The sequence below is a fragment of the Salvia splendens genome, chromosome 22 (genome assembly GCF_004379255.2).
Source record: "Salvia splendens isolate huo1 chromosome 22, SspV2, whole genome shotgun sequence".
NCBI lineage: Eukaryota > Viridiplantae > Streptophyta > Magnoliopsida > Lamiales > Lamiaceae > Salvia > Salvia splendens.
Window position 1 is genome coordinate 5,789,203 of NC_056053.1, and position 70,103 is coordinate 5,859,305.

At 37.9% G+C, this 70,103-nt stretch overlaps 6 protein-coding genes and 1 pseudogene across 9 annotated transcripts; 3 read left to right on the forward strand and 4 right to left on the reverse strand.

The window, feature by feature from the left end:
- Positions 1-7,077: 7,077 nt before the first annotated feature.
- Positions 7,078-9,282, reverse strand: LOC121786330 (putative F-box/LRR-repeat protein 9). Of its 3 annotated transcripts, XM_042184945.1 has the most exons (6): positions 8,968-9,282; positions 8,798-8,883; positions 8,249-8,592; positions 7,510-7,861; positions 7,339-7,379; positions 7,078-7,260 (listed from the first exon to the last, which is right to left on the reverse strand). In XM_042184945.1, exons 1-5 carry the CDS (start codon positions 8,978-8,980, stop codon positions 7,368-7,370), a joined length of 807 nt encoding a protein of 268 aa, XP_042040879.1. In that variant the 5' UTR covers positions 8,981-9,282; the 3' UTR covers positions 7,078-7,260; positions 7,339-7,367. The 3 variants fall into 3 exon arrangements, with proteins under 3 accessions (XP_042040879.1, XP_042040880.1, XP_042040878.1); XM_042184946.1 differs by having other exon boundaries at positions 7,078-7,379; positions 7,510-7,822; XM_042184944.1 differs by having other exon boundaries at positions 7,078-7,379.
- Positions 9,283-9,917: 635 nt separating this feature from the next.
- Positions 9,918-12,019, reverse strand: LOC121787866 (F-box protein SKIP19-like). The gene is made up of 2 exons (XM_042186714.1): positions 11,568-12,019; positions 9,918-10,798 (listed from the first exon to the last, which is right to left on the reverse strand). The coding sequence occupies exons 1-2, from the start codon at positions 11,888-11,890 to the stop codon at positions 10,192-10,194; spliced, it is 930 nt and encodes a 309-aa protein (XP_042042648.1). The 5' UTR covers positions 11,891-12,019; the 3' UTR covers positions 9,918-10,191.
- A 1,403-nt stretch (positions 12,020-13,422) lies between these two features.
- LOC121786641 lies at positions 13,423-15,276 on the forward strand (annotated as a pseudogene).
- Positions 15,277-22,854: 7,578 nt separating this feature from the next.
- Positions 22,855-24,314, forward strand: LOC121786223. The gene is made up of 2 exons (XM_042184811.1): positions 22,855-23,024; positions 23,311-24,314. Exons 1-2 carry the CDS (start codon positions 22,937-22,939, stop codon positions 24,234-24,236), a joined length of 1,014 nt encoding a protein of 337 aa, XP_042040745.1. The 5' UTR covers positions 22,855-22,936; the 3' UTR covers positions 24,237-24,314.
- A 155-nt stretch (positions 24,315-24,469) lies between these two features.
- LOC121786224 (BAG family molecular chaperone regulator 3-like) lies at positions 24,470-27,032 on the reverse strand. Of its 2 annotated transcripts, none has more exons than XM_042184812.1 (4): positions 26,503-26,979; positions 26,123-26,379; positions 24,815-24,961; positions 24,470-24,732 (listed from the first exon to the last, which is right to left on the reverse strand). In XM_042184812.1, exons 1-4 carry the CDS (start codon positions 26,756-26,758, stop codon positions 24,595-24,597), a joined length of 798 nt encoding a protein of 265 aa, XP_042040746.1. In that variant the 5' UTR covers positions 26,759-26,979; the 3' UTR covers positions 24,470-24,594. The 2 variants fall into 2 exon arrangements, with proteins under 2 accessions (XP_042040746.1, XP_042040747.1); XM_042184813.1 differs by having other exon boundaries at positions 24,553-24,732; positions 24,839-24,961; positions 26,503-27,032.
- Positions 27,033-41,398: 14,366 nt separating this feature from the next.
- Positions 41,399-41,976, forward strand: LOC121786642 (major centromere autoantigen B-like). Its single transcript, XM_042185274.1, has 2 exons — positions 41,399-41,476; positions 41,542-41,976. The coding sequence occupies exons 1-2, from the start codon at positions 41,399-41,401 to the stop codon at positions 41,974-41,976; spliced, it is 513 nt and encodes a 170-aa protein (XP_042041208.1).
- Positions 41,977-53,029: 11,053 nt separating this feature from the next.
- LOC121786170 (tyrosine decarboxylase-like) lies at positions 53,030-54,846 on the reverse strand. Its single transcript, XM_042184731.1, has one exon. The coding sequence runs from the start codon at positions 54,764-54,766 to the stop codon at positions 53,240-53,242; it is 1,527 nt and encodes a 508-aa protein (XP_042040665.1). The 5' UTR covers positions 54,767-54,846; the 3' UTR covers positions 53,030-53,239.
- Between the last annotated feature and the right edge of the window lie 15,257 nt (positions 54,847-70,103).

The window sequence follows — 70,103 nt, forward strand, 5'->3', positions numbered from 1 at the left end:
GTCGCGGATGAACGGCCCGCATTGCATTGGATGTGATTGGTCCCCATTACTAGTGCTACGAGAATAAAATAAAATAGATGTAAAATCAATAGTGTCACTAGTTTTTTAGGTCTAAGGCTAATCTGTGTCATCATCCGAGACCATAAACCAATCACAATAGAGAGCGTACAAATATGTAGAAGCAGGAACAGAGGGAATCACAGTAAGGTACAATTAATCAACGTACAACAACGCAATGCATCTCTAAAATCTATCAAAGCTGCCGTGCCAGCTTCTGTTAATGAACACTAACGGCGTCGTACATATCTAGATTTGCTTAGGGTGTCCACTATAAGGTGGACATGACCAATAGCCCCACCCCAGATTTTGTCCATAGCCCCAATTTTGTTGTCCCCCCAAAATTTTGTGTCCGCCACTATGGTGGACACCTCCAATAGCCCCCAAATTTTATAATCAACTTCATTTTATAATGTTTCAAGTAATTATGAACAAATTTATCGGGCTATACGTAATTAGAAGAAGCCGACTATACGAATTTAAAATAAAAATAAAATACAAATTAAAATTAAAATTAGAATTACACACTAAATTAAAATTTAAATTAAAATCACACACTACATTAAAATTAAAATGGTGTGAAAATAATGAATGGAGTGGGGTGTATTTATAGGTGAATTGAAGTGTAAAAAAAAATTAAAAATCGCATGCAACCGCCGCGGCGGATATCCGCTACTATAATAGCCGCGGCTATAGCCGCGCCTATACCCCCACCGCCGCGTCCTCGCCCCACTCGCGGCGAAGCCTCGTCCACCCTCGCGGCGGACACCCCCTGTGAAAATTTACAGAAATGGATCCATATGATCCAATTGAATAAGAGAAAACAAAGTAGAGAATTTTATTTATCAAAATGATCAATCGAATCTACACAGCAGTCTTAGCTAGCTATTTATACCACCACAAGATATTTTTATGAGCTAACTAACTCCTAACCACCTCTCTAACTAACTCAGAGCTGACTAGGCTGTGACTAGATGATGAGTCAGCTCCAGCTGTTCCACATAAGCTCAGGATCCACGTCAACTTTCTCTCTTGCATGAGCTCGCTCCTTCATTCATTATTTCATGCAAATCACGCATTTTCATTCTCCAACTTTCACACGCCTCCTCAAGATGGATCATACAAACTTTTAAAGTTCATCTTGTCGAGTATGGAATGAAATGCCATCGGCCCCAAAGGCTTAGTAAAGATGTCTGCAACTTGCAAGTTGTTTCTAATATGAAGAGGTTTTATGACTCCTTCCAAGAACCTTTCTCTCACAGTGTGGCAGTCTATCTCTATGTGCTTCGTTCTCTCATGGAAAACCGGGTTGGAGCAGATGTATATAGCCGATTGATTATCACAATACAAGGGCACGGCCTTCTCCACTTTAATTCCAAAGTCAGCAAGTATAGCTATAGACCACACCACCTCACATGTAGCTTGAGCCATTGCTCTATACTCGGCCTCGGCTGAGGACCTGGAAATGGTGTTCTGTTTCTTGGACTTCCAAGATATCAAGGAGCTTCCAAGATACAAGCAATACCCTGTCATCGACTTCCTTGTGTCTTGGCAAGAAGCCCAATCCGCATCAAAAAATATACTGAGGTTGAGTTTGCAGCTACTGGAGTAAAACAACCCATGGCCTGCATATCCCTTTAGATATCTTAAGACCTTTTCAGCAGCTTCCCAGTGCTCATCAGTGGGATTAGATACATATTGACTCAGTTTGTGAACAGCAAAAGTCACATCCGGCCTAGTGATGCATAGATATAGTAATCTGCCAACGAGCCTTCTATACTTTGATGGATCTTCCAGTGGCTTTCCTGAATCCATTCTTAGTTTCTTCAATGGATCCATGGGTACTGATGAGGGCTTACATCCCAGCATTCCAGTGTCTCTTAACAGATCCATGACATACTTCCTTTGAGATATGAGAATTCCTCTCTTGTTTCTTGCTATCTCAACTCCAAGAAAATACTTAGGAGCACCCAAGTCTTTGAACTTAAAGTGCTGTGATATGAAGCTCTTGAAGTTCTCTGTCATCTCAGGGTTGGTTGTAGCTATCAATATATCATCCACATATACAACAATACCAAAGAAACCATCTTGATCATTCTTAAAAAAGAAAGAGTGGTCTGATGCAGATTGTTGCATGCCAAAACCCTTCAATACTTCAGAGAATTTTAGATACCACTGCCTAGATGCTTGCTTTAGACCATAGAGAGACTTCTTTAACTTGCAAACTAATGTAGATTGAGGAGTTGCCCCCTCAACAGTCTGCCAGTCCACTTTATAGCCCGGTGGAAGAGTCATATATATATCTTCTTCTAAATCTCCATAAAGGAAAGCATTATTAATGTCAAGGTGAGAAAGTGACCAGCCATTTATTGCAGCAAGAGCCAATAAAAGCTTAACCGTGGTCAGCTTAGCCACAGGAGAAAAGGTGTCAAGGAAGTCCACACCTTCTAATTGAGTGAATCCCTTGGCAACGAGCCTGGCTTTGAGTCTCTCTACTGTTGCATCAGGGTTGTATTTCACCTTGTATACCCACTTGCAATCAATAGGCACCTTTCCAAGTGGGAGAACAGTTATTAACCAAGTCTCAAATCTTGCAAATGCAGAAAGTTCATCCTCCATAGCTTGCTACCACTCGGGGTATTGAGAAGCTTGGCTGTATGTAGTGGGTTCATAAACAGCAGACATGAGCACAATGTACTTGAGATACTCAGGAGAGAGCTTTGAGAGAGTGAAGTAGGCAGAAATTGGATATGGAGTGCTGGAACCGATAGAGTTACAAATGAAGTCAGTAAGGTGGGATGGAGGCTTTATTGTTCTGCCAGTTCTGGAAACATTTGAATCAGAACCATCATTTCTTGGGTTAGATGAAGATGGAATATCATTACTGATATGAGATGGAGAAGATAAAGTTTGAGGAAGAATAGCTGGGATTTCTGGATTTATTTCTGGAGAAGTTGAGATTTCTGGTGAAGGTGATGGAGAGGTTTCTGGATTTGTTTCTGGAAAAGATGGAAAGAGAGAGGGAGTTAAGTGTGAGAGAGGAAAGACATCCTCATGAAAGACCACATCTCTTGTGATGAACTCTTTCATGCTCATCAAATCCAACAGTTTGTAGCCTCTGTAATCTGGAGGATACCCAAGCAACACACACTTAGTTGCTCTAGGAGAGAATTTGTCTCTGCCATTTTGAATTGTTGAAGCATAGCACAAACATCCTATCACTCTAAGATGTGAATAGGATGGTGCTCTCCGAAAAAGGATTTCAAAAGGAATGGAGTTGTTTGGCAGGACAGAAGAGGGAATCCTATTGATGAGGAAAGATGCACTAAGGATGCAGTCCCCCCAGAATTTGATGGGCAAGAAAGACTGAAAAAGGAGACTTCTAGCAACATTCAATAGGTGTTGATGTTTCCTTTCCACCCGTGCATTTTGTTGGGGAGTTTCAACACATGAATGTTGCAAGATGGTGCCAAAAGGAGTATATAAAGAGGGGATATTAAGCTCAGGTGCATTGTCACACCGAATGACTTTGATTTTCTTCCCAAATTGGGTGAGAGCTGTATTAAAAAATTGAGGCAGAATTGCTCTAGCATCAGATTTGTTTTTCATCAAAAAGGTCCAAACAAATCTAGAGCAATCATCCACTAAGGTAAGGAAATATCTGAATCCTTGATCTGTGGGAGTTTGAAAGGGTCCCCAAGTGTCACAATGTATAAGATCAAAGCATTCTGAAGCTACATTGTCTGATCTTATGAATGATAAATGTTTCTGTTTGGCAAGATGACAAATCTCACAAATAGAAATGGTTTTATGTGAGAAGTGAATTACATCAGTCATAGATTTCAATTTTTCATAGGACAAATGGCCTAATCTCTTGTGCCAAGTATCTATTCTAGTGACAACATTTGCACTCGGAATTACAGAGGAAGCACAAGAATTTACAGAAGAAGGAATTACAGAAGCTGAAAAAGAAGGAAATACAGCAGAAGGCACCGGAGGATCTTGATGCTTTTCTGGATGAGAAGTCTGAAATGTGTATAGGTTCCCTAATCGGCTACCCTTCCCAATCACAATTCCCTGAGAAGCTCCCTGAATTTCAAAGGAATCATGGGTGAAAACAACAGTGCATTGAAGAGCTGAAGTAAGGGAACTGATAGAAATTAGATTAAAAGTGAAGCTAGGGACACAAAGGACAGATAGGAGAGTTATTGATGAATTCAAGATTATAGAGCCAATGTGTGTGACTGGGGCAGTGGCACCATTAGGGAGATGCACAGAAGCATTTTTCACAGATGAAAAGGTATCAAACATGGATAGATCACAACAAACATGATGTGTTGCTCCTGTATCTAGCAACCAATGAGGATTTGAAGTAGTTACTGAAGCAACAAAAGGAATGAAAGAGACAGTACCTGTGAAAGAGGCACAGTTTGTGGATGGGATATTATTTGGTGAGGCTGAAGATGATGATGGAGAGGGAGTGGCAGCAGCTGAGAGTTGACTCTGCAAAAGCTGAATGAGCTGTTGACATTGCTCAGAAGATGGCACAGCAACATTGTTGGAGACAGTAGCCTTATCAAACTCATCAAAGCTATTCTCCACATAATTGACAGATTTGGTGAAGTTGCCATCCTTAGCATTGAATTTCCCTTTTCCTTTGCCAAAGCTAGGTGGAAAACCATGCAAGACAAAACATCTATCCACTGTATGGTTAGTCTTACCACAATGTGTGCACAGCCTGCCTTTGTTGTAAGATTGAGTGACATTAGCCGAATACAATTGCTCACTCATTGAGGAAGTAATAGACGAATTGTGAGATGTGTTGCCATCAATTGTACGCTGCCTTTCCTCCTGCAAAACAAGGGAGAACACCTTGGACAAAGAAGGCAGAGGAATCATAGATAGAATACTTGATCGGATCTGTGAGAAGCTTGAATTCAGTCCAATCAGAAACTGCATGCTACACTCTTCTTCTTGATATGTCTGCCACTTGGATGCACTATTGCATCTACATGTGCCACAAACACACCAAGTAATAGGCTGAGAGTGCCTATACTCATCCCATAGTATCCTCAAATTAGTGAAATAGGTGTTAATATCATCACTTCCCTGCGTAAGTGCCATAATCTTCTGCCGTAGCTGATAAGCTCTGGCTGTATCCAATTGAGAGAACCTTTCTCGTAAATCAGACCAGATTTCATGTGCATTATCAATGTACATGATGCTTGAGCAGATCTGAGGCGAAATGGAGTTCCTAAGCCATGAAACAACCATACTATTGCATCGAAGCCACGCCGGAAATAACAGATCATCGTCGGCCGGTCGAAGGAGATTGCCATTGATGAATGCAAGTTTGTTCTTCGCTAAAAGAGCCGTAGTAATGGATCTACTCCAATTGATGTAGTTAGATCCAGTTAGAACTTGAGGAACCAATTGGAAACTCGGATTGTCGCTTGGATGGAGGTAGTACGGGCTCGAGCTATCCTCCATCGGAGGAACTTGAGCTGCATTGGCACCACGCGGATTCCGAGCCATTACAGAGAAGAAAAAAAGGATAAGCGGAAGCAATTTGTTTGAATTTGCTCTGGTACCATGTGAAAATTTACAGAAATGGATCCATATGATCCAATTGAATAAGAGAAAACAAAGTAGAGAATTTTATTTATCAAAATGATCAATCGAATCTACACAGCAGTCTTAGCTAGCTATTTATACCACCACAAGATATTTTTATGAGCTAACTAACTCCTAACCACCTCTCTAACTAACTCAGAGCTGACTAGGCTGTGACTAGATGATGAGTCAGCTCCAGCTGTTCCACATAAGCTCAGGATCCCCGTCAACTTTCTCTCTTGCATGAGCTCGCTCCTTCATTCATTATTTCATGCAAATCACGCATTTTCATTCTCCAACTTTCACACCCCCCCCCCACTATGACCGCCGTGCCTACCGCCCCCCACCGCCCCCCTTCGCGGCGTCCGCCGCGTCCACTCCATAGTGGATGCTCTTAAGTACTCCCTCCGTCCCCTAATAGGAGTCGTTGTTTGACCGGGCACGAGTTTTAAGAAATCTAAAGAAAAGTTGGCTGAAAAAGTTAGTGGAATGTGGGACCCACTTTTTTATATTGATTTTATAATAAAATGTGAGTGAAGTGAGTTAGTGGAATGTGAGACCTACTACCATTTATGGTAAAAATGAAAAGTGACTCTTAATGGGGGACGACCCAAAAAGGAAATTAGCGACTCTTATTCGGGGACGGAGGGAGTATCTTTTTATACGTTCTTTTTATAAGTTTTAAGAAATGTAAAAAAAAAGTGAGTTGAATAATTTAGTGAACTATGTGTCCACTTATATATATTAGTTTTATAATAAAATGTGAGTATGATTAGTAAGTTGAATGTGTGCTCTATTTACCATTTATGGTAAAAGTGAAATGTGAATCTTATTATGAGACGGACTAAAATGACAAAATGTGATACTTAATGTGGGACGGAGCTAGTATATTTTAAATTAGGGCTAGTTTGATAAAGGGTTATTCTAGCCTAATAAGAAAAAAAATTTTGGGCTAGTTCGTAGAAGACTAGTTCAACCCAAAAAAAAATCCTAACCCGAGCAAAGTTTATCTTGAAGAGTTTGAGGATGGGATTGACAAATATAAAAAATAAAATAAAAGTTGTATAACAATAACCCACGTTGATATAAAGTGAAAACTAAAACCACTACATAACATAAGTTACATGAGTCATTCCTCATATATATAACCAATTAATTGTGGGATAGAACCTATATTATTTTTGTCACAACAACTAAACTCGTGACGTAGAATGTGAAGAGAGCACCGTATCAATTTCCCGGAAATTAGAAAGTGTGACATTTTTATGATTGTTAGTTGTAAAATGGACAAATTGAGAAGAAATTAATCGAAAAAATTGTTTGTTTGTTTATTTATTTTCGGACATCTGTGGATAAATTGTGAATATATAACAGTAATCAACAAATCTCACATGAGAAACAAACTTTGTAGGACGATCTCACTATATGGTATAGTATAAGCTATATTTGTACTAGTATTTTATAGTAGTATAAAATAATTTTCAAATTACCCTATTTCTTTGGTACATATTCATCTTTCATCTTTGACACATATCATATCAGTAAAGTGCTTCTGTCCACGCACCTCACCCTCTTTTCGTCCAAGTAATTCTGAAAATAATTAATCATCCACGCAGAAAAGAGATTCAAAATTCAACATAAATAATTAATGCAAAGAAGAAACATTACCATAAAGAGATGGAACTTTCCAAATTAGACTACCAACATATCTACAAAGAAAACAAGTAGAATATTGTCAGATTTGATTTCTTAAACATACCAAATAAGAAAACTTATGAACAAAAACAAATCTAATACTCAACTAAGATTTAATGAATCACAATTATCATGATTTCTTACCAGTGATTCAACAATTGGACAACCATCAAGAATGGCCTGATATCCTTTATTTGTGATGGTAGAGCCGAAGAAGCCAAGTCGAAGATGAACTAAATTGGGCATCACTTTTGCAATCGCTACTAAATAATCGTTGCCATTTCCGACTCCGGAAATGGAATCGTGTTTGATGAGCGTAAAAGACCTCAAGCTGGAGCACTGGCGGCCGATGGCCTCGACGTCTTCAATGGCGATTTGGTTCATGAATAAGATGTGCAACTCTTGTAGCTGCGGGAAACTCTTCGCCGCCTCGCTCAGCCCTTTCCCCGATAACTTTCTGCAGCACGACAGCCGGAGCCGTCTCAGCTTACTTGACCTATCACAAATTTCTACCAACTAGCTCAACCAAATCACACTATCAAACACCACAAAATCAAAATTTATTTTTCCAAGAAAACTTCCATCCTTTTAGAAATAAAGCAAGAATGATTGAGGAATTATGATCAAACTAACATGGATTTATGAAATGAATTACTACTATATCACTACTTAATTACTATTCCTTCCGTCCATGATTTAAAGATTCATTTTGCTATTTCGTGAGGTTCATGATTTAAAGATCTATTTGCTTTATTTTTTCCACCTTTAGTATGCTAACTACCACTCACTTTCATTAATAAAGTCAAACTATTTCTTAAAATCTATACCGAAATAAAATGACTCTTTAAATAGTAGACGGACAGAATATAAAAGGAGTAACAACCTTAGGGAAACATAATGAAGAAGTTCATCACTGCCAAAATACTCAATGTTGATGTCCACCAAATCGCCGCTGCTCCGGTCGACGGCGCGGCGGCACAGGCTTCCGAGGCGGCGCGTGTCGTAGCACGACCCGGAGTTCTTGACGTCGATGACCCGCCACATGCTCGGGTCGCGGCACACGCTCCGCCACGTCTTGCACACCTTCTCCGCCGTCTCCAGCATCTCCGCCGCTCCCAGCCGGTGCAGTATGTCCGCCGTCACATCCAACGGGAGATCAATCCACGGCGGAGGAACCACCGCCGGCGCCGGAATCTTCTGCTCCGGCAGCCTCCGAAGTCTGAATTTCTTTCTCCGCCATGGCGGGAAAGAGTGGATAGTGATGGAAAAAGTGAGATTTGCTTTTTCGGATTTCAATCAAAAAAATTTCTTTTAACAACAAACATTTCTTTTTCATGAGATTACATAAAATTCTAACGTAAAAACGGTGTTTTCATCTTATTCATATCCATATATATAGAAATTTGAAGAATTAGGGATATAAAAAATGTACCTTATACCATGTGACGATCTTGTCGAACTTGATTTTGATCTTGATTCGAGATTTTGGATCTTCCACCTCGAGTAGGATGTGATCTCCTTTTGATGGACAAATTATTTTAAATTTCATTTCAATTTACACACAAAATATGGGGGAAAAGGCAAAATCGAAAGTTTGTTTACCTTGATTCATCATCGTGCTTCAATCTTACATTTCGCATGTTCTTGACCATTGGGGAATTTCGTGTTTTGAAATTTGGAGTATGTATTATATATGTGTTGTGCAGTGTTATTTTATACCTACGTGTCATGCTATTCTATTTTTTACACTACAAAATATACGTGTCGTGCTAATCTATATAGTGAATTCGAAATTAGCGGAATTGCATCATTTCATTATCTTATCATTCTCCTACTTAATTTATCCCTCATAACCTCAGATGATTCATTGTCATTCATATTATATTTGTTAATTCTTATTTTCATTGAATTGAGTGTTTTGGTAGAATTTCCTCCTACCTGTTTCTGTTTTATTGAGTGTGCTTGTATTTATTTGGTATCTTGAAAATTACTAGTGCACTATGATTTAATTGTATCAAATCAGAGTATCTAATTATTTTATTATAGTAGTTAAGAATTGATTATAAACGTTGATATAGTACATAATTAAGGTTATCAAATGATGATTTTATTTTATTTAATTACGAAAGCAGCTTCTGTTTCAACTTTGTATTTCACCCCAATCATAATTTCTACGATACTTGAAACAGAATTGAGGACACAGGGTATAGAAAACATGAACAATAAAATCCAGAATCAAGAGAAAGATATATATTTGGAAATAAAATTGATACTATTAGAGATAGTTATGGATTTTAAAATCTTGAGCCCATCCATGTCCAATATGTTGACCTCATGTTTAGGGACTCATTTCTAAAAGACTAAAACTCTCTCCGTCCACCAAAGATAATCCAACCACTAGATGACAAGGGTTTTTAATGCAAAATTGATAAGATAATCCAGAGGGTAGACGACAAGGGCTTTTAATACGAAATTGATCAAGATAATCCAACCGGTAGACGACAAGGGTTTTTAATGCGAAACTGATAAGTACTAGAGAAAAATAGATAATGTGGGTAAATAAGAGAGAGAAAATATGGATAAAGTAGAAGAGAGAAATAAACGAGTACAGTACATAACAAATCTCCACATATTTTTGAAAACAGTGCATTAAACTAACTACAAAGATTGAAAGGCTAATCAAAGTGTCGCCTCCGTTATAAGCTAGATGATCGAAAAGCAAGACAGTATATACAAGCTATGAAAAGCTAGTGATCGCAGATGACATACCACAACATACGAAGATCGATAAAAGCTCAGCAACCTTCATTATGTCCTCACCTCACCTCACCAATCGTCGTGGTAATCAAGATATTCATCCGAACAATCACTGGCTCCAGAGAATTCAAGATAGTCGTCGTAGTCAGAGACTATATCCATGTCAGAGAAGCCGGTTATATAGTCATCATCTGAAGTTTCATGATCATATATCTCAGCATCAAAAGGATAGTCAGAAGTCGAGTCATAGGGACGCCTCAAGTCTCTAATCCTCTGCATGCACTGTTTGTTTATCATCCCACCCAAATGGACATTGAAGCATTGTCTCAGATCAAGCGTTTCAAGATGAGGACAACTGTCGAGAATGGCCTGCAAGCCCTCGTTTGTCATTTTGTTCCCAAAGAGTTGGAGGTGGCGTAGATGAGGCATGTTCTCAGCAATTGCAAGGGCTTCCATATCGCATGCGAGATATTCCTGCCTGTACCAGCGGTTGTTTGATGTAAATGATTTCAGGTGAGGACATGATTGCCCAATAGCTTCAATAGCTTGTGAATCAATGGAAGTGTAGTAGAGATGCAGCTCCTCCAACAGAGGGAACTTCTTAACTGCTTCGACCAGTCCACCGCCTGTTATGCCATAGGAAAATACAAGTTGAAGTCGTCTGAGCTGACTACAGCTGTCGAAATGGATGTAAAACCAAAGTCAGATAGGTGTAAAACCACAAATATATGTAAAATCAACTAGAATATAAGCAATACATACATTAAGAAATCAAAAACAAGTACGTAAAGATTCGTTGAACAAGTCAGTACGAGAGCAAATATAAAAGAGATCTAGAGATTAAACATTTCGATTTACAGAATTTCCATTCTGGAGTGCCAGATTCAAAGTTAATCTACGAGCCCAAATGAAATGTGTGTACACATTGATTCTAAGTTATACTTCAATTACAATCATGAATGACTCTTTACATCCTACAAATTCTCATTATATCAATTACAATCACTACTCTTTCTGTCTCGAAACAAAATAATCATATAGAATTCCCATGAAAACCTTCTCATCGCAGCTCCTTACGTCTCAAAACCACAATTTACCACATAGATTTCCACAATTATCTACAAAAAATGCAATCTGAAGCCAGGAAACATCACTTTAACACCAAAATAAAACAAGATTCACAACAGCTAAGCGATGAATTTATCAAATTTAGCAAACACAGAGAGCACTACATACAGACTTATCTTCAACAAAGGAACACGACAGCTCCAGATGAGGCATAAAACCAAAAATTAGGTCATAAACCATAACTTTTTCCAGTAAAGTTGCAGAAACTATGCACATAAAACGAAAATGACAGCTACGGCAAGAAATCGAAGCTAATATACAGCAAAAAAATCATCGATTTTCCAGCTAATTATGCATCGAGAAACACAGAAATCTACCTCTGAGAAATGTAGTGCAGCAATTCATCAGTACCAAAATACTCAATATTGATGTCAATCAACTGGCCCTGGCTGCGATCGACAGCGTAGCGGCACACCTTATCCAAATTGTACGGCATTTCCCAGAGATCTCCGGTATTTCGCATGTCGATGCTCCGCCACATGGAAGGATCTCGGCAAATACTCTGCCACGCAGTGCACGCATGCTGCGCCGTCGTCAGCAGCTCGATCGCCCCCAGCTTGTGCAGAATCGCAGCTGTTATCTCCCGCGGAAGCTCCAGCCACGGCGGCGCCGCCTCCGCAGAGCTGGACGAGGACGACATCTGATCTTCAATTTTGGGAGAAATTTTGGATTTAGGAAATGTAAGATATTTTAGGGTTTGAAGGATTGGGTACGGAAAAGAAACTGCTAAAATTTATAGATTTGCAAAAAAAGTAAATAATAAACTCGAATAATAAATTATTTCATGAAATTAGTAAAATTATCTGATTGAATTCAAATGAAAATTGTAAAACAGTCTCGTATTTAAACCTTTTGGGCTCAAACTAAATGATTGAATATTTTTTTCATAAAGTGTAGAAATAGATAAAGAAGCAGAAATAAATGAAATTTTCAGAAATTGAAAAAAAAAACATTTGGCATTTCTATAGCTCAACACCACAAAATTTCTCGATGCATAAAAGAAGCAATTGGAACGCCTCACTTGTAATGGAATGGATGGAGTGTAGTTCCAATCCGCATTGACTTCTCCCATTACATCACAAATTCTTTGCAAAAAGAATAATTTTTTTGGTATTGTTGCCACTCTTTTTTGTCAATAATAGTATAATTGCTACAACTTTGCACATTTGTCGCCAACTTCGTCACTTCCATAATTTCAAGCAAAGAAAACATTTAAAGTCAACAAAATGGCGAAAGGAAGCAAAGAAGAGGAAGATCATAAACTATCACATTTATTTTCGCGCATATACATGAATCATTAATTTGGAGATAAATGAAGAAAATAAGACCGAGGAAGAGTCAGCGGGAGATTGGAGTTTGGGTTTTACTCCCTTCATCCACAAAAAATAGTAGGAATGTCAATGTAGCCCGTAACCCGTGGGCTGGCCCGAATAGCCCGCCAAATTTATAGGGTTAGGGTTGGAAATTTCTAGCCCAATAAAATCAAAACCCGATTAGCCCGCACCCGATTAACCCGCAACCCATTAGGGTCGGACCCAAAAACCCGATGGGCTGGCCCGAAAACCCGATAAAATTTCTATTATTCTATTTTTTTTACTCCTAATTCGATATTTCATTGATTAACTAAAAAAATAACTTTCAATTTTATATTAAATATATAAATTATATATTGAATTTTTATTAATATAATAATTGATAAATAAATTTAAAACTTAAAATTCACAAAAAAAATATTTAAATTTCTAAAACATGCATTAAAATTCTACTCAATATCTCAAATATTAGTATTTGATCATGTTTATGATTGAGTTTAAGCATATATCTCAAATATATCATAATTAAATGTTTTACATTGTATGAATATTAGTAATTTTAATAATTATTTATTGGATTGATCGCATGTTAATATTATCGGTAATAACCCGATTAACCCGCTGGGCTAGCCCGAAACCCGAGCTTTTAGGGTTAGGGTTGAGCTTTTATAACCCGAAAGAAATCACAACACTCGATTAGCCCGCACCCGATTGACCTGCAACCCGAGTAGGGTTGGCCCGAAACCCGACGGGCCGGCCCGATTGACATCCCTAAAAAATAGTTCTATATGTGGATGACACTGAGTTTTAGTGAGAAATTTGTAAAGTAAAAGAGATGAGGAGAAAAAGTGGATAAAGTATGAAATATGAGGAGAAGAAGTGGGTAAGAGCATCCACAATAGCGGACGTCCCGGTGGACCAGCGACCGCCTAGTGGCTCGTCCGTCGCAGACGTCCACTATTGCAACCGCCTAGCGGGTGACAGACGTCCGGGGCGGACGAGAGGTCGTCTGTGCCTAAACCAGACGTCCTGATTTTTAAATTTTTTTATTTATTTATACTAAATATTTACAACTCATTGCACTTCATTTTTTGTATATTTGATAAACACCAACAATTAAACGAATTAATCGTATTTTTTAATTTATTTTATTGGCTAGGGCGTCGGCTAGTCATAGTGCTAGGCTATTATTGTGCAGTGGGATATCCTTATGACATGACAGAAGGTGTTTTTGGGATGTCCGTGTGCTAGGCTATTGGGACGTTCGCCCTATTGTGGATGATCTAAAGACTAAGTATGAGAGATGAGAAAAAATGAAAAAGTATGAGAGAAACTTTCCGTTTTTAGAAATGAGACTACTTTGTGTGGACATCCCAAAATGGAAAAATGAGACTAATTTTTGTGAATGTCAGGAGTATTGTTTTTTCTCTTTTGCTATTCTTATTATTGTACTTAAGGTTGTTTACAAATAAGTTTTTTCATGACTTACCAATTATTGTTTTATTGTTGTTTTATTGTTCTTATATTCATGTGTGTGTTGTATATGTTTTGTAGTTCTATCATTTTATATTTTTATGGCGATATATTGTCCTCATTATAGTATTTTTTTAGTTGTATATTAAATATTTTATAGTACCAGTTTAATATTGATAGCTAAAAGATGATTTTTTTTCTTTGCTATGGAGACCTATTATAATTATCCTAATTAACAAATATTTTCATGTTGATTTAATTTAAAATTTATTTAATTTTATATATAATTGTTTAACATATTATTATTATATAGTACTATTTTTTTATTTTTTAATCTTATGTAATGATGTTATTTTTTATTTTATTTAGTTTATTCACAATAAACTAAATCACTTCACCTTGAGTATTGTGATTGACTACTTGTGTAGACTTAAAAGACCTGATTTTGGGTTTGCGATTTTAGGCAGTTCCTTCAAGTGCGGGTACAAGCCCGATGTGGTCACTTTTAACACTCTTGTGTTGGTCGGAAGGATCCCAGAGACTGCAAAGTTATTGCTGAAGTTGTCTGCAGAGCAGCTGTATGATCCCGATGAACGTACGTATAATACGATGATTAATGGGTTATGCAAAGCTGGAGGTACTCTCTGAGGCGCTTGAACTGCTTAGTAGAATGGGAAATGGAAGCTGCAAACCGGATGTGTATGCTTACAACATAGTCATTGATGGTCTGTGCAAAGATGGAAAGGTCGACGAGGCTCTCCAACTATTCTCCGCCTTGGGAGATAACGGGATTTCACCCTATGTTGTGACATATAGTTCGATAATCAAGGGGCTATGCAATCATGGTAGAAGGAATGAGGGTGAAGACATTTTAAGGAAGATGATATCGAATAAGGTCCGCCCGAATGTAGTTACTTGTAGTATTTATTTAGATGCTCTTTGCCGAGAGGGAAGGATGGAAGAGGCCAAGCGTATGTTGGTCACTATGCTTCAAATTGATGTTCAACCCAACATTTTCACATACAATATTTTGATGTATGGATATTGTTTGCTGGGATAGATGGAGAAAGCTAGAAACATTTTGAAATTAGCAATGAAATCTGGCATCAAACTTAATCTTAGAAGCTACAATATTATAATGAATGGGTACTGCAAAATGGGACAAGTAGATGAAGACTATAGTTTTAGATATTTGAAGAAATACTTACCCTTGACTTGTACTTTTCAGATAAGATATTAGGTTTTTCATAGATATAAGGATGAAAACACTAGACTAGATACATAGAGAAAAAAATTGTATAGGGATGAATCCAAGACTTGGTCTCAAGCTTGAGCACAAGCTTTAATGTCATAGTTGGAGCCTTTGGTGTGATAATATTGTCTAAGAAAAGTGTAATCTCAATTTCTTACTAATAATAAACTTCATCTAGTTGTCCCATTTTGTTATATTTGTTAAGTTAAATCACTACCAATTACATGGATTATATATGGAAATATGAAAAATATGGATGACCAATGCAACAAAATGGTGCCATTTAATTAGAGAATTTTGATAAATAGGAGTATAATAAATTAGCCGATTTTAATAGCGTTGCATCATAGTTTGTCTAGTAATTTTATTCCATCTACTTGCACTTAAACAATTCTAAAATAGATTGAAAATATAATTATTTTATAATCTTAATTAGTTTCTTATAGTGTATATACACAAAATATAATATGACAGGAATAGCTATGATTATTTAAATTTTAAAAATTATTTTAATTTAAAATTTAGAATTTTATAGAAATAAAATAATTAGATGTGAATGATTATGATTATTTAAAATTTTAAAAATCATTTAATATTAAGATAACTGGATGTGAATAACTATGATTATTTCATTTGATGATAACACTAAGAAATTAAGTATAATGTCGTATTTTTAACTTGGAATTTTAATAATTATTTAATAATAAAATAATTGGATGTGAAATACTATTATTACTTCGTTGGATAATAACACTAAGAAATTAACTATATATATGCATGTAGTCGTTTTTACAACTTAGAATTATAAGAGGTATTTAATAATATTATTAGATATGAAATATTAATATTATTTCATTTCGAGATAAAAAGAAATTAAGTATACCCGATGTAATTGTTTTTATAACTTGGAATTTTAAAATTATTTAATGATGAAATAATTGGATGTGAATGACTATTATGATTATTTTGTTTGATGATAACACTAAGAAAGTAAGTATATATGCATGTAGTCGTCCTAATAACTTGAAATTTTAAAAATTATTTAATAATAAATAAGTGGATGTGAAAGGCTTTGATTATTTCATTGATGCTAACACTAAGAAATTAACTATTTATATGCATGCAATCATTTTTGTAATTTAAAATTTTAAAAATTATTTAATAATAAAATAAATCAAATTTGAATGACTATGATTAAATTGCTGGATGATAACACTTAGAAATTAAGTGTATATGGATGTAGTCAATTTTATAACTTTAAGTACTATTAAGTATTTTATAATAAAATAATTGGATGTGAAAAATTATTATTATTATGTTGGATGATAGCATTATGAAATTAAGTATATAATCATGTAGTTATTTTTTCAGTAACTTGAAAATTTAAAAATTATTTAATAATTAAATAAATGGATGTGAAGGACTATGATTATTTGATTTTATGGTAGCGATAAGAAATTAAGTATATATACATGTAGTCATTTTTATAATTTAGAAATTTAATAATTAAAATTAATAATAAAATAATTGGATGTGAATATATTATTTAATAACAACAGTGTTTTTTTTGTAGTGTATATTTAACTTGAGGGAAGTGTTTGGTAAGAAATCAAGAATAAAGAGAAAGAGATCTCGAGTATACCGTGATTGATTGTGTCCTTAGTTTAAGAATAAATGTCTAGCGTAAATCATTACCATATTTGGTGTTTCATGCTCTAATTTGACACTGGCCATGTAACGTGTTCGTTTGATGATTTGATACACCACTTGGTTCGTTTGATGATTTTGATGCATGACTTGATCACTATACATTCATAGCATATATAATTAAATACTCCTGGAATAGTAGATCTAACTTTGATCGTAATGTGATATCTAAATTTGTTGGCACTAGGCCGGTCATAATTTATTAAGTATAAGAAAAAAAATTAGTAACATGACCTACACGATGTAGATCTTCATTTATAATGGTATAAGTATAACTATATATTATAGCCTTATTGTTTAAAGTATCATAATCCAAAATTAAGACCAAATCTTCTCCTTTAGATTTTAAAATGAGTGGATGAGATTAAATCTTACGAATTTCAATAAATAGTAGATAAAATATCAACAAAAGGGTAATATCGTCATTCTGTTATCATATCATCATTTTCGTGTTCTTTTTTATATCAATATAGTGTATTACAAATATCAACATAATGACATGGGTATTTCAACACAAGTACACGAAAATATCAACACAGTGTTATTGAGATTTTACACGCATAATATTGAGATTTACATGCATTATATTGAGATTTTACATGCATAATATTGAAATATTTTGATGTATTTGTTGATAAAAAAATCTTCTTATCAACATATACAAAAACTAAAATAAAAATTATCAAATTTCATCATCCGAACGTCGTCGGAACATATGCAATTGAGATCTCGTAAAAATCCTTATAAAATTACCTTTAATTTGATATATTTTTTGTGAAAAAATAATTTAAATCAGGAGAGTTACATAAATTTAAAATTTTAGGATAATTTTAATAAGAAAGAATTGACATTAATACCCTTTAATTTTATTTAATAATTATTTAAATTTAAAATATAATCCATTTGATATTATATCAACCAGTAGATCTCCTAATCTAATGGTTAAAAATTAATCTTAATTTTAAATTACTAATTAGTTAGCAATTGATCGCATCACATAATGTAAAAAAAAGGTAAATTAACGACATTGTTATAACTTAGGCCATCCACAACGCTGTCACTATACCGTCCCTTAAAACACTATTTGCGGGTCCCATTGTACCTTTTTACTCCATCCCTTAACTAAGGGACGGAACCTGCAACCCTCCGTCCTTTAACCGTCCCTTAAATTACTATTCATTCAATTTCATTTTTTTTATTTTTTTCCACCAAATTCAATTAATAAAAACACACTTCATTAAAAATAAAATAACATTACAACATAAAATTCATAAAAAATTAAAAAATATATAATTAAAAAAATTAAAAATAGATAATTTAATTTCATCCACTAAAGTTTGCCCAAATGTGCTCCATGAGATCATCTTGGAGTTGGGTGTGGGCGGAAGAGTCATGTGTCTTTGCCCGAATAGACAACCGTTCTTTTATAGACGGATGCACTCCACTTCGAGGCGGACTACTGGCGGTTGAGCTTCCGAGGGCTTCGGGGTCGAACCAATTTCCCGCCTCGGGTCCTTCGTCTTGGACAATCATGTTGTGCAAGATTATGCACGTATACATGATGTCGACCATGTTCTCCATGAACCACGAACGAGCCGGGGCTTTGATAATGTTGAAGTGCGCTTGGAGAACCCCGAACGCCCGCTCCACATCCTTCCGAGCAGCCTCCTGCTATTGCGCAAAAAGCGCCTGCTTTGCGTTCACAGGCCTAGCGCACGTCTTCACGAAGGTTGGCCACTTCGGGTAGATGTCGTCGGTAAGATAGTACCCCATTCTATAGCGCCGGTTGTTAGCGGTGAAGTTGATGGCCGACGCTTTACCATAAAACACTTCGGCGAAGAGGTCGGATTGCTGAAGCATGTTTATGTCGTTGTTCGAGCCGGGGACCCCGAAGTACGCATGCTAGATCCATAGCCGGTAGTTGGCGACGGCCTCGAGTATAACGGTGGGGTGGGTGTCTTTGTGGCCGCTCGTGTACGACCCCCTCCATGCCACCGGGCAATTCTTCTATTGCCAGTGCATACAGTCGACGTTGCCAAGCATCCCGGGGAAGCCATGCACTTGTTCGTGAAGGTGGAGCAGGAATTGACAATCTGTCGTGCTTGGCTTCCGGAGAAATTCGTCGGTGAAGGCTGCCCGGGCGCCTTTGCAGAATTGGAGCAAGCACATTCTCCCAGTGTTGTCTCCAATGTGGATGTATTCGTCGAACACATCTGTCGTTTGTCCAATCGCAAGCTGACGGATTGCTGCAGTACATTTCTACAGCGTCGTGTGGCTGAGACGGTAGACGGCGGCTTCATCCCGGTTACGATGGATGTAAGTCCGGGAGCGTCTTTGGGGCGGCGCGGCTTCCTCCGCTTCCCGGCGTCGATCTTCTTCAAGTGATTCTTCCATTATTTGATGCATTTTCTCATAAGGATCCATGAGATCGATTAAATTTGAGGGAAGAATAAAAGAGAGATGATTTGAGATGAAAATTGGAGAGGAAATGAAGATGATTTGGGAAGAATATATGTGTAGTTGTGTGTGAAATGATGATGAATTAGGAGTATTTATAGCGTAAAAAAAATTGAAAACGGCTATAAAAAACGGTAACATTACCGTTTTCACAATTAATTTTTTTTTTATTTCGAATTTTTAAAAAAAATGAATTATTGCGTCAGCGTGACGAATCCCACTCGCGGCCCGGCGAGTGGGTGTCACGCATCGCCTGGGAGCTCGCCACGTCGCCTCGACGCGTGGTGAGACGTCACGCGATTGGTCACGGCGGGATGGGCGATCAGGCGGGCTGGGGACGGGACGAGACGCTGCAACGCGTCCCGCCCGGTTCCGTCACGGCGTAACGGGACATGGGCCACCCGCGTAACGCGTTGCGGGTGGCCTTATAAGCACACTGATAGACGTGGACGGAATTTACTCGAATGAAATCCATTAGACATTATTAAAATCTCCATATATTCCGCAACTCTTATCTAAAATGAAATAATCCCTCAGTCCCATTAAATATGCAATATTTGCTTTTCGGCACATGATTTTATATAGTGTTGTTTTGTGAGTTAATGAAGAGAGAGTAAAGTAAGAGAGAAGAAAAAGTAGAGAGGGTGTTGTTTCCATTTTTAGAAACGTTTCATTTTTAATGGGACAAACCAAAAAGGAAAACCTTTCATTTTTAATGGGACAGAGAAAATACATAACAATGATCTAGAAGGCCGGTCGGTCAAATTGTACATTGGAAATAGTTTGTGAATAGTCAAGTAATTTTTAGGAATGTTCACATTTTTAGAAAGTTGATACACTATTATGCAAGAGTAAGTAATAAAATGCAAACTTTAAATATTGTATAAACTTCAAACTATGATCTGTATCGTTAGAAAATGTCAACATATGATAAAATAATAGCAACAAAAAATGTGAACACAGTTTCAACCCAACATCAACCGTTGACATTGTGTTGACATTTTTTGTTGCTATTATTTTATTATCTGTTGACATTTTTAACGATTCAGTTTATAGTTTAGAGTTTGTACAATATGCAGAGTTTGCGGTGATTCCAAATTAGTCAAACTTTTAAGTGATAAAACAAATCGTCAATTTAGAATGGCTTGGTGGTAAAATACTATAATGTGTATTTTGGCAAGCTTTAGTATACGATTCATACCAACACTTTTAATGTATATAAGTTTGTCATAGTAATTGTCAAGAACCTTTGTCCTAGCAGCAATGAGATTAAACATTATTGCATGAGGTGATGAGTTCGAGTCCTCTTAATATCATTATACTCACGGTCTATTATAAAATGAATATATAAAAGTGGGGTCCGGTTTTCGTTAACTAATATCCCTTTTTTTTACAAATTTCAATAAAAATATCCCTTTTTTTTTACAAAGTCAAATATTTTTTATTGAAATTTGTGCCGTGTCAAAATAAAACTATAAATAACGGACAAAGAGAATGTATTGTAAAAAGAGTGAACTACAAAACTAGTACCCAGCAAATAGAGTTTGCACCTTTTTAGTACCCAATATTTACAAAATCACATTTTCAGTCAAAAAGTTTCATAAATCCCAAACTCAGTCACGATTTTTACTATTTTACCCTTTAGCCTTGAGGGGTGTATTTGTCCATTAATCTATTTGCAAAGGGCACCAAATTTGTGATTTTTGAATATTTATGTACTTATGTTGTGATTTTTGAATGTTTATGTACTTCTGTTGGGATTTTGAATGTTTATGTACTTTTGTTATGATTTTTTAAGGATCAAAAATTTTTGTGGTATTATTAAATCTTTGTATATTTTTAAAAAATAAATTATTTAAATCTTTGTTGTGTTATCTAAACATGAAATATTTAAATCTTTATAGTATTATTTAAATTATTGCATTCGCGAAATCAATATAGAACAGTTTATTTTTGAAGCATTTATTTTTAGTTTAATGCTTGATTGCAACAATAATTTAAATAAAATTATTTTTATAAAATAAACTAGAACTCAGTTCATTTTAAATAAAAATAAATTACAACTTAATTTTTGTAGAAAAATCGTTAACTAATAAATTATAAATTATTGTTGCAATCAAGCATTAAACTAAAAATGTATACTTTAAAAATAAAGCATTCAATATTTTAAAAATAATACTACAAATAAAGCATTCTATTTTTAAAATAATACTACAAATAATACTACAAATAAAGCATTCTATTTTTAAATAATTTATTTTTTAAAAATATACAAATATTTAATAATACCATAAAAATTTTTGATCCTTAAAAAATCATAACAAAAGTACATAAACATTCAAAATCCCAACAGAAGTACATAAACATTCAAAAATCACAACATAAGTACATAAACATTCAAAAATCACAAATTTGGTGCCCTTTGCAAATAGATTAATGGACAAATACACCCCTCAAGGCTAAAGGGTAAAATAGTAAAAATCGTGACTGAGTTTGGGATTTATGAAACTTTTTGACTGAAAATGTGATTTTATAAATATTGGGTACTAAAAAGGTGCAAACCCTATTTTCTGGGTACTAGTTTTGTAGTTCACTCTTGTAAAAAATAAGTCATTCCCAAATCATAGATGTCTCTCTATATAAGTAATTTTCTTGATTAGTGAATATGAATAGTTGCGCTTACAGCAACGGCAACTAATTGTCTCTCAAAGTCACAGTCAAAGTCAATAACACCCAACCAATTAGGTTGTTTTAGTGTGCTAATTATCTCAATGTGCTATTATATTAAAAATGTCAACACAGTGGTATGTGTATGTCAACACAAATTTATCTTAACATTTTGGTTAATGTGCTACTTGTTCACTAATCAATACACAAGATGTGATCAAATGCAAACTCTAAATATTATACAAACTCAAAATTATGATCTGAACCGTTATAAATTGTCAACAGATGACAAAATACCAACAATAAAAAATGTCAAAACAATGTCAATGGTTGATACTTTCTTGACATTTTTTATTGCTATAATTTTATCATCTGTTGACATTTTCCAATGATCCAAATTATAATTTAGAGTTTATACGATAATTAGAGTTTGCAGATCACATCCCTAATTTGTCAAACCTAAACCAATAATCTCGCAATATTATCAACCATTAATTAAAATAATCAAATAATTTTTTCAAAAACCAAACAATTCTCTCATTAACTGACAGCAAACACGTGCAACACCGACTATAAGAGGAGAGAGAAGCTGCAAAAACAACCTCTCTTTTGGAACTTTCAATTATTTTAATATAACTTCGTTGATTTCAATAGGTACACGAATTTGATTCAGGAAAGAAATACATTAAATAAAAACGTCGGTATACTTTTTATTGTAATTTGCTGGCCCATTTTTGTTTCCCTTATATTTATTCAATAGTCTTGAAAAAGTGATCGATTAAGAAACCCTTTGTTTCTTTGAAGAGAGAAGTTAATTATGAGCCAAATTCGTGACAATTCCTCTCCTGACTTGGATTTGCCAAGTACTGCAAAAGACCCAAGATATGATGATTTGGCTTTACAAGGTATATACAACTTTTATTCTTAATTAATTTTATCATTACATTTCTAGGTGGAATTCTTGATATACAACGTTGTATTTGGTCATTTATGATGTTTCACATTTGAGGGAATTTCAGTTTAGATAAGAAATTCTCTTGTTTTATTTTGTTTTGTTATTGTTCTTCTATCTTTCATGATCCATGAACGAAATCTTGATTCTTGATTAAAAAAAGACATTTTATTAGGTGATTAGTCATTAAAGGTTTTGATTGATTGATGAATTAAGAATATTGGAATGAAAATTTTTAGGGGTAGCGGCAAATGTGAAATTACTGCTAAAACTAATCCAAGATCATAAGATAGCCTGTGATCAAGACAAGAATGATCATAGGAGAATGTTGAGGGTTGCTACAATGATGACAATTTTGGATAATGCTAAGGACAGAATCCAAAAATGCCAATCATTTGGCCTCAAGAAACCAGACCCCGAGCTAAGGAGGTGCAAGACTGACGTGCGTCGCAACCTGGTCCCACCGGGTAAGAAGCCCGGTGGCGGGGTTGGGGTGGTGCCGGTGGTGGTAGAGGGGGAGGAGGTGGTGGATGCAGACGAGGAGAAAGAGCGGTTGAGGCGCGAGCTGAGCTCAAGCCTAGCCGCTCAGAGGACCCTAAGAGCGATGTGCTCGAGTTTAGGGAAGGAGAAGAAGTTCATGGAGGCGGAGCTTTCGAAAAAAGTCCATGAATTGAGTGAGATGGAGGAGCTTTTGAATAATCTCAAGGCGCAAAATGAGACGTTGCGCCAAAAAGTTCAAGAATGCCTCTCCGATCACAAGGAGGGTAAGGCGGGTGGTGGGGAAATGCACGTGGCATTGGAGTTGCAGGCGAGGAACAAGGCGCTCTCAGAGCAGTTGATGAGGTCTCTTGATGGTTATAAGTCTATGAAAAGGAAGCTCAAAGCATCGCAAGAAGAGAATGTTGTGTTGCATTCGACGGTGGATGAGGTTGGGACAAAAATTGTGGGGAGTTTGGGGAGGGTTAAGAGTTTGAAGAAACGGATAGCTACAATATCATCCCCTTCTGGGGGCGAAACCCCCCTCGATCTTCAGGAGGAGATCGAGGGGTTGGAGGATATGTTTGAGCGCTTCCAAATGTTGGTGGAGAAGCACGGGAAGAGGCAGGGCGATTGCGCCCAGCCTAGTGGCGAGATCAATGCATATAAGCCCTCAGTTGTCGCTTGAGACCAGACACTTGTCGACTAGGGACTAACTCGAATTTTGGTTGATTTTATCTTGTATTTTTGTTTTGGACTTTCTCCAAGTGATGGCATTGTTTGAAGATGTGGTTGTGCTTCATTGTAGCATAAAAAATAGCTAATGATGTATATATGTCATTAGCATGTAAATAGATGTAACATAGCCTTCTTGTTTGAAGGCAACCTACAAAAGATTGCTTCTTTTCTTCCAAGTTGCTCTAGAAAATGAAGCTGTTGGCAGAAATTTCGATTATAAAAGCATATGATCAAACATTATCACACACACAAACATACTCACCAAATAAATTGGAGTTAATAATAACTAGGAATGAAGTAATTATCAATCAATCAAAGAGTTCCCACTTGTATGATGGTTCAAATGTTTCCAATGTAGATGTCACAACTGAAGGTGGTACTTTCTGCTTCGCGTTTTGTACCTTGAGCACATCCAGTTTCTCAACACATTTCTGCACTCTTTCTCCCTGCAACAAACATTTGTACATTTAATATTTCAAATATATTTGCATTAATTGAAATCTTATTATAATGAGAAGATAAGCATACTTGTGAGTCTTTGAGTGCACATACATCAACAGCAGCTGGAATGTTATCCAATTTCACAGCTTGTTGCATCAGCATTTCGATCAGCGTTGTGATTTGCAGCTCTGCTACTCTTTTCCCATTTGCAATTGATTTCTCTATTACATCTACCTAAATCTCAATCCAGATTTTAATCAGCTATTTTTTAAATTACTACATTTTATTAGACTTGATAATTTTTCAACAATTAAGTGTTGTACTGTATTAACTACCACTTTTTTTGTAGTATAAGAAAAGTTGAAGATGAATTCTAATTTAAAACAAGCCATAGGATCATGTCATAGCCCCACGTCTAATTTATGCAACATTAATTATGCTATTAAGACAACGAAATCAGGGACCCAGAAAATTATAGTATTACATAAATTATTAATTATTTGTTACCTAAACCACCTAAGACAAGAAATTTCATAGGTACGTGTAAATTAATTAATTAATTGTACTCACGCCAACATAAATAAATGCAAACTAAACAGTCAAATTAATTATTCTAATTAGCCACAAATTCAATTAACAGCTGTTACAGGTTGTTTAATTTAATTACACTAACTGATCATAGATCAGTACAGTTGACAGCTAAACCGTTGCAGTAGTAATATTTTTTATGTACATTTATCTTTATTCTTACTAAAATTTTAAAAAACAATTAGTCATACGAACATAAAAAAATGCCAAGATAGTAATATATGCTTTGTGGGCAAAAAATCTATTAATATTTTTTCTCAAACGCTTATTAAACACAAACAAGTAGAGATAAAATTGTACATAATTGTACGTACATAATCAAATTTTTTTTCAACATTTTACATTGAAAATCGATTTATAAACAGTAATTAATTTAAAATAAATTTCATACTAATTATTTTACACCATTTCGAAAAAAGTTGAAATTTTAATTTTAATATTTTTATATTTAAAATTATTTTTTTTACTAAATACTGTATAATTAATTCTAATCAAGACATAAAATATCTACACCATTCCTTTTTTATTGCTACATACATAATACAATAAATAACAAAATTAATTTTTAATTAAATTCAGCTAAATTTAAAAATTTAAGAATATTATGTTCATATATAATTTATGTACATTTATCTAATCTCTTAACCGGAAATACAAATTAACTAAAATCACTACCAATAATTATATTTTTTATTCATTTACCAACCGAGACAGGTGCTTATCAATACCAAATGTTAGAGTTTTGTACTTTTAATTCATTTTCGGATAAATTCGAAATTAGGGGTAAAACTGGAAAGTTCTACTAACCTGCTCCACGAGCCTATCTATCTCCGTGGACACGTTGTCTATCAGCCGTTGGATCGTCTCGATCTTGGCCTTCCGCCGCATCTCCACCATCCGCCGCTCCTTGCTCTCTGGATCGTCGATTAAGAGGACTTTTGATCGATCTTTGACTCCACACGTGTCTAAATACTCCCCATTTTCCCTCTCTTTTCCTCTGAAGATAAGCCGCTGCTCCGCCGGCTGCAGCCCCGTCTCCGCCGTGAGAAGCTTCTTCAGTTCGCCTTCCCAAATTCAAATCAGAATCAAAATTAAAACAAATCACCACAAAATTCAATCCACATTATAGTTTTCACCACAATCAAACCATAAATTCAATCCAATTCAGGAGACAGGGAGAAATTAACCGAAAGTTGATTCTGCATTGGCCGAGATCTGAACCGAAACAGCTCCGTACACGACTCTAATCCGCAGATTCGGCGTCGCCAAGTCCACAGCAGCGCTTTCGCTCCTCTTCTGCACCAGCATTCCTCCTGGCCGCATCTCCCACTCCACCGACTCTGCGGCAGCAGCAGATGACGAAGACGAAGACGACGTCGTGGTCGCGGAATCCGCCGCCTCGCCGCGGCGGAGCCGGCGCTTCATCATCTCCGGAATCCGCATGCAGGAAAAAAAAAAAGCACAGAAATCTCGAATCGGAACTGATTTTGATTTTTGATCGATCGAGATCCCGCTGATAAAAGTGTGGTACCTCAAGGTACAAGTTTACGAGGTGTAACGGAGCGTGACAGATAATTGAGTTGCCGACAATTCAAGGAAACTGTCGTTTTGGAAGAAATAATTAAGTGTAAATATTTGGTGGTTGTTAAAACATGGACTCTTATTATTGGAGACTTTTAATTTTTGTAGGCCCAATGTTTATATGGTTTTGCTTTGTTCCATTTATTAACATAGATATTTTTCCTACCCAAAACCACGGGCAATCCAACCACGGGATATTATCCAATCTATTCAAAATACAAGAGAAATAACCCGCTGGAATAACGCACAACCACCCAAAGTAACGGCGGGGGACACGTCAAAGAAGACACAATCTTCCAACCCTACTGCCCAAAATCCACCGGCAGTGCCGCCACCAGAGGTTGTTGTGTCCGCGACTGCCCAAATCGCGTTGCTCGTACCCAGCGCAGTTCCTCCACCGCCAAAAATTGTTGCGAGCGCGCCTACTATCACGGTCGCTCCCATCGCTGCAACAACCGCCGACAACTCCGACCCTGAGCAACTTATGAGGGAGTTGATGAAGAAATTAGGATCCAAGGAGAAGCCGAGCGAGTTCTTTGCGCGAATGGCCGAAGAACTCAAAAAGGAAGAAGTCGCTTCACGACTAACCCCCCCTGGAAATTCCTGCCCGGCCACAAACCTTGATAGAGACACCAACATCCCAAGCCCTATCCGCACACAGTGAAAATCCCCAAATTCCACTTGAAACCTGAAGGGCTACGATCTGGTAGTAGTGTGGTTTCACACAGAGTAAGCAAGTGTGCACAGAAAAAACTAATGCAAGTGCTCGATCAAGACACCACGCTCCTTAAATCCACTGGATCACCAGGTCCAGGAACTCAAGAGAACACAGAGTGTTTTTGTCGTTGGACATACTCGACTCCCCTTCAAAAATAAATCCCTCAACCCGAATACTATAAATTAGCATAGGGAAGCGGGGTTGATCCCACGAAGATGGATTCGTGAAGTAGTGCTTAGAGACTCTGGAAACAAGCGGCTGCTGCCACGCAAAAGGGTTGAGAATTTTATCTACCTCTAGATCTAGGCACGAAATGTAAATGCTAGACCTAAGACACAGAAAATGTAATAGAATCAGACTTCAATACTGAGAGACACATTTTACTTCCTAGATTAAGTAAACGACTAACTAACTAAGACTAGACAGGGAAAATAAAACAGTGGGGACCATGACTCCAAATATAGCAAGTACGGCTAAAGCTGCAAATAACAAACTCATGCTCCAACTAACAACGACATGCAATTACCTAACCGATTCAAGCACGCAAATGGAGAAAACAAAGCATATATCTAGATTCGAACAGAATATAAAGATTTGGATGCCGGAAACTTGCTATGAACCGGAAATACATCAGATCTACGTAAACTAGGCGAAATGAAATGAAAACACGTAAACTAGGCATAAAATTAAATAAATCTTGCTCAGATTCACGTCGGGTGCTTAATCCACTCCGGATCCAAGCGACCCGAACCCAACAACAGACACAATCGACTCCATAACTCCGGTTTTCACAGATCTGCTCCGATCAACTCCGAATTCAAACAATCACAGACAACTCCACAACACCAGCGAACTTAACCCTCCGATTCATCCACAAACAGACTCCGATCACCCAGATCCAACCACAAACCTGCATAAATTCAGAAAACAACTGCGAAACGCACCCAACTCGAACAATCCAACTCCAAATTTCCAAAAATCAACATAACAGACGTAACAGAAAATCAAACTTATATTAAAATAAGAGAATATTCGGCAAAAGCAAACAGAGGTCCGAGCTTCGAACAGCGAAGCTCGGCAAAATCAGCAAAGTATGAAAGCAGAAATTAAATTGTTTCTTCGCCCCCCCACTGAAGTACGGTGTTACAACCCAATCGAAAATATATGAAAGCTCAAAGTAAACCCCAGTGCATGACCCCCCTGAATCTCCCCACGAAAAGAACCCAAGTGTGTGAAAAGTGAACTAAGCTACAGGCTGTTAGCGAGGCCTCCAACCCTCCCGCGTGCATGCTTCTGCCTTTTATAGACGCGGACATAGCCTTCTAGAGTCTTCGTAGAAATATCTATTCTACCTTTCAACTCCGAGGCTTCCTCCGTCAAGCAATTTTCCGCATAATGTCCATTCATTCGCCTATTTCCTAGGTCCACGCAACTGTCCTCCTCCTTTCCTGGACCTGGCGAAAATCTTCACACACCTGGCTTAAAACGTGCGTTAGACCCAGAAATTTTACGAATTAAAACCCTAGACCTATGCATGAAATTAGCCTTATCAAACTGCTCACACTTAAACCATGCTTGTCCTCAAGTATGAAAGACAAGAAAAAGAAATAAGGCTAATTTCTATGCACAGTTCCCAAGAACGACTCTACAAACAAGATACTAACACAAAAACAGACTCCTAAACCTACACAACTACAGACTCAGAAAAGAAAAGAACACACAAAGAACACAAAACACAACAAATAAGCATGCACTAGTTTCAACTTTTAGGTGACTGTCCCCACAAGCTTAAGTTCTCTCTGATCGTCTACAGTCTTCAAATCCTCCTTCTTCCTTCGTCGACCTAAACGGTCCTTCAGTTTGTCAAGAAACCTATCGATTTCCTAGCGGTTAGGTTCGCTCGATCACTCATTCCTTACCAGGGATGTTAGGATCAAAATGCTCCAAAGTTAAAGTTACACCACTGACGCGTTGGGTTATGAGAGTTTCTCCTTTCTATCATCTCCTTTTTCCCTATCCTCTTTATTTTATTCCTGGGTCAGGTAATTTTTTACTTCCTGCCCTTAGGTAGTTAACCGTCTTTTTCTTTTCTTTTTCCCAATTTCCCCCTGGACTTCGTCCAGCTTATACCTCCGAATTTTATTTTATTTCTCCCGTGGACTTCGTCCAGCTTATACCTTCATAACCCATTTTTTCTCCTTTATACTCTACTCCCTAAGCATCAAGTGGTTGCCCATTTTTCACATGTTAGCTCAAAGCGTTTAGGCTTATAACTCACTTTTATAGTAGGGCTGCACAGCTAGGTTATCTAAGGCATTTTCCATCGTCCTTACTTCATTCAGACCGCTTTTAGTTTATTAAGGAAAAAGGCATCAAAGTTGACGTGCATCCTTTCTTCAATTGCTCTTACTAGGGGAATTTTTGCCTTATTGTATCCACTAGCTCATGCAACACGGAACACGCAACACACAGAAATAAAAAAAACTGAAGACTCTAAAACTTTCATTCACAGAAAAAGAAAAACAAAACAAAACAAATACTGCACCTATTCCCTCCCCCTCCCACTTCACTCAAGCTTGTCCCCAAGCTATCCTAGTGAGGGGGGGGAGGAAGAGGGAAGTATAAACAACACAAAACAGACCACAAAATAAACAAACAACATTCTAAAAACAAAACAAACTTCCCACACTTAGACCGTACACCGGGCTATGTGAGAGAAAGCTCAACAACCAAAACCAAACATGCAAAAACAGCACAACCCCTTCTCGCACTTACACCAAAGTTTGGGCTAAGTGTGGGAAGGTGCAACACATAGATACAGAACGAAGCATGCTGGCACAGATAATCATAAACAGAAAGCAATAAAAGATGAAAAGTAAAAGTTACTTGGGTTGGGGGAAATCAATTCAGGGTCTGGCCCCCTCGGGAGCCTGACTTGGGCGGCACGGCCTGTTGGGTTACTTTAGCTTTCTTTCTTGCCGGCGACTCCGGCTTCTCTGTCATCTCTTCTGTCTATCTGGGTACGGTCTTCTTCAAGTTCACGGGTCTAGTGGAAGACGGGGTGGTTAGAGGCTTGGTGGCTTGTGGCGGCTTCTGGATAGATAGATTTCCTGGACCTAGCGCCTTGGATCCGCCACTAGGTGCAGGAAGTGACTTTGGCACGTCCGGGAATTTCTCGCGCAACCACTTCATCATTGTCATCATTAAAGAGACGGCCTCTCCCATCCTATCAGCGTGCCTCGACGACGCTGCCACCAGATCAGTGATGCGCCCCTTTAAGGCCAAGACCTCCTCTCTGCTCATCCCGATCTCTCTTTTCATCTCATCTACCTCCGTTCTCATTCCGGCGACTTCTTTCCGTACTATCTCAATCTCAACATTGTCCTTTCCTTTACCCCGTAGGGCAACGATCTCTTCTCTCACCATTTTAATTTCGGATCTCATCCATCCAACCTCCGTTCTCATTTCTTCCACTTCAATCCCTCTACCTGCTTCCACACTCGCTGCTTCCTGTTTCACCTGCACATCTGACTTGCCAACTTCGTAAAAACAGACCTCCTTCCCCTGCGTGATTAACAACCCCTTGTTGAAGAAGTAATCCATGTTGAAGAAGTAATCCATGTTGAAGACCTCCGGGGGTAGACACATCTTCACTTCCCGGCAAGACTAGTGGATCCTCATAATCACATTGCGCTGCAAATAAGCCCCCAGAAGATGGCATGTGCATAGGTGCCTGGAAGGGTTGGCAGTTACTTGGTGGCAAGCTTGGGCTAACCAGTAGCCCAAGTGGACATGCACTCCTGTGGCCATACACCAAGTAAAGTACAAGTCGGGGGGTTGTCAAGGCGTTGTTGGCGGTGCCCATCAGATTGTAGCTAATGAATGTCTGGGCAAACCTTAGGATCCTGTTCTCGATATGGAAGAGGACGGTTTTGCAGGCATGACGCTAGCGACCGTACGCCTCCCCATAAAAGTGGCTTTTAAAATCCGAACCGGTGCCAACTCCCTCCAATATTTACTCCTCAATTCCCTGCCCTAGTAGATACTTCCTGCAAAGTCACACTTAAAAAAACATCAAACTAAAAATGAAACGCCAAACTCCCCGGGTCTTGGGTATGACAGTATCAAAATCATGCCTAAGGAGTCTAGTTTTCCGAAAATATTTTTGGAAGATTGTTTTTTTTTTAATTTGTTTGGATTTTTTCCTTGAATTAAAGAAAACAATTAAATATTTACAAATTGTGTTCAAGTGTTCTCAAGATTCCCTAGGTCAGGTCATGGTAAAACTTCTTGGTTACTGGACCTAGGAAATCTCTAAGAACACTCACTTCCCAGACCGATTAGACGATACCAGGGAGTGCGCGTAGTGGCATTTCGTCCACTACACACATCTCCGAGTTATCCCTAAATACCTTCACACGATGACCGTTGACAAGAAAATGAGTCGAGTTTGAAGTACTTCCCTGGATCTCTACTGCTCCATTTGCACGAAGACTCACAATAGTGTATGGTCCAGTCCATTTGGACTTCAGCTTACCAGGTATCAACTTTAGGCGGGATTGGAATATGAGAACTTTTTGACCTACTCTCAATTCTTTGACCCGTAGGTTCTTGTCATGCCAGAGTCTTGTTTTCTCCTTGTACCACATTGCCGATTCATATGACTCCAGCCTTAACTCCTCCAACTCCTGCAGCTGCAATTTTCTCTCTTCCTCACAGGACTCGGGTCTCATGTTAATCTCCTTGATCGCCCAATATGCTCGGTGTTCTAATCCCACGGGCAAGTGACACATTTTTCCGAACACAAGCCTATAAGATGACATCCCAATAGGCGTCTTGTACGCTGTCCTGTAAGCCCATAGTGCATCTCCAAGCCTCTTACTCCAGTCCTTCCTAGACGGATTAACCGTCTTCTCCAGTATCGCCTTTATCTCCCTGTTGGAGATCTCTGCTTTCCCATTTGATTGAGGGTGGTATGGTGTGGAAAGGCGATGGTGAACTTCGTACTTTCTCATTAGAGCTTCAATAGTCCGGTTACGGAAATGCGTCCCATTGTCAGATATTATAGCTCTGGGCACTCCGTACCTGTTAAAAATGTTAGCCCTAAGGAATTTCGCTACCTCTTTGGCTTCACAAGATGTGGTCGCCTTGGCCTCTATCCACTTTAAAACATAATCAACGGCCACAAGTATGTATGCGTTCCCGTATGAAGACGGAAATGGACCCATGAAGTCCATTCCCCAGACATCGAAGATCTCACACACAATCACTGGAACTTGTGGCATTTCGTCCCTCCTGGAGATTCCCCGGTCTGTTGACACCTCTCACAGTTTTGACAAAACTCGAAAGCATCTTTATGCAATGTAGGCCAGTAAAAACCGCTATCTAACACCTTCCTTGCGGTCTTCCTAGGTCCAAAGTGACCTCCACAAGCTAGGGCATTGCAATGATTTAGTACATCCCTCTGTTCCCACTCCGGGATACACCTCCGGATTACTTGGTCAGCTCCCATTCTCCACAAATACGGATCGTCCCAGAAATTATACTTGGCTTCGCTTTTGAGCTTCATTCTCTGGGCCCGGGAGATTTCCTGTGAACTAGGCACCTCTCCAGTGACCAAGTAATTTGCCAGGTCTGCGAACCATGGCTCATTGTTTAGATGACATTTACCTTTCTCAGAATCTCCTGGACCTGTTAACGCCATGATTTTTTCCCAATTGATAGGTCTAGGAAATTCCCCTAAATAATACCAATGTTCCTCGGGGAATGCATCTGGTATTGCTTCCTCGGTCTCCCCTTGAAAAATACGACTAAGGTGGTCAGCCACCTTGTTCTCAGTTCCTTTCTTATCCTCAACCTCCCAATCAAATTCTTGTAAAAGTAACACCCAACGGATTAATCTTGGTTTAGACCCCTTCTTCGCCAGCAGGTACTTAATGGCCGCATGGTCGGTGAAAACGATCACCTTCGACCCCAGCAAGTACGGGCGAAATTTCTCAAATGAATATACCACCGCTAGCATTTCTTTTTCGGTGGTGTCATAGTTCTTCTGGGCTTGATTTAGCGTCTTGGATGCATAAAAAATCACGTAGCTTTTCCCATCAACTCTTTGACCTAGCACCGCTCTCACGGCATAGTCGCTTGCGTCACACATGATTTCAAAAGGTAGATTCCAGTCGGGCGCTCTAATAATGGGAGCAGAAACTAACCTATCCTTCAACAACTGAAAAGCTTTTTTGCACTCCTCATCGAAAACAAACTCCACATCGTTATGCAATAAGTGAGTGAGTGGTTGAGCGATCCTTGCGAAGTCCTTTATAAACCTCCTATAGAATCCTGCGTGCCCTAGGTATCCTCTCACCTCTTTCTGATTCGTCGGGTAAGGCAGTTTTGAGATAACATCAATTTTTGCTTGATCTACTTGTATGCCTGTTTCTGACACCACATGCCCTAGGACAATTCCCTCAGGGACCATGAAGTGGCATTTCTCGAAATTCAAAACCAAATGCTTCTCCTGGCACCTCCTCAGCACTATATCCAAACTTGCTAAACACGAGTCAAATGAATTCCCGTACACAGTGAAGTCGTCCATAAAAATCTCGATGCAATCTTCCAGGAGATCCGAGAAGATACTCATCATACACCGCTGAAAAGTACCTGGCGCATTGCACAGGCCAAACGGCATCCTTCTGTAAGCATACGTTCCAAAAGGACACGTGAAAGTTGTCTTCTCCTGATCCTCGGGATCCACATAGATTTGAAAATACCTACTATATCCATCCAGGAAACAAAAATATTGCTTGCCCGCCAACCTTTCCAACATCTGGTCAATGAAAGGTAAAGGGAAGTGATCCTTCTTGGTAGCCTCATTCAGCTTCCGGTAGTCAATACACATCCTCCACCCAGTAACAAGTCGAGTAGGGACCAACTCATTTTTATCGTTCTTAACCACCTGTATTCCTGACTTCTTTGGTACCATATGTATTGGACTAACCCATTCACTGTCTGGTATGGAATATATGATTCCTAGGGATAACAACTTCAATACTTCCTTCAGCACTTCTTCCATCATGTTCGGATTCAACTTGCGTTGTGGGTCCCTACAGGCTTTTGCTCCTTCTTCTAGGCGAATGTGATGCATGCACAGATCTGGACTGATCCCAACCAAGTCAGAGAGTGTCCACCCAATAGCCTTCTTGTTTCTCCTGATTACATTCATCAATTCCTCTTCTTGTCCCTCGGTCAAGCTGCTGTTAATAATCACCGGGAAATTTTCATTCTCCTCCAGATACGCATACTTGAGCCCAGGTGGAAGCGTTTTCAACTCTTTCTTGGGAACATCTTTTTCCTGGGGCAAGGGATTTTTCTCTGTCGACTCAGTTGTTATTCCCTTCTTAGACTCAGTAGAACTGTCCACGCTCGCCACATAAGGTGCCTTCCTTGATCTGGCTAGCTCCGGGTTCGTACAGAATTCCAGAATCGCTTCAGCTAGCTCATCATCTGATAACTCACTCGTGTTCATTGCTTGACACCAACTAGCTACTTCTATATCAATGTCATGACTTATTTTGGAATTCTCGATCTGTTCCTGCATTGACTCTGTCTCAAGATATTCTTGGACTAAGGAGTTAATAACATCTATAGCATGCAAATTTTCAACGTCAAGAGGTTTTTTCATTGCCTCATCTATGCTGAATGTATATTTCTCCCCATTATAATCAAGGCAGATGGTACCATCAAAAACATCAATGATAGTCTTAGCGGTACGCAGGAAAGGTCTCCCTAAAAGTACTCCACCAGACTCTGCAGATTCATTATCACTCATTCTAATCACATGGAAATCTGCTGGGTACAAGAAGTCATGTACCTTTACTATCACGTTCTCAAGCACTCATTCAGGACAAATGCATGACCTGTCTGCCAATTGGATCACAACTTTGGTGTTCACCATGCCTACCCCTACTAACTTCTTGTATATAGACAGTGGTAACACATTTATGGATGCACCTAAATCACACATAACATGCTCGATTTTTACATCACCAATAGAGATGGGTAAGGTAAACATACCTGGATCATTGCATTTCGAAGGCATCCTCCGCTTTTGAATCACTGCAGAGATGTTCTCGCCGATCAAAATTTTCCCACTAGGTCTAGCCTTCCTAGCTATAAATTCCTTGATGAACTTGCTAAACACCGGCAATTTCAAAGCCTGTAAGAATGGAAGATTAATCTCCAATTTCCCAAAAATATCCATGAAATCCACCGGCTCTTCCTTCTTCTTCTTAGCTTCCCCCGGGCTTGGGAAAGGCTTCAGTCGCTTCCCTGCTCCGATAGAGCTTTCAGTTGAGAATTCTCCAGTTTCCTCCTTTAGGGCATTAGCAATGGGGCGCCCTAAGGCGCGCCCTATGGCACGCCACGTCAGCAGTTTTATCCTCCTACCTTCCCACCTGCAGTGGGGCGCCCTAAAGCGCGCCCTAAGGCGCGCCCTATAGCGCGCCACGTCATCATTTTTTAAATATTAACAAAATCCATACGAATTTTAAAAAAAATAATACATTAAAATACGAATTTAATAAACTTCATTTCATTTAATAAAAATTAATACATTACAATGCGAATTAAAAAAAACGCAAACTCAGCGACGACGGTTACGAGCCCACACTTCTTCAATCATGTCATTCATGAGCTGCACATGCTCCTGTTGGTTGCGCATTGAGGCCTGTCTAGATAGAACCTCTTCGAAGCCTAACGGTAACCCTCTATCGGGTGTGTCGGTCGATGTGCCGAAAGAGCTAGATGCATGGTCGTCTTCATTCCAGTCGGTGATGCTTCCGCCTTCACTCTCGACTATCATGTTGTGCATAATTATGCATGCATACATGACATCGGTGATGACCTCCTTGTACCAGAAACGAGCCGGCCCTTTCACAATTGCCCACCGTGATTGGAGTACCCCAAATGCCCGCTCGACATCCTTCCGCGCCGCCTCCTGCTTTCGCGCAAATAAAACCATCTTCTCACCAATTGGACAGCTGACCGTCTTTAGGAAAACTGGCCACCGTGGGTAGATGCCATCGGCCAAGTAGTACCCCATATGGTATTGGCGTCTGTTGGCAGTGAACTCGATGGTCGGGCCGTTGCCGTTACATTGGTCGGTGAAGAGGAAGGACGAGTTGAGGACGTTGATGTCGTTGTTTGACCCGGCTACGCCGATGTAAGCATGCCAGATCCAGAGCCGATGGTCAGCGACGGCTTCGAGGATCATCGTCGGGTGGCTGCCCTTGTATCCACTTGTGAATTGGCCTCTCCACGCCGTCGGACAATTCTTCCACTCCTAGTGCATACAGTCGATGCTCCCGAGCATCCCGGGAAACCCGTGCGCCCTCTCGTGCATCTACATCAGACCCTGGCAATCAGTGGTTGTCGGCTTGCGCAAATATGTGTCGCCATAGGCCTCTACTATCCCCCGACAAAAGCTCTTCAGACACTCGCGGCCTGTAGTCTCCCCACAGTGGAGGTACTCGTCAAAAAGGTACTCGTGAAAATCCCCAAATTCCACTTGAAACCTGAAGGGCTACGATCTGGTAGTAGTGTGGTTTCACACGGAGTAAGCAAGCGTGCACAGAGAAAACTAATGCAAGTGCTCGGCCAAGACACCACGCTCCTTAAATCCACTGGATCACCAGGTCCAGGAACTCAAGAGAACACAGAGTTTTTATCGTTGAACACACTCGACTCCCCTTCAAAAATAAATCCCTCAACCCGAATACTATAAATTAGCATAGGGAAGCAGGGTCGATCCCACGAAGATGGATTCGTGAAGTAGTGCTTAGAGACTCTGGAAACAAGCGGCTGCTGCCACGCAAAAGGGTTGAGAATTTTAACTACCTCTAGATCTAGGCACGAAATGTAAATGCTAGACCTAAGACACAGAAAATGTAATAGAATCAGACTTCAATACTGAGAGACACATTTTACTTCCTAGATTAAGTAAACGACTAACTAACTAAGACTAGACAGGGAAAATAAAACAGTGGGGACCATGACTCCAAATATAGCAAGTACGGCTAAAGCTGCAAATAACAAACTCATGCTCCAACTAACAACAACATGCAATTTCCTAACCGATTCAAGCACGCAAATGGAGAAAACAAAGCATATATCTAGATTCGAACAGAATATAAAGATTTGGATGCCGGAAATTTGCTATGAACCGGAAATACATCAGATCTACGTAAACTAGGCGAAATGAAATGAAAACACGTAAACTAGGCATAAAATTAAATAAATCTTGCTCAGATTCACGTCGGGTGCTTAATCCACTCCGGATCCAAGCGATCCGAACCCAACAACAGACACAATCGACTCCATAACTCCGGTTTTCACAGATCTGCTCCGATCAACTCCGAATTCAAACAATCACAGACAACTCCACAACACCAGCGAACTCAACCCTCCGATTCATCCACAAACAGACTCCGATCACCCAGATCCAACCACAAACCTGCATAAATTCAGAAAACAACTGCGAAACGCACCCAACTCGAACAATCCAACTCCAAAATTCCGAAAATCAACATAACAGACGTAACAGAAAATCAAACTTGTATTAGAATAAGAGAATATTCGGCAAAAGCAAACAGAGGTCCGAGCTTCGAATAGTGAAGCTCGGCAAAATCAGCAAAGTATGAAAGCGGAAATTAAATTGTTTCTTCGCCCCCCCACCGAAGGACGGTGTTACAACCCAATCGAAAATATATGAAAGCTCAAAGTAAACCCTAGTGAATGACCCCCCTGAATCTCCCCACGAAAAGAACCCAAGTGTGTGAAAAGTGAACTAAGCTACAGGCTGTTAGCGAGGCCTCCAACCCTCCCGCGTGCATGCTTCTACCTTTTATAGACGCGGACATAGCCTTCTAGAGTTTTCGTAGAAATCTCTATTCTACCCTTCAACTCCGAGGCTTCCTCCGTCAAGCAATTTTCCGCATAATGTCCATCCATTCGCCTATTTCCTAGGTCCACGCAACTGTCCTCCTCCTTTCCTGGACCTGGCGAAAATCTTCACACACCTGGCTTAAAACGTGCGTTAGACCCAGAAATTTTACGAATTAAAACCCTAGACCTATGCATGAAATTAGCCTTATCAAACTGCTCACACTTAAACCACGCTTGTCCTCAAGTATGAAAGACAAGAAAAAGAAATAAGGTGAATTTCTATGCACGGTTCCCAAGAACGACTCTACAAACAAGATACTAACACAAAAACTGACTCCTAAACCTAGACAACTACAGACTCAGAAAAGAAAAGAACACACAAAACACAACAAATAAGCATGCACTAGTTTCAACTTTTAGGTGACTGTCCCCACAAGCTTAAGTTCTCTCTGATCGTCTACAGTCTTCAAATCCTCCTTCTTCCTTCGTCGACCTAAACGGTCCGTCAGTTTGTCAAGAAACCTATGGATTTCCTAGCGGTTAGGTTCGCTCGATCACTCATTCCTTACCAGGGATATTAGGATCAAAACGCTCCAAAGTTAAAGTTACACCACTGATGCGTTGGGTTATGAGAGTTCCTCCTTTCTATCATCTCCTTTTTCCCTATCCTCTTTTTTTTATTCCTGGGTCAGGTAATTTTTTATTTCCTGCCCTTAGGTAGTTAACCGTCTTTTTCTTTTCTTTTTCCCAATTTCCCCCTGGACTTCGTCCAGCTTATACCTCCGAATTTTATTTTATTTCTCCCCTGGACTTCGTCCAGCTTATACCACCAGTTCCTGGACTTCGTCCAGCTTATACCTCCATAACCCATTTTTTCTCCTTTATACTCTACTCCCTAAGCATCAAGTGGTTGCCCATTTTTCACATGTTAGCTCAAAGCGTTTAGGCTTATAACTCACTCTTATAGTAGGGCTGCACATCTAGGTTATCTAAGGCATTTTCCATCGTCCTTACTTCATTCAGACCGCTTTTAGTTTATTAAGGAAAAAGACATCAAAGTTGACGTGCATCCTTTCTTCAATTGCTCTTACTAAGGGAATTTTTGCCTTATTGTATCCACTAGCTCATGCAACACGCAACACGCAACACACAGAAATAAAAAAACTGAAGACTCTAAGACTCTCATTCACAGAAAAAGAAAAACAAAACAAAACAAATACTGCACCTATTCCCTCCCCCTCCCACTTCACTTAAGCTTGTCCCCATGCTATCCTAGTGAAGGGGGGGAATAAGGACTTATAAACAACACAAAACAGACCACAAAACAAACAAACAACATTCTAAAAACAAAACAAACTTCCCACAGTTAGACCGTACACCGGGCTAAGTGGGAGAAAGCTCAACAACCAAAACCAAACATGCAAAAACAGCACAACCCCTTCTCACACTTAGACCAAAGATTGAGCTAAGTGTGGGAAGGTGCAACACATAGATACAGAACGAAGCATGCTGGCACAGATAATCATAAACAGAAAGCAATAAAAGATGAAAAGTAAAAGTTACTTGGGTTGGGGGAAATCAATTCGGGGTACATGCCTTTGTACAGTCAGCTTGTGCATGTATACGAGAAACGCCACATCCACTTGTTTACCTAATTATGAGAATAAATAATATAATATAATGGTTTATGTATTGAAATATAATAAACAAGTCTAAGGCTTCTTAAAAGGAAGGTCAATGTAGGGAAATTCGATGAATCCTCATGATTATCCAGTAGGGGACTTGACCAGATCTAGTAAGAAGAAAAACGTATTCACAACCTAGATAGGCTTTGGCTACCTATTGTATGATTGCGGTGGTTGTGATAATTCTCTCTTACATAAGAAGATATTAGTAACACCGGTGTGGTAAAACATTGAAAGGATCTAATACGAAATGTATTCTTTATTGTTATCTACTGAAAGAATATATTTCAGAAATTTTAGTATTTTCTAGTCTATGAAATTAATATCAATATGTTTATTTAATCAGACGCCACTTGACCTATCAATATGGGAGAGTTTGTACCTAACTCAAACATGATATCTTGGGTGGTAGTAGTTGAATAACATGAAGGTATTGAAATATTATTTCATAGAATTCAGGTGCGCAGTGTAGTATGATTAAATCCCCAAGAGGTGTTTGAAAAAGGAATTTATTATTCAGAAATCTGCGCAGTTTGAATTTTATTCCATGAATAATAAATAAAGTTTCAAACTAGAAAACTCGTTGGAGAATTAATTTACAATCCATATATCAGACAAAGAATTAAATTGACGGATTAAGATAATCTTAAAAGCGGGAAATATTATAAAATAAAATGGACCCAAGTTATTTGTAATTTGGTGATTTAGATGTGAGTGCAATATTATTCTTTAGTGGAACAAAATAATATTCCATTGATAATATATTAAATCACGGGTCATTTGATTTAATTAGATATTTATCTAATGGGTGAGCCCAACATCTAAGTCATTCCATGGATCCCCATTCTAGCACAACAAGTCTTCTTATAAATAGTGAGTGAGATGGAAACCCTAGAAGACAGCATTACACAATTCACAACTCCAAAACCCTAACCCTAGCCGCCACAAATCGGCGACTCTCTCTCTCCCTCTTGGTCTCGATTTTCGTGCCTTAGCACGTGGGAGAATAGGGTTCTTATTTTGTTCTTGTTCTATCCTAATTCATAGGATTAGGACAAGACAATCCCGTGTTTTGTGTTGGATTTCCTAGATCTCATCTCACTATTATTGATTCTTCGAGATCCGCCCACATGGATGAATAATCAAGGACGTGAGAATAGAATGGAAGATTCGTGGTCAATAAATCAAGGATTACCGGGAGGTGCTGCAAGCAACTTCAATCCTTCAATGGATCGAGAGGTAACAATCAAATATACGTCAAAATTGCATGTTGTATGTGTTTTCCGTGTCTTCCGCTGCGGTAGTCCCAACAGGAAGAGGGTAAGGTTGGAGGAGACGAACAAAGTACTGGGGCAGGGGATGATGAGGAAGTGAAACTGACCGAGGAGGGTGATGAAGGTGATGAGGATGGAGGAGATGAACAAAGTACTGGGGCAGTGGATAAGGAGGTTGAATCTGAGAGCGAGGGGGTAGGAAAGCAAGCTGAAAAGACTGCAAAGGATAGCGAGGTAAAAAAGGATAGAGAAGATGATATGGTAGTTGGGGACGAGAACGCTGAAGAGTACACTGAGAGCAGAATAGGTGAAAGAGATGAGGAAGCGGTTGAGAGTGAGGTAGAGTCTGAAAAGGTTGATGATGAGGGGGTACCAACACCGGTTGTCGAGGAGGAAGCCAGAAATCGGAGAGCAGAGAAAGAGGTTGAGGCCGAGATCGTCGTGATAGACGATGTTACGTCATAAGACAAGGGAAGCCCGACAAATGAGAGAACGTTTAGGAGACATTCTCGTCGGGCCAGGAATATGGAAGACGCAGCGTTGGCAAACCACGCCGGGGAACTGAGGCTGAATGAGTCTGAGGGAACATGGGACGATATCCCTCAAGCCCAGGAAACTCCGGTCGCTTTAGAGGATGTTTCTCAGGAGGCCCTGGAGAAGAGGTATGAGGCGGAAAGAAAACGTATAGGGAAGCAAGAAGCCAAGCCCAACAAGAAGAAACCTCGCCAGGCCTCTAAGATTGTGGTGATCAGCGAGGCCGCTCCAGAGACGATCGGAGTACCATTTTCCCACCCGGCTGAAGAGGAAGAAAAACAAATGGAGTCTGAGGAGGAGACAGAGAACCCATAGGAAGAAGAGGGTATGTTCGAGAAGATGGAGGTCCTGGTGACCAGAAGATTGTTAGATGCGATGATCCACTTCGAGGACCCTAAATAGAGCAAGGCGTGCGAAGGGCGAGTGTCGTATGAGAAGTTGGCAAAGTCGGGAAAAAGCCTATATCCCCCTGACCTGAATGATTTAGGTGTGGAGAAGAAGTTCATCTCCCACATCAAGAGCATAGGGTTGGACTGGTTGTTGGACCACTGTATGGAAGAGGTGTCAGTGGCTCTGGCGAAAGAGTTCTTCACATCTTTCAAGTTCAAATCCATCGCAGACCCTGACGCCGACTCAATTAAATTCAGAATATTCAATGAAGAGATGATATTGAGTATCAGGGAGTGGTCACTGAGGATGAGGCTATTTATACCCAAAGAGGACAAGGAGGGGGCCTGGAACGACAGAGAAATCGGCCCACCAAAGAAAACTGAAGGTCGTAGCTGAAGAAGCTTGGAAGATGATTGCCCATAGGAAGGGGGATAAATTCAAAACGAGCACCTCCAAGGGGAGTACACATCACTAACCCCGTCCTCCGTCTGGCACAAGTATACATCGGATACAATCTCCTGGGTCAAGTGGGCGTGATTCTCACTACCCCAGAGCTATATGCTATCTGGTGGCAACCCACCCAGATCGCCACCTCTACATTGGCAACCTCTTAGGAGCCTTCATAAAGAGGAATGTGGTCGTGAAGATAGCTGATTCAGTTACCCACCTGACCCTGTGCGATGCCCCTGGGAGATTCGATCTTCCCTTTTTCTTCAACAAGGGACTTACAAGAATGAAGGATGGCGAAGTCTAATTTTATGAAGTCGGGCAACAGGAGGGCATGACAGTGAAGACCGAGAGAGAGGAGGACGAGGTGACAGCAAGAGTAGCCGATGATGGGTGGAAAACAAGGATGGAAGAAATGATGTTGAAGTTGGGCGACAATTCAGTGGCTCAGAGGGGACTGATGGAGGTGCACACGGAAAAGGTGACTCAGGTTATCGATGTAATGATGAAAATGTTCGCCTGCAGAGCCCAAACAACCAGCCCCAGGAACTTCCATAGTGAAGCCAACATCCAGCACCCCAGTAACTACCCCGGCTAAGAAGAGAAAGGACACCACCACTAGTGTACCAGTGAAAAGAGATATCCCGAGGCCAGGAGGATAAAAGGTCATAAAGGATGATGAACCAGCGCCACCACCACCGAAGAAAGCAAAGACGGTAGCCAGAAAGTTTGGTCCCCCAGGGACCAGAGCCAGAATTGAAATCCCCCCTATAAACCAAGTAATTTTATGTTTATGTTTATGTTTCTGTTTGTTTTATTAGTTGAGTCGTGTGCATGTTATGTCTGTTCATGTTTTCCGTTTCTGTGTCGTCTCCCACTTAGGCCATTGCTTGGCCTAACTGTGAGAAGTTTGTTTTAGATATATGCCCTGTTTTGCATGAATGTTCTGTTTTGGATTTCTGTTTTGTCCATGTTTTGTTAGTCTCTGTTATTCTGTGTCTTCTCCCACTCGCTTGAGGACAAGCTGAAATGAAGTGGGAAGGGGGGTTAGTTTTGCCAGGTCTAGGAGTCAGTAGAGTTTATATGTTTGCCAGGTCTAGGAGTCAGAAGATTTTTTTTTAGGTTCTATGTTTATGTATAACTGGTGAAATAAAAAACAAGAGCCCCTTAGTGAGAGTGATTGAAGAGAGAATACATGTCAATTTGTGAAACCCTCTTCTTTAATAAATTGAAGTTAGTTTGGACGAAGTGAGAACGATAGAAAAGCCTTAATTTAAACCAATTGTGAAGCCCTCTTAAAGGTGAGTTAAAAGCCTAAGAGTAGAACACTTTCTATTTAATATAAAAACAGAGTGGTTGTCATTGATGCTTAGAGGGAAATGACATAGGGGAGTAAGGACTAAAGGCAATAGATGCAACTTTAAGGGCCTAGGAAAAAAAAGAAAAAATATGGAACCCACCTCATTGTAAGGGCACCCACTAGTTAGCAAAATTGAGCCTCTGCGGAATTGTCCTTTCTTTGAAACCCCGGCTTGCATACCATGTGAACAAGGGGCAGGAGAGGGGGCAACTCACGAATTTGGGGTAAAGGATAGATGATGAAAGGGGAATAGAAAATAGAAAAAAAAAACGGGCAGGGAAATATGTAACCTGAACCGAGGGAAAGTTTGTTAGAAACGGGCAGGGAAATCTATAACCTGACCCAGGAAAAGAAAAAAAAAAGGAAAAGAATTTTAGAAAAAGAAAAGTGCGTAGGAAAAGTTGTAACCTGACCCAAGAAAAACAAAAGAGAAAAATGTTAGGAAAAAAATCAGGGCAGGAAAAATTTTTGTAACCTGACTCGATAGATAGAGGGAATAGATGAATAAGGCCAAAATGGCCAGGGAACAACTCCAAATTTGGGAAGTTAGATTGTAAAAAGAGAGGTTGTTTCCATCTTTTGTCCCTAAGTTCACATGTCCTTCACAAATGTTACTTACACTCTTCGAACTTAGACCCCTAGGATTCTCACCTATACATACTACAATCCCCTAGCCCCATTACAACCCAAGTAAAGACCTTAAGGAACTTTTCCTGTGTCAATAGAACTCAAGATATCAGTGGTATGACAAAATGATGAGTTAATGATCCTAACATCCCTGGTGAAGAATGAGTGATCGAGTGAATCCAGCTGATGGTAAGAATGAAGGCTATCTTGGCGAACCGACAACCTGACCAAATAGAAGAAGGGAGAGGGAGGAATCTGAGACTGTAGACGATTGGATTTACCTTAATTTTGTAGGGACAGCTGCTAGAAAATAAACCAGTTTATGCACTTATGTGTCGATGTATTTTTCTTTGTGTCTTTCCGTATGTTAGGATAGTGTTTTGCGTGTCCGTATGTGTTTGAGCTTTAGTTTAGTTCTTGTTTTTTTTCTTTAGAGTCGGTAAAAAGGGGAACCATGCATTGAAACTTGCCTTATTTTTTTTTCTTGTCTTTTATACTTGAGGACAAGTATGGTTTAAGTGTGAGCATTTTGATAAGGCTTGTTTCATGCATCGGTTTTAGATTTGAATTCTATGTTTTCGGAGCACTAATGTATGTTTCTAAGTTCAGGTGCGTAAGAAATATGCCGGACTTGGGAGTTTGTGCTAATTGACCCGGCAGATGCAAAAGAGATGATTTTTGAATTGAAACATCAGAAGTTATCGCTCGGACCTAGGAGAATTAGGAAGTTGGCGACAAGAGCAGAATGGAGCAAGGAGCAGACTTTAAAAGATCCTATTCAGAGGCACAAGCGTCAATTCACCAAGAAGATGCCCTAGGGATCAGAGCCTTACCTATAAAAAGAGCTAAACATTGAGGAAGAGAAGGGAGACACCTAGCATAATTTTAGCTCACTCGCTTAGCTCCACACTTCAAAAAACACACTTCAGTTTACTGCGCATTTGGATATGGGGTGATTTCTGGCTACCGTGGTGGTTTTAGTTCGTTTACTGCTATGTAACACCGCCTTGCGTGGGCGAAGAAACAATATTTTACATTCTGCCTTGGATTATTTCTCATTTTTTAAGTACTTGCTGGTTTTTAGCTTAGTAGTTTATGTTTCTGACTTGGATCTGCTGGAATCAAATTTAGTTCTAAATATTATGGAAGTTTCTGTTGGGTTTTGTTGGATCTTGTGGAGTTGATGTGTGTTTGCTGCTTTTCTATTTCGTATTTGCTGTTTGTTTGATGTTCGGAGTTGGGATCTGTTGGATTGTTGTTGGATTTGGTGGATCTGATTATGGAGACGTTGGGATTTTGTGAATCGTGGTGGATTTAGAGTTTGTTGTTTAAATTCTGCATGATTATGGCCGTTTACTGTTTGTTCTCGTATTTGCTAGGCCTAGTAGTTTAAATGTGTTGATTTATGATTAAATTTCTTGTTTAAATTCAGATCTGGAACTTGCTCTGTTTTCATGATGTTTTATACTCTGTTTTACTCTGCAATCTTGTTGGATTCCTGAAGAAGATGAAGTTTGTTAGTAGTTAGGATCAAATCTGCAATCTGCCTGTTATCCCTGCCTTGTTCTTTTACTTTTCTGCAGCTTTTCAGCACCTGACTAGTTAAGGAAAATTGGTCCCCACTTTCTGTGCTAGTTTGTTTGGCCATTTTAGGAAAGTCAGTTCAGTCTCCAGTTTGTTTGATTTCGCTTCTGAAGTTATTTTAGCGTTCTGAGTCATGCATGTGTCGTACGTTCCTGTTTCCGGGACCCAGTAGATAGAGTGATCTAGTTTTGATTTCCCAAGTCCAGTAGTTTAAATTCTTGACCCACTTATTGCGTGGCAGCAACCAACCCCCCCCCCCCCCCCCCAAAACATCTTGAATGCAGTTTCGTAGCAAGTCCGTCCTCGTGGGATCTATCCTTTACTTCCCTATACTAGCCAATAGTATAGTGGGTTGACGTTTTGATAAGCGGTTCCGATAGCGCACCCAACGACACCCGAATAGGTTCTTAGATCTGCTGGGCCCGGTGGTTTAGCAAATCCCTTGGACCTATTTTCTTGCTTCTTGTTCGATCTTTTTGTAGTGTGCATAAGGAAAACCTAGCTCATCAGGACCCAAGTCACTTTTGGTCTTGGGTCATGTTTTGGAACGATTTTATTCACGGGTTGGAGGTCTGCTTAAACCCCACCCATACTGGCTGTTTTTATATATATAAAAAAGAATACAAATACAACAAAGATTACTAGTGTACTTTCATTGCTAGCTTGTTGATCACCTTGCATGCACTCACTCTCAAAGTGCATATAAGAAAAGTGTATGCTCTAAAGATCATGCAACATGCAAAGTTTACCATAAACTTGCTAAAGTCTAGTTCATTCTATACTTTTTGTGATTAATATAAAAAAATCAGAAAGATCTTAAGTTTTGATAAGGTGAAGAAATATGGTTAAAAGGTGACTAAACTCAACATAGCAAAAGTGATCAATTTCTACTACATTAATCTTTAACACCCAACCAACAATTCAAATCATAGGAGACTTTGACTAAATTTCTTCTCACTTTCCAAATTCATGTGATTTCCTTTTTGTTTTCTTTTCATTTATCTTCATTTCTCTTTTGTACATCCTTTCTTTTACTTCTTTTTCTTTCATATGCACAACAAAATTTCTATTTCAGACCACAAATATCTATGGAATTTTTATATTTAAGTAAACTACTTTTGTTTCTACCTTATCTATCCAACTCTTTTCATAAGATATAAACTAAATTTCCCGAAATTATATAGATATTTCCCTTTATTAAACTTCCAAGGAAAGGGCTTAAAGTCTCAAAGTGGCTAGTTAGGAAAAATATTTTGAGTAATGTCATTAATTTAGATATATAAATTACTCTTACTAGCTAAGAAGGATGACCTAACGTCCTCTTGTATCATTTAAACGCTATTCGATTTACGCAGAGTAGGAGCAAGTTTTTAAAAAAAACATAAATGCAGATAATCACACCAAAAGAAAATTAATAGCTCTAGTCTCATAGGGTATAAACGTGACACAAGGAAAAAAAACAATTCATTAATATCCACTTTTTCACTAAACCTTCTAATAATGCATTAAGTCGAACTCAAACAAAAACATAATACTAGAACTATTCATCATTAATTATGCACTTTTGTGGACTTATCAGGTTCATGTTAACTGTGGCCCACGTCCGCCTATGACTAAAGCTTAGGGCCCAAGTAGGAGAGAGTGAAGCCATGGAGACTGATCCACTGCCTTATTGGGTTGGGCTGGGCTGGGCTGGGCGAGGTGTCGTCGAGGTATAATTCAATAAGGCTAGGGAGGGTGCAACCTCAAATATTGATTATATAAATTATTTAGTTAGTTTTAGTGCTTAAACACAACTATTTCTCGGCTTACATTTACATTCACAACAAAGAGGTTTCTATGGTTGTAAAAATTGTAGACTAAATACGGTCAATTCACAACTAAGAAGCTGTGTGATTATGAATTTCTCTCCGTTCCCATTATTAGTGATAAATATATTTTGATATGAGACTAAAAAAAAATTGTACTCCATCCGTCTCAATTAAGTTGAGTCGTATTCCTTTTTGGGATGTCCCAACTAAGTTGAGTCATTTCCTTTGTTTAACAAAAATAAACTATCCAGTCACTCTTACTTTATTCCACAATCTACTTTACTCTCTCTTTATCTTTTCTACTTTATTCATCTCTACTTCTTTTTCAACACAATTTCTTAATCACTGTGTCTAAAAGATTTGTCTCAACTTAGTTGGGATGTAGGAAGTAATATTTATTAAGTCAAATGAAGAGTATAAAGTACTACAATGAATAAAATATAGAAGTGAAAAAGAATAAAAACGAGAAAATAAAGTAGAAGAGAGTAAATGAATTGTATTTGCTAATTAAAATGGAGTAGAATTTTATCACTTGTAGTGGGACAATAAGGCGTAAGAGGTACATACACTAAAAAAATGTCATTAATGCAATTAATGATGTTTTTGTATTTCTAAATATACTATCCATTCATATACTATCAATGCTATCAATGCTCCAAAAACATCATCATTCTTGATGTCCCAACTAAAATTAGGGAACGCAAATGGAAGCATTCTAGAAAAACAAAAGATAAAGATAAATAAATTAGAAAATTTGAATTCATTATAAAAAATATTTCAAATTCAAAAGATATGCTTTATATTTTATTTTATTTATACAAATATGAAATTAATATTTAACCGTGTTTGTGCTTAATCATACATCTCAACATTATCATAATTAAATATTTTTTATTCTGATAAATATAATTAATTTTCACAATTATTTACTGGACTAATCATATTTTAATTTTATCGGTAGCACTACCCAAAATCCGAACGTTTAGGATTAGCGATGAAAATTTATGAGGCAATAAAGTCACAACCCGATTAGCCCATACAGAATTAACCCGCAACCTGAGTAGAGTTGATCGAAAACCTGCAGGGCTGATCCAATTGGCATCCCAATAAGCTAGTATGTTTATAGAATTTTGGGTCAACTTGCAATGCAACAATAACGGTTGGACTTCAAATCATCTCACATCTGAGAATCTGAAAATGTGCAAGCAATATATAAGTGCAACTCTACTCATGAATTAGTATGATGTATTTTAGAAATATCCAAAATAAAATTGTGATACATTTGCTTAAAGCGGATAATGTTAAACTAATGTGGAGGTTGAGTGTGCATCGATTAATCCTCACAATAATAATGTAAATGATTGATGCAGAGGTTTCCAAGTAGAGGGTTTACTGATGAAATATTATTTAGATTTAGAATCCGTGATTCCGATAGATGACTGTGTGAACGTTCATACTTTCCAAAAGCATACCATCCCATGAATAAATACTACTGCCACAACTTATCACAAATTCCAATCAATATTATCACATAAATCAAAAGAGAAATGGTGAGCTTGTGATATGTAGCTACGGAATCACGATGATGATTTTAATTTCCCGTGACCATTTTTTTCGTATTTCCTAAGGGATTCATCATATCCACATGAATCACACAACCTTTATTTACATATATATGCATATTAATTCATTGCTAATGATTAACAAATGAATATCTTTAACTTAATTACGTAAAGAAGATGGAGGGGGTTTCAAACATAGTTTTCTTAAGTATTATCCATGTAAAGGTGAAAAAACGGGGGAAATTATTGTTTTAGGTAAATTATTAATTACAACTATTCACAATTTTTTCCAATCATCAAATTACAGTTTATTAATAAAACGATGTTGTATAGTGGTACGTAAAAGACCAAATGAGATGAGAAAAATTAGGAAAAAACTTCGTACTACGTGTTACTACCTCCGTTATGAAATAATGTCCTCCGTTATGAAATAATGTTTTTAAGATGAGAAAAATTGGGAAAAAACTTCGTACTACGTGCTACTCCCTCCGTTATGAAATAATGTTTTTATTGTCATCTTAGGATTTCCATAATTTAATATTTCATTTAGTTTTTTCATTTAAGGTAAGTAGGTTTCACAATTTAATAAATCGGTATACTCACATTCCACTATAAATGATTATATTCACTTTCCACTTAAACAAATATTTGTTTTGTGCCAAGGTAGTTGAGTCGTATTCATGTCTCAACTATCTTGGGACGGGAGAATATAAAAGTAACATCTACATTTAACTTTTTTCATATTACTTAAAATCTATACTAAGTCAAAATATATGTATACCTAAACTATAGAGTTGTTATTGATGTAGAACTAATTTTAAACACCGAATTAAGAGCATCTGCAATGGCGGACGTCCACGCGGAATTCCCACCGGCGTGCGGGAATTCCGTGGCGGATGTCCGCCATTGCGCGTCCCAGGCACGGATTCCGCGGCGTTCCGCGGAATTCCGTGCGGACGTCCGCCATTGCGTTGACGCTCGCGGAATTCCGCGCGGAATTTCCGTTTAATGCATTAAATATTTTTTTTCGGTTCCTATATATACATCCCGTTGAACTTCATTTCATTCGCATCACTTGTATTAACAAGTTTCTCTTTCTCTAAAAATACATTTCTTGTGAATCAACAATGGAGCACCACGACAGCCATTCACCCGCCTCGAGCGAGTCACCGGCGCCCCATTTTCCCATCGGCGGGAGTACGCCAATGTCCGCTGCGATGCCTCAAGTGCCGGGGATGATGCCCCAGTCTCAAATGCCACCGAGAATGATGCCCGGGTACTACAACATGTACCCGCCGTGGTACGGAATGATGCTCCAGATGCCCGGGGCGAGTACGGGGATGATGCCCCAGATGCGGGGGATGATGCCCCAGATGCAGGGGTTGTCTGTCGTTGCGGGGGGGGGGGGGGGAATAGGAAGGGGATCCCCCAATCGCCGGTCGACAACATCTATCGGCCCTTTATGAATTTACTGGCGACAGACAACCCGCCGAGTTCTTCTCTCGAGACTCAGTTCGTTGGCGTCGACACGTTCTCGTTTGAGGAGTTGAGGCTTTCTCCGGTCCGGGATATTCCCGCCAGCGCACCACCGGCGACGGGGAGGGAAGGGAGGACCGGGCGAGGATGAGGCAAGGAACGGGGCGTCCCGGTGTACGGAGGTGAGGTGGGGGAGGGATCCAGCGGGAGCAAGAGGACCGTCTGGAGTATGGACGAGTGTGTCGCGCTGGCGAAGGCGTGGATCAGTGTAGTGGAGGATCCATACGTCGGGGCGAACCAGCACATCGACCGGATGTGGTGGCGCATTAGCCAAAGCTACCTCCAGTTCAAACCGCAAGGGGGGAAGGCGCACAACTCGGAGCAATGCCGGAAACAGTGGGAGCGGTTGAAGAGGCAGCTCAGCCGATTTGCCGGCATTTACACAAACAACCTCCGCTCGGCAACCAGCGGCATGTCTGCCGAGGATGTGAAGCTGTTGGCTCATCAACAGTTCCCCACACCCACATCGGAGGCGCGCCGCCGTCGTCCGGTTGGGCAAAAATCCACAGCGCGGATGTCGAGGGTAAGCACCAGCGGATCCTCCGAGGCCCAATTGGCAGCACCCCCAAAACGATCCCGAGAACCCCTCATTCGCCCGCATCGCCGCACATGAAACCTTGTTACGTGCGATGGTTGAATGGCGCCAAGCGACCGACCCCCATTACAAGTGGAAGCTTAAGCCCCTCCTTGATAGTATGCGCCGCGATTTGGGGCTCGACGGGATGTCGGACGATGACGGCGAGGGGGGTGGCGGCGACGACGACGACGAGGGGGGCGGCGGCGGGGAAGGCAAGAGGACTGGCGACGAGGAATCCGAGGAGTGAGAAGCCGGTTTTTATTTTTATGTACTTTTTTTTAGTAATTATGTACTTTTTTTTAATGAAGTATGGTTTTTTAAAAAATAAAGTGGTTGCATTTTATCCGTATTCGCGTCGAAATTTTAATTCCGTAAATTGTTTATTTCCGGAAATTGTATAATTTGTGAATTTGTGAATTTTTTTTAATTGTGGGAATTCCGCAGGGAATTCCGCCACAATGCAGTGGGAATTCCTTATAACGTGGCAGGAGGTGTTTTTTGGAATTCCGCGGGGAATTCCGCACCCTTGTGGATGCTCTAAAGACTAAATTAAGGCCATTAGATCTAGTTTTTTTTAATGAGATTCACTGATGTGTAAATTATTTCGTTCTTCATTACAAGTTAATTTTACTTCATTGTAGTATGTTTATTACTTCATTCCAGTACGTAGTACCTTGAAACTACAATATGTTTTACTTACTTCGTAGGTAAAATCCTACTGGAATGAAGTAATATATATTCTGGAATGAAGTTAAATCCACCTAATATGTTATGACTTATTTGCCCTGGGCTGAAGTAAAATAGGCTCCTAATGAAGGCGGAAATAATTTTTACATCTGTGCATCGTATTCATAAAAAACTAGGTCTAAAACCCTAATTTAGTATAGTTCTACGATTCTGCAATAAGGACTGAATTTGTATATAATGGGACTCACTAAATATTCAAAATTAAGTTGGATAATGTGATAAAAATATGTTGCTGAAAACCAAGGTTTGTATCATATCTTGGTTTTCTATCATATGGAATTCGAATATAACACTACGAGAAATACTAAATACAACGTACACCACATCATATAGCAATGTACCCTTTTACAAAATGAGGTTTTATTTGACCAAGAAAATGGACAAAATTAAACACTCAAAATTCCCACAACATATTTAGAACTAAAGATACAACACGATTTGCAATAGACAAAACCGAATTTGTAGTCCCCTGCATCTCAAGAAAACACTAATAAAAATTAAATTCAACATCAACAACGACAACCACAACAAACCGAGGTCAACTCAATCACATTCACGTGAGCGTCAAGAGCATCTGACTCGCGTGTTCCTGCACCACATCCCACGCTAGGTTCACATGCCGGTCCTCAGTCAGGGTCGCCCCGACCGCGATCCGGATCACATATACGCCCCCGACCACGGCGTGCGTCATGAACACCTTCCCAGATTCATTGACCGACTCCAGCAGCTTCGCGGTCAGCTCATTCGCCCCCTGGTCCCCAAAGACACGTGTCGAGTCAGGATATGTCCCCACGGGCGAGATGCGGAAAACTATAGTGGAGAAATTTCTAGGCACCACCACCTCGAATCTCGTGTCCTTCCTTACAAAGCACTCGAATTCCTTCGCCATGCCCACGTGGCGGCGAAGGAAATTCTGCATATTCGCCACCCCGTAGGTTCGGAGCACGAGCCAGAGCTTGAGCGACCGGAACCTACGGTTCAGGCAAATTTGCCAATCCTTGTAATCAACGACGCACTTCAACTCCGAGGCCTTGTTTTTCAAGTACTCGGGATTAGTCGACAGTGCGTCGTTGAGCGAGCCTGGGTCCTTCACCCAGAGACAGCACGAGTCCATTGTGGTGAAGAACCACTTATGAGGGTTGAAACTAAAAGAGTCCGTCTTTTCGACGCCGTCGAGGAAGTGCCGGAACTCCGGGCATATGCACGCGCTCCCGGCGTAGGCCGCGTCCACGTGGACCCACATCCCGTACTCCTTTGCCACATCACACAGCGGGCCGAGCGGGTCCACGGCTGTGGACGACGTGGTCCCCACGGTCGGGCACAAAAACAGGGGAACGAGCCCGGCCTTAACGTCGGCCTCGATTGCGGCCCGAAGCCCGTCAGGCGTCATGGAAAATGCGTTTTCGGCCGTAGTCCCGACGGCCCGAAAATTCTCCCGCCGGATCCCGGCGATCTGGGAGGCCTTCTGGAAGGCCGAATGCGTCTGATCGGAGGCATAAACGACCAATTTCGTGATATTCTCAAGCCCGATTTTCTGCAACATCCTATCCCGGGCCGCCACGACAGTGCAGAGGATAGCCTCACAGGTCGTCCCCTGAATCACACCGCCGCCGCCGCCGGAAAATAGAAACTCATGGGGAAGCTGCAGCATTTTCCCGATCCAATCCATCACGATGTTCTCGAGCTCTGTGGAGGCAGGGGAGGTGATCCAGTTGAATCCCGGGGTGTTGAAGGCAGTGCAGAGCATCTCACCAAGGAAGCCCGCGGTGCTCATGTTGCTCGGGAAGTACCCGAAGAAGTTCGGACTTTGCCAATGCGTAAGGCCCGGGACAATGTCGTTGCGCACGTCGCGGAGGATGTCCTCCATGGGCTCGGGCCCGTTGGGGGCGGAATCCGGGACGCGTTTCCAGAGGTAGCCGGGCTCGACCTGGCTCCGGACCGGGTAATTTTCGATGTTTTTGTAGTAATCGACGATAAAATCGATGACTAAATGAGCGTGCCTTCGGAACTCTTCGGGCTCAAATGGTTTGATTGAAGTAGGGAAGCCGGTTTCGGGCTCTTGGGTGTTAAGGCTGCCCATGATTGGATAAACTATAAGGCCCGGGATAGGTTAGAAGGCACGGTTTTTTTTCTTCTTCTTGTTTTTTTCAGAAGAAGAGTTGTTTTATTTTAATTTCGTAATTTTAGTTGGGGGAGAAGAAGAGTTTATAAATAGGATTCGTTGGCGAATTAATAGGGGGTTGTGAAGATGGTATTGTATGCGTGACCTTTTGTTTCGAACAACCTTTGTTTTTGTGATTCTATAAAAGGAATATTGTAATTGGATAATGTGGTTTGCGAAAAAATATTCAGTCGTCTAGACACATCGCATGGCATGATGACGTGGAGTGTCCCACTAATTACAAGTTGACAAATGGAAGCAGTAAACATATAGAAATTAAACTATTAAAGTATTTAGTTCTTATAAATAGAATGAAATCCTCAAATTCAAAAACTTTCCAAATTACAACAATATAAACTATCAATACATACAATAATAATAATAGTATTATATTTCATTTTTTTCATTATCTATTTCAGGTCACTGTAAGACTAATTTATATACACTATGTATTTTTTTATTTTTTGTAATGGTAAAACAAAATTATATAAATATTTTCATTTTCATGCCTATAGTACTAATACGATTAATTATGATTTACTTAGTTTATTATTATATTTTTATTTGTAATTTTATCAAATATAAATATAAAATGAAAAAAATACTAAATTTAGGTTAATGTGTTGTGATTATTTGAGATGCATACAATACTAACAATTTTTTTCATGTAATGGTAAAATAAAATTATATAAATATTTTTAATTTCGTGCTTATAGTACTAATATTATTAATTACGATTTAGTTTATCATTATATTTTAATTTTTTTCATGCATGTATGAATACAAAATGGAAAAATAGTTAATTTACGTTAATGTATTGTGATTTTGAGATACATATTATACCTATATATAATAGGTATATACTCCAACAAATGGAAAAAGGAGAGAATAGTCTAATCAAATTTTAAATAAATTACCTAGAATGATGTGAATAGATAATAATAAAAAAAAGATGAAATATAATATTATATATATGTCTATTAATAGTTTACATTGTAATTTGTAAAGTTTTTATATTTCAAATGTTATTCTATTTATAAAAACTAGATACCTATATAGTGTAATTTCTATATTTCTACTACTTTCATTTGTCAACTTTTAATTAGTGGGACACACCACGTCATCATGCCACGTGGTATGTCTAGACCACCGTATATTTTCTCGTGGTTTGTGGTTTTTTAATGGAAGACGTTGGTGGTTAAAACTGAAACGTTTATTGATCAGACTATATGTATATTAGTGGTGTCTTTTTTTAGATAATAGAGCTAAAATCGAGATGATTAAAATAGATAATTTATATTAATAATTAATCAACAATTTAGTAGAAATAAAATAGTATAATCCATTGTTTATCATATTCTACCAAGAAAATCTAGCCAATTTTTGAATTTTTAAAATCCAACGTTTGTTTCGATAATAAAAAAACCAAGAAAAGTAATATGAATTCTAAAATTAGGGAAAGTTAGTGGAAATTCAAGCATTCTGATTCCTAGTCCAAAACTGTTATTCATTTTATCTGATTTGAGGATTTTAAAAGATACAGAAAAAAAAATATATTTCCTCTTTCTAAAAAAAAAAGGCAATGGATATGGCATGAGAATTAAGACAAAAATGCAAAAGTAAGAGAGATGAAGAGAAATGTATTGTAAAGTAAAAGAGAAGAGGAGAATGGTAGTTAAAGTAGTTTTAGTGGATAATTGGACCTACATTATTAAATTAATACTATAACTTTCTAAAAATGGTATGCACATATTTTTGTGGAACATACGGGTATGGAAAGTGCACATATTCTTATGTGACGGAGGGTGTATATAAATATGTTCTCTCTATCTTCTAATTTTTCTGGGGATTTCTCTTCTTCATGTCTCACACCTATAAGTTCTCTTCTTCCTAGATTTTTCAATTTTGTGGTTATCTCCATTAACCGGTAAGGTTGTATTCTTCACAAAACAGGAATTATCCGTAAAAAGTTTGAACTTTGCTATTGATTAGGCTGTTTATTTGTGATGCACATTATCATTCCTGTTGATTATAAAAGGATTGTTTAGAAAATAAGTCTCGAATTTTGACAAATAAAAACCCCCAAAAACCCAACCCAGAAGCCTATTGAAATTTGATCATGTATATTCAATTGTACAAATTTATTGTATTTATCTTCGTTATCACGCTTTATATTCTTGCTCTCGGTATCTTAATCTCTTGATCTATCCTTTACGGCACCATTCATTAATATACATATGTTGAAAAGAATTTTGCCGATTTTTGGAATTTCTTTGCTTTGCGTTCAATATTGAGATGGGTTTTGTATTATGCCTTATTGCCTTACGTGTATAGGTAAGAAGAATGGATATTATTTCTACGTGTTCAAATCTTATAAACTAATTTATTATTAGATGCATGCTATGTTATATTTATATATTTTGAAAATAATCATAGATTGTATTAATAATATTATGCAAAAATAATCAGTTAATTCAATTAGTTAACCTAAATCAAAACTTATACTCCCTCCGTCCCACAATAGAAGTCACTCTTATTGTGGGTACGAGTTTTAAGAAATGTAAATAATAGTGGGTTGAAAAAGTTAGTGGAATATGTGACTCACTTTTTTATATTGGTTTTATAATCAAATATGAGTGAAGTGAGTTAGTGAAATATGAGACCTACTTACAATTTATGGTAAAAATGAAGTGTGACTCGTATTGTGGGACGGACCAAAATAACAAAGTATGACTCTTATTGTGAGACGAAAGAGGTAACAAATTTGATTTCCAATTACATTTGATTTTCATATTTGTAGGTGTTAATCCGCAATTGATTTGAATAATTATAGGTAGTACTATTAATTGATTTATTTCTACTAAAAATAATTTCATAATTATAGTACTCCATACCCTATCATAGTTCCATAATTGTTTTTTTTAATAGTTCCATAATTGATTATGCGTGCAATGCGTGTAGTATAATCTATTTAGCCTTTCCATTATTTAGTAAACTTGGCCCGGCCCGGCCCAAGCTATTTAGTGGGCTCAGGCTGGGCCCATTATATATACTCCCTCTTTCCCATTAAAAATAAAATGTTTTCCTTTTTAGGTTGTCCCAATAAAAATGAAACGTTTCCTAAAATTGAAATATCATTATCTCTACTTTTCTATCTCTCTTATTTTACTTTCTCTTCTTTAACTCACAAAACACCACTACATAAAATCCGGTGTCAAAAAGCAAACGTTTCATATTTATTGGGACGGAGGAGTACCAAAATCCAGGCCCGGCCCAGACCGCTACTGACATAGGCATGGACCGAGCTGGGCCTAATTGTTACCAGGCCTCACGGGCCCGGGCCGGCCAACTTGACACCTCTAGGTCTACCATTTATAGTAAAAATGAACTGAGATTCTTAATAACGGACATACTAAAATGGTAAACTGAGACTCTTAATAGCAGACAGACTAAAATAATGTGATTGAGTACTTTGGCATTGAATCAAAAAATTTCTACTCCATTATTTATGTGATTTATGAGTTCTTTAACTTCTTCCCATTTCTTACCCCTCTCCTTTAATCCCCCCATCCCTTTAATCACAGTTTTTTGAACTTGCTATCCTTAGCGATGTGTGTTCGTGACAATTCTATATCTGATCTATCAGGATTGTCGGCGTCAATAACATTAGTTTGATATTGTCCGCTTTAGATCTAGCCCGCACGGATTTGTTTTTGGGTCACTCCCAAAAGACCTCAAACTGATAGGGATTGAACATGAATTATATAGACCTTCCAACTTCCCTCAGATTTCCGATGTGGGATAGGTTTATACTCAACAAACCTCCCCCTCAAACTGAGACCACATCGAGCCACATTACGGGCCCGACTCAGACTTGTCAGGATTGTCGGCCCCACTCGAACATGGGTCTCTCAGACCAGACCCGACGCCAATCTGGCTCTGATACCACTTGTCAGGATTGTTGACGTCGACAACATTAGTTTGATATTGTCCGCTTTGGGTCTAGTCCGCACGGATTTATTTTTGTGTCACTCCCAAAAGTCCTCAAACTTATAGGGGTTGGACAAGAATTATATATACCTTCCAACTTCCCTCATATTTCCAATGTGGGATAGGATTGTACTCAACAAACCTCCCCCTCAAACCGAGACCACATCGAGCCACATTACAGGCCCGACTCAGACTTGTCAGGATTGTCAGCCCCACTCGAACATGGGTCTCTCAGACCAGACCCGACGCCAATTTGGTTCTGATACGACTTGTCAAGTGGCGTCGACAACATTAGTTTGATATTGTCCGCTTTGGATCTAGCCCGTACGAATTTTTTTTTGAGTCACTCTCAAAAGGTCTCAAACTAATAGGAATTGAACAGCAATTATATACACCTTCCAACTTGAAATACTTACTTATCAGCAAAGTACTAATGTATAACTACGACAAATTTCAGCTATTAAAAAAATGAGATGCAAGATGGTTATGGTTCTAATGTATACTTATCAGCAAATTACTAATGTATAACTACGACAAATTTCAGCTATTAAAAAAAATGAGATGCAAGATGGTTATGGTTCTAATGTATACATTGGTTGGTCTGTTTGGCCATCTAAGTTCAGAAATAAATAAGAAGAATTCTTCTCCCTAAGCCCATTTGAAGCTTGTTGCCACACGGTCTCAGTTAAGCCCAAGATAACAGCCACTTCTTCTCTTCCCCAGCAGCCTGCAATAAGAAAATGTGTTACGTCCGCACTTTCTAAGAATAGAAAACTCGGTTAATCGCGACTGGGCAATTTGTACAACTGAACAATACTGGGATAAACTTAAAAAAATATATATACTTAGTCCGTCCAACAAAGGTATGCAGTCTTTTTAGTCCGTCCCATAAGAGTATGAATTTACTAATTTTTGAAATTCTCTCTCACTAGTAATACTTCAGTTACTTTTTATTTCAATATCCCTCTTACTTTACCAATTGCGCATTAAAACTCTTGTCAACCAAAAGTGCATTCTCTTGTGGGATGAAGGGAGTATATATCAAAATACCGGCTTATTCAAACATTTACATAACAAAATATATCTGGAATTTAACGATTTAGCAGAAGCGTTCAAAAACGAATAACATTATATATGGAGAGATGATGCATCTAAGCACTATATCGTATCGTCATCTCTGCTCAATAGCGCTTATTGTCGTCATCGCTCTAACTGTACATTTTTAATACATATGCGGGACTGAGTAAGTGATATACTCAGTGGTCAAATGCCAAAATATATTTTTCTTTAAAACTGGTTTTCTCATGCCATCAATGAGTGGGCTCGGGATTTTAGCTTTAAAAAGCCTGAGTATATTAAAACATTTCGTCTGTAAAAAGCAACAGGCTAGTCCATTTTCTTGGAACATATACTATATCCGCGGGGCCATGGCGATGGTAGGCGGCTCCCACCTACGCTTAGTGGCGAAGCGACGTTGGGGCTAGGGGCACCTGGTCCCCTTATCAATTTTTCGATAAGCTATATATAATAAATGCAAACAGTAATATAAGTATAATATCTCTAGCGATGGTGCCTTGTAACCCGGATGTCACGAGTTTGAATCCCTCTGGTAACATATTTTTATTCTTTCTATGTATGCTAGTTTTTTCCCCCTCTTTTCTTCACACTAATGTAATGTAATTTGTATATTCACTTATTTCTACTTTCTATTTTTTTAACATAATTTCTTTTTTACACCACTAATTTTGTTAATTTTAAATCGTTGTCATTTCATAACTGAAAATTTGTTTCCATCTATATTATTATTGCATAAAAATTAAAAACATCATGTATTAATTATTTCGTAATCCGACATCACCAACATCGAATGACCGATAACTAATGATAGTAACTTGGCACCCATCAGTAAAATTCTGGCTTCGCCTCTGTATGCCTCCTGCTTTGCTCGACACGCCCCCAAGCTGGAGCCCCAATCTGTCACCGCTGCCAGCAAGCGAACCAGCCGCCGTCGTCCACTGCCCTTACCAATTGCGCCGCCCGCAGTTTGGGCCCGGTCTTATCTCTGGGTGAATCGAAGCATACCCTGTAAGCTCCACCGTGGTTCGTACTTCATCGCCACTCAGGAATGTCGGTGGCATTTCGTTGCCCGGAAACCACTGAGTAACCGGTCAAGAGTCGGCCTGGTTCCTTAGGAGTTAAGCAAGCTTAGCAGTTTCTGTTCTTGAGTAGACTCATTAGGATGAGTCTTGTTATCAAATGTGATTACATTTAGGTTGAGAACTGAGTTTTGTTGGGGTTTCTAAATTCTGAAATTTACTTTCATTAGCAAAAGGTTTGGTGGTGATTCTAAGGCCACTGATTTGGTACACTGCTATGTCAATTCCTATGCTAAGTATTTTGTGCATTACAAAGGGGAAAAGGGAATTATACCTTGGTTTAGTTGATAAATTCTTTGAGATGGATTGTGAAATTGTGGTAAGAAATTTTGGAAGCAGGAAGTGTACTGTGAAAACTGGAGATTGGTTGCTAAGATTTAAATGCAAGCTTAAATTGGGGATTAATTGTGGGTTTGATTGCTAATTTAATTTGGATTAATGATTAGATATACTATACTACTTATCTATTGATTCACCGTATCTTTCTCACACATGTATAAGTATTTGTTTTCTTGTTCAAATCAACTCGAACTGTTACCTTTGGCCTTGAACATTAACATCTCTACTGCTTGGCCAACTCATACACATCAGGTTAATAGTATTCTAGTACTATAAATAAGAGAGATGATTATCATTTAACCTCTCTACCGCTCGGCTAACTCCATGCGCAAAGCCGCAGACGCTGTCAGACCTAGCCCCCATCTGCCCGACGGGAAAATCGTCCCACGCGCAGCCGCTTCTTGATCGCCAAGCCTAAATCGGACCACCGATCGTCTATCGCCACCGGCAACCATCAAGGGAAACACCCTTAACAATTAATGTATGTAGTAAAAGTAGGATTAATTATGGATTAAAGGTGGATTAATTGGCTATTAATGGGATTAATTGCTGAATTTATTTTGCAGAGTAGCGGCTGGAGAGAGTTGGAGCACATTAATGTTGAATCTGGCGCTGGGAGCTGAAAGAATAAGATTGGGCTCAAAATGATTTTTATTCACTAGGCTCAAAATATGTAATTTGGTTAAAATATTGGAGCCCAAGACATAGTATTTTATTTTAATTAGCTAGACCTAAAAGTAAAATTATTTTGTTGTACACTTGTTCTTACATTAGCCCCAACAATTGAAATTTAAATTGGACTTTGACTTATTATTTCATTGGGTCGGTCCAAGATTATTTATTTATTATTCTTCCTTGAAGTCCAACGAAAAACTTTAGAATATAGTTGAATTGTACGAACTTGATTTTGCACAACAAAATATAAGTACTTTGGTGTTATTCCAAATACTAAACATAAACTGAAAACCCTCTTAATAGACATGACGTAAATCGGCTTAACAAAACAACGTCCTTTCGAGAATAATTAAAAAGACCAAAACAAAAGTCAGTACGTTACAAAACAAACCTCATAAACCTCTTAAGAGCATTACCAATAAGGAGAACTCATCTCACAATCTATCTTCATTTTCCTCTTGCCAAGTCAGCAGCCTATCTCTCAATCCATCTTCCGCCCATCTTTAGCGTATCTCAATTTCCGCATCACTATTTCAAATTAATTTTAATTGTTGGTATTTATCAAATAAAAAATAACAAAATTCAAAATAAACTGTACGAAAAAAACATAGAAAACAACCAAACATATTTCACTCTAACATAAAATAAATTCTACAATAAAAAATAATCATTATAAATTTACTTTTATGCTCCTTCCATCCACAAAATAGTTTTATTGGAGGTTGAGAGTGTACATGTGATGTGAGATAGAAATGTTACGACATACTCCTAGAAGAGAGATGTGGGGATTGAGGAACTTTTAGGAAAATATGAAGAAATAACAAAAGTAATGCTAGGAGAGGCTAGGTAGAAACTAGACACAACCTCCCACCGTCCACGAAAAACAGAACACATCGTGAATGACACGGATTTAAATGTGGAATTGGTAAAGTAAGAGAGAAGGGAAAAAAGTAAGAGTGGAGTAGTGTTAGTGGAATATGGGGTTTATATTATTAGTAAGAGATAAGTTATTGAAAACTTTTCTTTTTAAAATGGGTGATATTGGGTGATTTGATTGCCAATTTAAAATGGGATTATTGCTGCCTTGACTGATTTTCAAAATAGAGAAGATTTGGAAGAGACACACGGTAGATTGGAGAGGAGTATAAGCTGAACTGGGAATCTTCTATTTTCTTGGAATCATTTAGCGTAGGATTTTAAAATTTATTTTGGCTCAAGACCAATTGTGTAGCCCTCAAATTATGTTTCAATCGATTGAAACTTATTATTTATTTAATTTATCAGATACATCATGGAATTGAGTTCAATAAATAATCCTCAAAGAACGAAATTATTAAAATTTAAATTGTGAATTCACCATCACAAGTTTGAGCTCATAAAATAATTTCACTAACCACCCATTGTTTAACAATCCATGTCATGTAATAAATGAAATTGACTCAATCAATGCATAGTCAAAAATCCAATTCAAAAATAGGTCACAAAAATTCCGCTCAACATTCAATCCACGGACTTCACGGCATTAAAAGAAATTAAATGCACGAACTTTAGGGTTCGAAAATTAATGTTCAAAAAGTGGAGCGTTACAACTACTATGGAACATACCAAAATGACAAATGACTCCACTACTATGTAACGAAGGGAGTAGACGTGACTAAAGTTAAAAGTAGAGAGAGCAAAGTAGCACAGATGATAAAATAAAGAGAAGAAGAGATAGTTAAGTATGAGAGAAGATAGCATTTTTTTATGGGATGGAGGGAGTATTATTTACAATGTATACCCTTACAATCCAACTAAACACTGAACAATACTCCTTTCGGTCCCCAATAAATGTCTCATTTTACTTTTACGACTTTTAGACTTTAGTAGGCAGACCCTACATTATACTAACTTATTCTACTCACAATTCTTATAAAATATAAAAATGAGTTCTACATTCCACTAACTTTTTCCACACATTTTTTTTCATAAAGTCAAATTATTTCATAATAACTGCACCAGTCAAATATGAGATATTTAATGGGAAAAAATGAGTACTAATAATGTGGATCCCACTACCAATTAATAATATTTTTAGTATTTTTTCTCTTCATCTATCTTACTTTACCAATTTTGAGTTAAAACCAGTGCCCCCCAAAAGTTCGTACTACCTCCGTTCCGTAGTAGTAGAGTCATTTTTTTCATTTTAAGTATTTCGTATGAGTAGAGTCATTTCCTTTTTAGTAAAAAGTAACAAATTTTCTCATTTTTACTTCTCTTTCTTACTTTATTTTCTCTATTTTTTCTTCTCGTCGACTTTATTATGTTTTTATTCTATACATTACACACAATTTTCCTTAATCTTCGTGTCGGAAAGAAATGCATGCATTACTATGGAACAGAGAGAGTATTTATCACGGACTAAGGGAGTATATAACTACACAAAAATAAATAAAATTCGCTCTATTATTTATATGGTGTATGACTAGCTTATATTTTAAAACTATCCTATAGATTATAAGTGTACAAGATTAATGCAACAATTGTAAGTAAAATTATCGTATCCCACAGAGTCAAAAGTGTCAACTTGTGTTTTGAGATTCTATGTCTCTCTATTGATATTTGGAATATAGTATGTTGATATAAAAAAAACCATCAAAATTATTATGTTCAACATATTGACTATTTTACTTTTTTTAATATTTTATCTATTGTGAAAGGAATTTCCAAATGTCAATAGGCCCAAAAAGTGTAGGTTTGTAAAGATATTTCGAATCCCATTATGAAGTAAGCCCTTCAATTATTAAAGCTCAAAAAGATGGTCCATCAATAAAAGTGTCATTTTATTATTTTAAAATAAGAAACATTTTTTTATGCTCAAAGACCGACGTACTAATTCAATTGCATTATTTGTGTAGATATCAATTAAATAGAATAAAATATTACTTTATTCGGAAGACAAATATATATAGAGTAAATATTAAAACAAAAATCCAAAAAGTGCGAGATGTACACTCACCATGACCTGGGCCAAAGCTAGATAAGACTAGGAGTGGAAAAAAGTACCGAAATCTTGTACTTATCGTCCAGAAAATACCGAAAATACTAGTTTTTTGATATACCGCAATTTCGGTAGGTATGATACCTTATCGAAATCTTTTGGTATAGTAACAATATCGATTTTGCTATACCACGACATACTGAAAAATCGATATATATTGAAATATTATACTCCTCCGTCCTAACTAAGTTGAGTCAAAACTTTTGGGCATGGAGATTAAGAAATTGTGTTAAAAAGTAAGAAAAATTAATAAAGTAGGAAAGATAAAGAGAGAGTAAAGTAGGTAATGGAATAAACTAAAAGTTATTTGTTGTTTTGTTTTTGTCAAAAAAAGGAAATGACTCAACTTAGTTGGAACATCCCAAAAAAGGAATATGACTTAACTTAGTTGGGACGAAGAGAGTACTATATTTAATATATTTATTTATAATATATAATTAAAAAGAAAAAAATCTCTAAAAATCCTTAAATATTTTGTATATGAATAATTCTCTTTTGCATAACAATATTAGGGTATATTTTTACCGTACTTCTAGTAAACTGTAAAAGTGCGGTACACTGCAATAATGGTAAAAAAAAATTAACCATACCGAATTTTCTGTATATCGGATAGCGGTATACCGAAAATTATGCATGGTGTCAGTATGATACCATAGTTTCAGTATGGTATGCAGTATGGCATTCTCAGTACGGTATACCATACCGACTCACTCTAAATAAAACACCTATTTGATTCTTTAGTGGAGTAATATATATCATCGGTTTTACCATAATGAATGGTTAAAAATATAATTTCTACATTAATTCAGTTACTTCTAATCATTTAAACGTTTCTGTTTCGCTCTTATATAGTGTTCATTCTTGTTTGTTTTAAAACTTAATTTAGTTTGTAACGTCGTCGTCTTAATACATTTATTTTGCTATAACATTCAATGAGCATTTAGAATAACTAACAAATTTTATCTAGGTAAATAATATCATGGATTATCGATGGGGTTAAAAGGGATATAAGCATAATTAGATTAAGCTAAATATGTTGTAATGAGGATAGAAGATTCTGATTGCCAATGGTCAATGGAATTTGCCAATATATAAATTCATTAATTGGCCCAAAACTAAGGTAAAAAAATTTTCTTACACGAGAAAATAATCATATAGAAAACCTTATCTTATACTTGCACTTTCCTACAAACTAATGGCACATCAAATGAAAGTTTCTTTTCTCTAGACAATAATTGTTTTATTTTTATTTACACAGAAGTATCACATATATTCAATATTTAAATTTTCATCCAGGGTGAATTGATTTCCCTTTTCTTGACCTAATAGATAATCTCCACGGCTTACCAAATTAATATGGATATTTTTCATAAATATTTTGGATTTTCTCAAGTAAATATAGTAGAATTGTTATTTATACTGATACATAAACCAATAATGTTAATAGAGATGTTGAGATGCATTCAGATCATCTAGGAAGAATTCAAGAAATGTTTGCAAATGCTAAAAAATATCACTAACGTGAAAATAGTGATAAAGAGAAAAATCTAAAAACATGTGGATCTATTATCAGGAAAGATCAAGAATCTTGCAATAAGTTCAGTCATCGTGGCAGACAAGTATTGTCTGATCATTTTTCCTCTCCCTTGTAATATGTTTATTTTTATTTCTGATTTATTCAAATGGTTAATACTCATCTATCCCATTAAAAATAAAACATTTCTTTTTGGGTTGTTCTATTAAAAATAAAATATTTCCTGAAATGGAAACAACATCATTTTTTTTTCTTCTATGCTACTTTACTCTCTCTTCATCAACTCACCAAACAAAAGTACATAAAATCATGTGCTAAAGACCTTTCATATTTATTGGGATGGAGAAGGTATCAGACTAGTGATGAATTTTCAGGAATAAAAATCCTATAAAATGTCATTTTTATCATAACCGAACCATAACTGCAAAATACCTCCGGGAACCGAACCGCGAGTTCAATCTAGTTATAATCTCTATCCAATCAACAAGGAAACAAGGGTTCAAGTTCTTGCGGAGCATAATTAAACATTTCAACGTTCTTGAATTTGTCAGAATTTAAACATTTATTGATAAGGGATCAATGATCTATGTGATTCACCTAAGAATTATGCCTTAAGTGTTGATCATCAAATTAACCCAAAAACACATAACGATAAAGTGGATTTAGTGAAAAAAGTAGATTCTAAAGTGAATTGGATGGAGGAAGAGAAAATGAAGAATGTGTATATAATGAATAACTAGAATTAGAACTATAGAACCTCAACCAAAATTATGGAAACAATCCTAGGAAACTTTCACTAATCATAATAACCATTTGGCTCCACTACTCAATGGATACACTACTATTGGTGTATATCTCTATTTGATTCAATCAGAGAATGAAAACAAGGAACTTACATAGTAGGAATTGGATATACCCTTAAAGGGGAACTCACAAACGAGATACAATTTCAATAATTCATCTAATCTAAGTGATAAAATCAAATATAAGTCTAAATGATAAAATCAACGAAGGAGCCTATTTATAGGAGCCGCTAAAAAAGGATTAAAAATAACATAAAAATGCAAAACATGCACCAAAATCAGGCAAAGGACCCGAGCAGCCAGCTTGGCATTGGCGGCTTGGCCAAGCGGGATGCTTGGTCTTCCTGGACTCGCCCTCTTTTTTCTGCAGCTTAAGTAAATCAACCATAACTTTCTCCACCGGACGAATTGAGGCGTGCAAGATACTCACGCGAAGCTCTTTCAAAGAAGAAGACAATGATGGTCTTTGAAAAGCGTTTCAATAGTCCAATTACTGTTTGAATCCTGCTCCAGCTACAACTTATCTCCTTGGCATGACATTGCCCTCTTCTTGGGGCCCCAATCTATCCATGGTTCACATCTTGAGTGAATCCTTTAACGCACGACATCAATAATCGTATCATTTATGTATCAAATTCTGAATCATTATATTTACTAAATACTCCCATCTTCCCACAAGAGTATGCACTCTTTCCTTTTTAGCCCATCCCACCACAAGAGTATACACTTTTTAATTTTAAAATCACTTCTCTTTCTATTTATGTGGGACTCATTCTCCACTAACAATACTTTAATTACTTTTTTTATTTTACCTCTCTCTTACTTTACTAGTTATGCAATAAAACTTGTGCCCAACCAATAGTGTATATTCTTGTGGGATGAAAGGAATTCAATAATGCACATATGTTTTATACTCTCTCCGTCCCCAAAAAATAAACAAACTAGCATATGACACGGGTTTTAATGTAAAACTGGTAAAGTAAGAAAGAGATGGAAAAAAGTAAGAGAGATGGTAAAATAGACAAACAATTTTTAGGGAACCACCATTTTGATTGGGATAAAATACTCCTTTCGTCCAACTTTAAGTTGAGTCTTTTTCAATTCTAGTGTTAGATTTGGTTGACTTTATTTTTTTCTTTACAAGAAAATATATTTTTGAAATATACAATATTCCTTGACTTAATAGTTGTTCCTACAACCATATTTTGTACTTCAGATTTGAGGATAACAATCCATGTGCGCTACTGTTGAGTGCATACCCAATAAAGATGCAAGCAACCGTTTTAAGACCGATTATAACTTATTTGGGTGAAGGCACCATCACCTCGGCAAACACCTCCACAATTTGAGATAATTGTATGATGATTTTTTTTCTCTTCCACAGTTCATAACGAGTAACATCATTACCTTTGAGTGAGATCTTTTTCAGGATGTTGTTGGCTGTCGAAACAAATTCTGCCACATGTTATGGAGCATCTTTGGACTGATAAACGACACATTTATCATCTCTTTATGAGTTTGACTCTTGCGTCCTACAACACCATTTGATTGTGGTGAATCGTTTAATGAATTATACTACTTGCGTTACATAATTTCTCAAATGTAGCTACATATTCGCCTCCACTATCACTTTGAATCATCTTGATTCGATAATCTAAGTTGATTCCTTACTCCACTAACACTACTATAAGTACCATTCCTCTCCTCTCTCTTACATTATCAACCATGTCTTAATTCTCATGCCATATCATATGCTCATATTTTAATGGAACACTCGTCCCCAAAAAATTGACAAACTTATAAATGTCACGGATTTTAATGTGTCATTGATAAAGTAAGAAGGAAATAAGAAAAAGTAAGAGAGAGAGGAAAACGGTAATGGAATGAGTGTTAGTGGATTGTGAAGTACACATTATATATGATAGGTAGGATTACTATTTGTTAAAAAGCTTTTCTATATTTAGACTTTATTTAATTTTGAGGGACGGTTCAAAATAATAAAATTAATCTATTTTTTTAGTACGATAAGTATATAATATGAATCCTAAGTGCAACTAAAATATGGAAACTTTCTTGGAATTTTTTTTTATTTTTTCCAATTAGCGTCATTCATTCAAGTTGCAAGATATTCATTACATGATTGGGTGTCTCCGCGTGAAACCTAGGATATTTCTCTCAATCATATTGATGCTTTTCTATTTTTTATATTTAATATTACTATTATCCTTACACACTTGTCGTATATATTTCCCATTTGCATTGTCGATCTAATTTATTGGCATACATCTTTATAATTCTTCTGTACTTGCATGTACTTGAATCAAGAAATAAAATAAAATAAACTACTCAGAATCAGATTTAGGGTTTTAGCCTTTAGGGTTTAAATACTCGGAGTCAATTTTTGACGAATAATGAATTGAACCCATGGCATAGATAAATAGGTCGAGTTATTTTGAGTACACCTAAAAATTAATACTTCCTCCATTTTATAATATTTAAACGTCTTATTTCAATAGTTTAATAAAATATATACGTTCTACATGGGATGTGATCAATTGCTAACTAATTAGCAATCTAAAATTAAGATCAATTTTTAACTATTAGATTAGGAAATCTAGTGATTGATATAATATCAAGCGGATTATATTTTAAATTTAAATAATTATTAAATAAAATTAAAGGGTATTAATGTCAATTCTTTCTTATTAAAATTATCCTA

Coding starts and splice junctions, on each gene's coding strand:
- LOC121786170 (XM_042184731.1), bottom strand. CDS start 54,766: ATGGGCAGCCTTAACACCCAAGAGCCCGAAACCGGCTTCCCTACTTCA.
- LOC121786224 (XM_042184812.1), bottom strand. CDS start 26,758: ATGCGGATTCCGGAGATGATGAAGCGCCGGCTCCGCCGCGGCGAGGCG. Junction 26,380..26,502: donor CAATGCAGAATCAACTTTCG/GTTAATTTCTCC, acceptor GAATTTGGGAAG/GCGAACTGAAGAAGCTTCTC. Junction 24,962..26,122: donor TAGATAGGCTCGTGGAGCAG/GTTAGTAGAACT, acceptor ATTGAGATTTAG/GTAGATGTAATAGAGAAATC.
- LOC121786330 (XM_042184945.1), bottom strand. Junction 8,593..8,797: donor AGATCGTCACATGGTATAAG/GTACATTTTTTA, acceptor TGGCGGAGAAAG/AAATTCAGACTTCGGAGGCT. Junction 7,862..8,248: donor CTTCATTATGTTTCCCTAAG/GTTGTTACTCCT, acceptor AATTTGTGATAG/GTCAAGTAAGCTGAGACGGC.
- LOC121787866 (XM_042186714.1), bottom strand. CDS start 11,890: ATGTCGTCCTCGTCCAGCTCTGCGGAGGCGGCGCCGCCGTGGCTGGAG. Junction 10,799..11,567: donor CTGCACTACATTTCTCAGAG/GTAGATTTCTGT, acceptor CCATTTCGACAG/CTGTAGTCAGCTCAGACGAC.
- LOC121786642 (XM_042185274.1), top strand. CDS start 41,399: ATGGAAGATTCGTGGTCAATAAATCAAGGATTACCGGGAGGTGCTGCA. Junction 41,477..41,541: donor ATCCTTCAATGGATCGAGAG/GTAACAATCAAA, acceptor CCGCTGCGGTAG/TCCCAACAGGAAGAGGGTAA.
- LOC121786223 (XM_042184811.1), top strand. CDS start 22,937: ATGAGCCAAATTCGTGACAATTCCTCTCCTGACTTGGATTTGCCAAGT. Junction 23,025..23,310: donor TGATGATTTGGCTTTACAAG/GTATATACAACT, acceptor GAAAATTTTTAG/GGGTAGCGGCAAATGTGAAA.